Here is a 65,088-nt window from a genome sequence, read left to right as displayed (position 1 = left end):
GGGATTGGGACCCACAATCATACTATGTGCCTTAAAGGAGAGCATGAAATTATTTATGAATAGCCTTAATGATTTATATATACTTATATCACATCACTCTACATACTGTTTTGCAACCAACTTTTTAGCTCAATATATTAAAAAAAATAGCATATTTGAGCATTTTTCCATGCTATTAAGTCTTCTCATATAATGTGCTTTTTAATAGCTGCATATATAGTTATATAACGATTTAATCAATCCCTTATTATTGGGTGTTTAAGCTGTTTCCAATATTTCGCTATGGCAAATTATGCTGCAGTGAAGCCCAATTAACACCATGAGGCTTGTGGGATTTAGTTCCCTGACCAGAGATTGAACCTGCGTTCTTGTCAGTAAAAGCATGGAGTCCTAACCCCTGGAGGGCCAGGAAATTCCCACAATTAACGTGTATCTTTATTCTTATTTGTGATTCTTTCTACAGGATAAATTCTTAGATATGGTCTAAGATATGCAAAATGTTAAGTGAATGTGTTAGTCACTCAGTCATGTCCAACTCTCAGCAACCCCATGGACTGTAGCCCACCAGGCTCCTCTGTCCATGGAATTCTCCAGGCAAGAATACTGGAGTGGGTAGCCATTCCCTTCTCCAGGACATCTTCCTGACCCAGGGATTGAACCCAGGTCTCCCACATTGCAGGCAGATTCTTTATTGTCTGAGCCACCAGGGAAGCCACAAAATGTTCAGAGTGGGTATTTATAGTTGAATTTATCTCCAGAAAAGTTTTATTAATTTATGCTCGTACAAGCAATGTACAAGAGTGTACATTTCCCTGGATCTCACCAATTCTGGCTATTATCTATTGTTTTTAAATATTTGCTAATTTTTTCAATCAGAGAATCATATTGATTTTATTTGCATTTCCATGGATTACTGGTGAGATTGAGCATTTTCATGTGCTTCTGGCCATTCTTATTTTGTGAGTTGCATATTTGTGTCTTCTGCAGTTGTTTCTGGAGTGACACTAACATCACTGTCAATACTTTCCACCTGCACAGCCCCCACTCATGAGCATACTTTTCTCTCTTTGCTTCTGAGCTTAACATGCTTGATAGTAACTAAGGCAACAAAACATGCTAGGTGGTTGGACTCCAAGATAGTAGCAGTAATCATCCTGAAACCTTCAACAATAGCTTTCATTAACTGTGTATAGTCTAAACGAAATTGTATATTCTGAGTGTCTGTCAGGGATACAGAGACATATTTTTGTGAGTGATTTTCTAGGCCTATAGGGTCTCTATCCTGAGGGCAGGGCTGCTGTATTCTATGTGAATGGTGCAACCCATGGTTGTGCAGTGTGCTTGCCTGAAGGTCTGAGGACATGGGTTCAGTTCATAACTACTAGTTCTGATTTGAATATTGTAATTTTCTACTTCCTTTCCCCTCCTTCACATCAGTTCTAACCATCTAGTTTTTTCACTATAAAGGACATTATATGTTCATATGGGTAAATGCTTATTCTTTTGTTTTTATTTCCTTCTGAGTTTAAAAAAATCATTAATTTATTTATTGTCACTTAACAAAAGTAAATGATTGCTTATTCTTAAGAAAAAATATAGTAACACAATAACTGATTCAAGTAAAATCTGACACAAAACCTCACTATGTAAAATGGGTGAATGTAATAATGCTCTGATTGGAGCAGTTGTGTGTTCTTTACTTGGTCTCCCCCTCATGCTCCCAGCACTATTCAAGATTTCCATGGAATACAGTTTGGAAACTATTGGTATAATGGAATGGGTACTGGCCCTGGAGTGAGGAGTGGAACTAACTGGTTGTAGGATCTTAAATGTGTTGCTTAACATCTCTGAGCCTTCATTTCTGAATCTATAAAATGGAAACAATGTAAAACTGATAGTTACATATTGAGTACTTTATATAAAATTAGGGAGGAATATTATAAAAGACACTCCTTGCCCTTAAGAGGTTTATAATTCACTTTAATAACCATTTTACTGATCTTCTAAGATGCCTATGAGCTCCAGTAAAATAGCAGGTGCAATAAAGAATGACAATGTCAAAACATTTGGAAGAATTAAAAAATCATACAAATGAAAAACAATATTATACATATTGAACTGTCATTAATATTTTAATGAATTCATCAGCAGTTTCCCTTAAGGTTGAATGAGGCTGGTTTATAGAGCTAGATCTAGTCACCTGAGAAGTGGTAGCTGCCATCTTGTCTCCTGCCCACTTCCCCAGAGCTTACCAGTGTTTCAAAGAGTCATGAGAAATGCTGCCCATTTGGAAACTATTGTCTAGTTCTGAGACCTGCCATGAAACCCACCCACTGGGAAAAGGCAGTCACTGAGGAAACTTTCCAGGATTCAGAGGCTGGGCTTGGTTTGGAGGTACAACTATCTCAGTAGGATTCAAGCAACAGTCAAAACCAGGGCGTTATATTAGTGTTTGGAAGGTAGGGTGCAACACATGGTGGTAGGTCTTGAAACCAAATCCAGTCTCTGTACCCCGACATGGAATTAAATCTTGGAGACAGTTTTGTGTAAAGTAGAAAAGCATAGCTTGATTGCTTGGGCTTCCCAGAAGGCACAGTGGTAAAGAATCCGCCTGCCAATGCAGGAGACACATCGATCCCTGGGTTGGGAAGATCCCCTGGACAAGGAAATGGCAACCCACTCCAGTATTCTTACCTGGAAAATCCCACGGACAGAGGAGCCTGGTGGGTAACAGTCCATGGGGTCGCAAAGCGTTGGACATGATTGAGCGACTAAGCACAGACATACACAAGCAAAGGGGGCCACAGCAGGCTAATGCCCTCATAACCATGTGTCCAGACTAGAAATGGGTAGTGGGGAGTTTTATAGTAGTGGTTCAAAGAGGGCTTCCCTGGTGGCTCAGATGGTAAAGAATCTGCCTGCAATGCGGGAGACCTGGGTTCGATCCCTGGGTTGGGAGGATCCCCCAGAGGAGGGAACGGCTACCTACTCCAGTATTCTGGCCTGGAGAATTCCATGGACAGAGAGCCTGGCAGGCTATATACAGCTCACAGGGTCAGCAAGAGTTGGACTTGACTGAGCGAGTTTCACTTTCACTTTTCACTCTGAAAGGGCATGATCAGCTTGTGGACTTTTTTCTTGTGGGTTGGTGGTGAGGTAAGTAGGAGTCAGTATCTATTATCAGCCTTGTGGTCTGGTGTCTACCTACTTGTGGGCAGGATACAGTCTACTTCTCCCACCAGGTGGAGGTTTCAGTAATTGCAAAACCATTCAAGACATTGTTTCATATATTTCTTGACCAGTAAAGTGAAGTCGCTCAGTCGTGTCTGACTCTTTGCGACCCCATGGACTGTAGCCTACCAGGCTCCTCCATCCATGGAATTTTCCAGGCAAGACTACTGGAGTGGGTTGCCATTTCCTTCCTTCCTTTCCAAGGGGATCTTCCCAACCCAGGGATCTAACCCAGGTCTCCCACATTGCAGGCAGATGCTTTACAGTCTGAGCCACCAGGGAAGTCCATATTCCTTGAGGGGGAACCAATCCCAAAGAAAGGCAATGCCAAAGAATGTTCAAACTACTGCACAATTGCACTCATCTCACACGCTAGCAAAGTAATGTTCAAAATTCTCCAAGCCAGGCTTCAACAGTATGTGAACCGTGAACATCCAGGTGTTCAAGCTGGATTTAGAAAAGGCAGAGGAACCAAAGATCAAATTGCCAACATCCGTTGGATCATCAAAAGAGCAAGAGAGCTCCAGAAAAACATCTACTTCTGCTTTATTGACTATGCCAAAGCCTTTGACTGTGTGGATCACAACAAACTGTGGAACATTCTTAAAGAGATGGGAATACCAGATAACCTGACATGCCTCTTGAGAAATCTGTATGCAGGTCAAGAAGCAACAGTTAGAACTGGACATGGAACAACAGACTGGTTCCAAAGAGGGAAAGGAGTACATCAAGGTTGTATATTGTCACCTTGCTTATTTAACTTATATGTGGAGTACATCCTGAGAAATGCTGGGCTGGATAAAGCACAAGCTGGAATCAAGATTGCCAGGAGAAATATCAATAACCTCAGATATGCAGATGACACCACCCTTATGGCAGAAAATGAAGAGGAACTAAAAAGCCTCTTGATGAAAGTGAAAGAGGAGAGTGAAAAAGTTGGCTTAAAACTCAACATTCAGAAAACTAAGATCATGGCATCTGGTCCCATCACTTCATGGGAAATTGATGGGGAAACAGTGGAAACAGTGTCAGACTGTATTTTCTTGGGCTCAAAAATCACTGCAGATGGTGACTGCAGCCTTGAAATTAAAAGATGCTTGCTCCTTGGAAGAAAAGGTATGACCAACCTAGACAGCATATTAAAAAGCAGAGACATTACTTTGCAACAAATGTCCGTCTAATCAAAGCTATGGTTTTTCCAGTAGTCATGTATGGATGTGAAATTTGGACTATAAAGAAAGCTGAGCACTGAAGAATTGATGCTTTTGAACTGTGGTGTTGGAGAAGACTCTTGAGAGTCTCTTGGACTGCAACGAGATCCAGCCAGTCCATCCTAAAGGAAATCAGTCCTGAATATTCATTGGAAGGACTGATGTTGAAGCGGAAACTCCAATACTTTGGCCACCTAATGAGAACTGACTCATTTGAAAAGACCCTGATGCTGGGAAAGATTGAAGGCAGGAGAAGGGGATGACAGAAGATGAGATGGTTGGATGGCATCACTGACTCAATGGACATGAGTTTGAGTAAACTCTGGGAGTTGGCTATGGAGAGGAAGTCTGGCATGCTGCAGTCCAAGGGATGGCAAAGAGTCGGACATGACTGAGTGACTGAACTGAACTGAGCAGGAACTAGGACTCTGCCCCAAGGCTGCACTATTATTTCTTGACTTTCCCCTTTTGTCTCCACAACTCCTCCTTCCCTAATTAGCAACTGTTTGAACCTCCGGTTGGAACTGAGGGACTGAATAAAGCCTATTTCCTGTAATCAAGAGATGGGAGACACAGAAAGGCTTTTGTGTCCAGGAGGCCCACAGGGCCCTGCTGTGTATCAGTCTCAGCAAGCAGTCTGATGCATTTGGGAGTCTGGGTTCAGTTCAGTTCTGTCGCTTAGTCGAGTCCGATTCTTGGCAGAATTCTAACCAGTGGATGAAGATCTATGGCTAGGAGCTGAGCCTAGCAGGAGTATTGCAGCCCTAATCAGGAGAACCTGCAAGAATTAAGAGGTAGGAAACAGGTCTGAAGCCCAGGTGAGTTGAAGGAGACCTTTGGGTGCTTAAGGTCTTTCAGGTTATAAATTTACACAGGCTGAATAGAATGAAGAAGAATTTTTTTTTCTACCGTGATACTTATGAAGTGGTAGCCAAAGTGGAGAGAGAATACATGGGGGCATGATTGCTAGAAGTACTCCCTAGAAAGCTCTTTCAAGCCGCACCTCCCCACCCACTCAAGAATATCTCTTTAGGAAGACTTTAAAGCACGTTTCCCTGTTACATTTCCTCTGCTCATGTATTAGGGGATGGGGAATTATAAATCAAAATGTTTCCCAGATTACTAAAGTGATTGTTACTTTTAATAATAAACAGCAATTGAATTCTTTAGGCCGTGATTATGATAATACTGCATTGTTTTCTGTAAGGCAAAGCTTTTCAAATTGGCAACTCTTTTTGATTTCACAAAGTGGGGCAGAGGATGAATTAAGGTGGGCTAGAATTTATTGATTTGGAGAAACTAGTCAGGTTAGAGAATATTGTAGCAATCCAAGTGAGATGCTGGTAATTTGCCAGGAGAGTGATGGTAATGGAGGAATGAAAATAGATAGTTTGGAAATATATTTTGGTTATAAAATCAACAGGACACGGTAACCGGTTGGATATGTGTCTAGCGTGGTGTGAGAGAGAAAGAGGTGTCAGGTAAATCTTAGGCTTCTGACTCACATATTTGGATGTATGATGGTGCCATTAACTAGTAAAGGGGACACTAGAAGCAATTAGGTTTGGAGATAGAAAACTCTCAGTTCAATTGTAGAGGTATTGCATTTGCAGTGCTTTTGAATCTTTGAAAGGGAGTATTGAGTGGGAAGTCTGAAGTTCAACAGAAAGGTCTATGCTGGATACATAAATTAGGTGAGTCATTTATGACTCACACTATACATATTATTCTGTAATTTGTTTTTCATCTTTAATATGTCTTATACAGCCTCCACTCAATATATATATATTCATTTCATTTAATAGTCATATAATCTATAGTATGTGCAAATGTACTATAATTTATTCAACCATTTTCTTATCAAATGAACATGTAGATTGGCTCCAGAATTTTTAAAAGTATTACAAATGCTGCAATAAACAAACTTACACATATATCTTGTTGTACTAGTAATGCTTTTATTTGTGGTGGATAAATTCTCAGAAGTGAGATTGCTGGATCAAAAGCTATGTACATTTTAATTTTAATAAATATTTCCAGGTTGGCCATATAATAGGATGGTTGAGAGCAGGAGCTGTGGAATAAAAGTGTCAGGTTTCAAACCTTGACTCCACCATTTACTAGCTTTATAACCATGAACAAGTTAGTTACTCTCCTCTGCCTTCCTCCATTTCCTCTTCTGTAATTAGGATGTACCTATCTCATGTGGCTGGCGTGAGGATTAAATGATTTAATAGATTTGTATTGTATGAACAGCTTAGAAATTTTGGGACACACAATGAACTTAGTAAAAGTTGTTATTATTGTTTTAAAAAAACTGTAGTTTATTTATAGTTCTACCCACAACATTGGAGAATACCTACTTCCCTCACACACTCAACAGCACAGTATGTTATCAATTAAAAAATTGTTGCTATGACTTCAAGTTCTGATCATAACAGAGTAGGTGGTATCAGGCTACTCTCCTGCCATGAATGGCTGCAAAAACTGGACAGAAATACTTAAAACAACCATTTATAAGCATTTGACAGAAAGCAAAGCAGGGTGGCAATCCTTGAGAGAGAGAGGAAGGATCTGATTCACGCCCAGCATTTACCTAGGTGATTTCCCTCCGTATATTTCCCAAGGTGGCAGAATCCATGCTCAGACTGGTGGTCTCTCTGGGCAGAAGAAGCAGGAATTAGAGTTTGGGCCTGCTAAAGTGGTTGGAATTTGTGAGCTGGTTGCCAGAGAGACTGGAGCCATGGAGAGGAAGCCCCAGAAGGTACCATGTTGTCATAATAATTCCTAGCATGTACCAGGCAGTGGATTTTCACTTTAATCTAATTTTTTACACTAAGCTTATGAACAAGGCTAATTAGAAGTAGGTTTAGTATTATCCCTATTTTACTGATGTGTGTTTATTATTTCCCCTTTTTATTGTTGTTTAGTCACTAAGTCATGTCTGACTCTTTGCAACCCCATGGAGTGCACACCAGGCTTCCCTGTCCTCCCGGAGTTTGCTTGAACTCATGTCCATTGAGTGGGTGAAGCCATCCAACCATCTCATCCTCTGTCGCCTCCTTCTCCTCCTACCCTCAATCTTTCCCAGCACTGGGGTCTTTTCCAATGAGTTGGCTCTTTGCATCCAGTGGCCAAAGTATTGGAGCTTCAGCATCAGTCTTTCCAATGAATATTCAGGGTTGATTTCCTTTAGGACTGACTAGTTTGATCTCCTTTCTGTCCAAGGGACTCTCAAGAGTCTTCTCCAGCACCACAGTTTGAAGGCATCAGTTCATCACTCAGCCTTCTTGATGGTCCAAAGAAGTATGTATTCACATACATACTACTTTTTATAGACAGAGGAAAAATAGAGGTACAGAGAGGTTAAGTAATTTCCCCAAGTCACATAGCTCACAGTGGTAAGAATGGATTTGAATCCAGGTAGCTCCTACACCATAGTGCCTTCCTGAAGAGCAGGTGCTGGTCTAAGTATCTTATATTATATTAACTCATAAAGGAGCTATCATTATCATTCCCACTTTAAAGAGAACTTCCAGCTAGGCATTGCTGGATCTGAGATTCAAACTCAGATAATGAGGCTCTAAAGTTTTTGCTCTTAAATACCACATCACCTCTATTCTTTTTTTCTTTGGAGTTTTTATCTGGAATGGTTCCAGAATTCAATATCTATTAATTATTATTTGTTGGCAAAATTGTATGGATTTTCTCTTTAATTTTTTAATACAAATTATATTGTTAGATTTCCTAACATCTTTCATAAACTGCTGGATTTTTGTTGTCTTATTTAGAGTGTTTACATTTGTATGGTGAATGCTTTTTATTTTTTATATGTTTATAATGTTTTGTATTTAAGTTATAAAAACTTTGTAAAATAAATTGGAAAGTTTTGCATCTTTTATACATATCCTATGTTTTTTTAATGTTCTTTAAAATTTTTTATTGTGGTAAAATACCATTTTAACCATTTTTAACTGTACACTTCGTTGGTATTAAGTACATCTGTACCATTGTACACTCATCACTACCATCCATCTCTATAACTCTTTTTGTCTTGCAAAACTGAAAATCTATATCCACTTAGCAATAACTCTCCATTCATCTTGCCTAGCCTCCTGCAACTTCCTTCTACTCTCTGGGTGTATGTATTTGACTACTCTATGTATTTCATAAAAGTGGATTTTTGTCTTCATGTTTGGCTTGCTTCACTTCAGCATAATGTCATCAACATTCATTTGTGTTGTAGCATGTGTTGGAATTTCCTTCCTTTTTAAGTCTAAATAACATTTCATTGCATATTTTTACTTTATTTTCCTTATTGACTTGTCTGTTGATAGACATTTCTTTCTACTTTTGTGGCTATTGTTAATGATGTTGCTATGAATGTGGCTGTAGAAATAGTTTTTTAAAACCTGCCTTCAATTATTTTGGGGTGTATACCCAGAAGTGGTTTTGCTGGACCATACAGTAATTCTATTTTTAATTTTTTGAGGAACAACCATAATTCTGTCCACAATGGCTAGATTATTGTAAGTTTCTATCAATAGTGCAGAAGATTTCCAGTTTCTCCATATCCTCACCAATGCTTGTTATTTTCTGTTCTTTTTTTTTTTTTGATAGAAGCCATATCTTTTTGTGTGCTTATTGATTTTGCTGTGTGCTGTGCTTAGTTGCTCAGTTGTGTCGACTTTTTGTGACCCCATGGACTGCAGCCCGCCAGGCTCCTCTATCCATGGGGATTCTCCAGGCAGAAATACTGGAGTGGGTTGCCATGCCCTCCTTCAGGGGATCTTCCCAACCCAGGGATCGAACCCAGGTCTCCTGCAGAGCAGGTGTATTCGTTACTAACTGAGCCACCAGGGAAGCCCCTTTATTCCAATACCATATTGTTTTGATGGCAAATAGATAGGGAAACAATGTATACAGTGACAGACTTTATTTTCTTGGGCTCCAAAATCACTGCCAATGATGACTGCTGCCATGAAATTAAAAGATGCTTGCTCCTTGGAAGAAAAGCTATGACCAACCTAGACAGCATATTATAAAGCAGAGACATTACTTTGCCAATAAAGGTCTGTATAGTCAAAGCTATAGTTTTTCCAGTAGTCGTGTATGGATGTGCTGAAACTCCAATACTTTGGCCACCTGATGTGAAGAGGCGACTCATTAGAAAAGACCCTGATGCTGGGAAAGAGTGAAGGCAGGATGAGAAGGGGACGACAGAGGATGAGATGTTTGGATGGCATCACTGACTTAATGGACATGAGTTTGAGAAAGCTCCAGGAGATGGTGAAGGACAGGAAAGCCTGGTGTGCTGCATTCCATGGGGACATGACTGAGCAGCTGAACAACAACAAATTGTTTTGATTACCATAGGTTTGTAGTTGGTTTTGAGATGATGAAATATGAATCTTCCAGCTTTGTTCAAGAGTGCTTTAACTATTCAGGTATTTTGAGATGCTATGTAAACTTTAGGGTGGATTTTTCTATTTCTGCAAAAAATATCATTGGGATTTTGATAAGGATTTCATTGAGTCTGTAGATCACTTTGGGTAGTATTGAAATCTTCACAATATTAATTCTTCTAATACATGGACATGGGTTATCTTTCCATTTATTTATGTCTTCTTTAATTTCTTTTCAGGTTTCCCTGCTGGCTCAGATGGTAAAATTATCTGCCTGCAGTGCGGGAGACCCAGGTTCAATCCCTGGGTTGGGAAGATCCCCAGAAGGAGGAAATGGCAACCCACTCCATTACTCTTGCCTGGAAAATCCCATGGACGAAGGAGCCTGGTAGGCTACAGTCCATGGGGTCCCAAAGAGTCAGACACAACTGAGCGACTTCACTTTCTAATTTCTTTCAACAGTGCTTTGTAGTTTTCATTATACAAGTCTTTTCCCTCCTTAGATAAGCTAATTTCTAAATATTTTTATTTGATGCTATTGTAAGTGGAATTTTTTAAAAATTTCCTTTTCAGAGTGTTTACTGGTAGTGTATAGATAAGCAACTGATTTTTGTGTGTCTATTTTGTATGCAGCTACTTTGTTAAATTCATCTAGTAGTTCTAACAGCTTCTGTGTGTGTGTGTAATCTGTAAAGTTTTTATACATTTAGGATCACATCATTTGTAAATAAGCAGTTTTACTTTTTCCTTTCTAATTTGGATACCTTTAATTTTTTTCTAATAAGAATTAATAACCTAATTAGACTAATAGCCTAATAATTTCTGATAGCTTAATTGCTCTGTCTAGAACTTCCAGTACCATGTTGAATAGAGGTGGTGAAAGTGTGCATTCTTGCCTTATCCTTATCTTAGAGTAAAATCTTTGTCCTTCACAACTTAATACAATGTTTTCTATGAGTTTTTTATATATGACTTTTATTATGTTGAGGTAGTTTCTGTCCATTCCTAGTTTGCCCATAGCTTTTAATACAAATTAAAAAGTACTTTTTTTGCAGAGATAAATTTTGGGTAAGTCATGATTTCCATTTTAATTTTTTCTTTTATCCAAGCACTTATCACTTTCCAGATGGCCAAGATATTCTTATATTTTTGTTATTGATTTCTAATTTTTTGTACTATTGTTAGGTAATGGGGTCTTTAAAAACTTTATGAATATATTAAAGCTCCTTTGTGTGGAGGACATCACTGATTTTAATAAATATTCCATAGCCATAAGAAGAAAGTACATACTTTCTTTGAAGGGGACAGAAAATTTTGATTGAATAACTCCCATTCTCCATTTTTCCTTTCTGCTTTGTCATTTCCAAAAGACATCTATTAACATTCTTCACTATGTGTAGTTATACTGCTTTCTCTGTCTAATTCTGGGAAACTTTGCTGTTTTATTGCTTGGTGCATAAATATTTGTGATGGCTATATCTTCTTAGTATCTTTCACCACCACGCCAGCTTTAAGTCTTTGTTCAAATGTTACCTTTTTAGATAGGCTTCTAAAAGGCACTGCTCACCACTCTTTTGCATACATTTCATCTTCCCTTGTTTTGAGTTTTTTGATTTGCTGTAGTTTTCATTTGGGAATATTCTTTCTTTGAATGATTTACTTATAAAGAGTACATGAATGGTGTACTTTCTGAACTCATGTTTACAAGTGTTTCTTACTCTCCCATATGAATATTACTTTAAATCCTTTTTTCTACATATATTTCTTTCAGGATTGAAGAAGAGAGATTTCGTGCTAGTCTAAGTCTTTGTTATGAAAGATTCTTTACCATCTGAACCACCAGGGAAGCCCAATTCTATGTTATAAACAACCTTTAAAAAATCCTATCTAGATATCTATAAAATTTTCCTTTTTTTGTAGCTTAGGTTTTTTTTTTTTTTTTTTTTTTTTTTTGCTTAGGTGTTTTAATAGGCTTTCTAGGTGTGCTTCTTTTTTCATTAGTGGTTCTTAAAATTTGGGATCACTTTTAATCTGAAATCTAAAGTTTTTCTAGTTTAGAGAATTTTTCTTTTATTGTTTCTCTGATTACTCATTTCCACCTATTTTTTTTTTCTCTTCTTGTACAACTATTGCTTAGTGATTAGTTTTCTGGACCTGCTCTCAATATACCTTATCTTTTCATTGATAAATCCCATTTCAATGTATTTTCCTCTATGTTTACAAATATATCTTTTATCTTCTAGTTTTTAGCATTGATCATTCTATTTGACATTTTCACTGCTGAATTTTTAAAAGGTGAAAAAATGTTTTTTGGTTTCCCCATTTCTGTGTCTCTTTAGGGCTTCTTGCTGTTTTCATCTTAATTTTTCCTCTTTCCCTTACAATTAGTTCTGTCCCAATTACAGTCATGCATTATAGTTGTTCAGATTGATTGTTCTCTCATGTTACTGAATTTCCTTAGCTGTATTATGAATTTTCAATACATACTTATGGATGTCTTCATTCAGTACACATGTAGTTCAGGTTGTTAAGGGTCTCTCTGGCAATAGTGAATTGGAAGGTGTTGGATGATAGAGTAAGGATTTTTATTCCAGTATTCCCTTAGCAAGTCAAAGAAGAAATGGAACCTTACTATGATGTATGTATGTGTGCTTGTGTATGTGGTCTTTCTGTTCTGTCTTCCTTCCTTCAGTGCAAGTATTGATAGAAAAGCTCATGAAGGAATTCCCTGGTGGTCCAGTGGTTAGGACTCTGTGCTTTCACTGCCAAAGGTCCAGATTCAGTCCTTGGTCAGGAAACTAAGATCCTACAAGCCATGTGGCATGGCCAGGGAAAAAAAGTGCATGAAATGGGAGCAATGCAGCTATTGCCCTCTAGGGATGCCTGAGATCAGCAAAATGAATTATCTTCATAAGACTGCTCTGGAAAGTGGAAGAACATTACTCAAAACCACTTACTTCCTCCTTGACCCTTCCTTTATTGTTCTGAAAAATGACATCATGCACTTGTTATGTCCTCTGGAGACATGGTGTTCTTTGATCCAATTAAGATTCTCTGTAGATTTTTTCACCATCAAACGATGCTTATTTAAGATAAGTAGTCCTCAGACATGACTAGGTATTAGAATCACCTTGTATATGTGTACACTCATTTGCTCAGTCATGTCCATGTGGTCCCATGCACCATAGCCCATCAGGCTCTTCTGTCTATAGGATTTCCCAGGTAAGAATACTGGAGTGGGTAGCCATTCCCTCCTCCAGGGGATCTTCCTGACCCAGGAATAGAGCCCATGTCTCTTGCATTGGCAGGTGGATGGGAAAGTGAGGAAAGTGAAGTGGCTCAGTCGTGTCTGACTCTTTGCAACCCCATGGACTGTAGCCTACCACGCTTCTCAATCCATGGGATTTTTCCAGGCAACAATACTGGAGTGGGTTGCCATTTCCTTCTCCAGGGGATCTTCCTGACCCAGGGATTGAACCCGGGTCTCCTGTATTGTAGGCAGACACTTTACTGTCTGAGCCACTAGGGAAGCCCATTAGAATCACCTTGGAACATGAAAAAAAAAAAAAAGTACTATCTGCCTCTTTCCCCTCTCCTAGGATAACTGGATCAAAAGTTTTGGTGATAGAATCTAGGCACTTAGGCTACCATTTTCCAAATTGTTTACTGGATAGTTTCTTCTACATATCATGTTTATTACCTACCTTCAGGCAAGAGGTCAATAAGCATTTTCTAAATAAACCAATTGATAAATGTAATTTTAAAAATTTATAATAGTCATTTGAATATGTATTTGCACATTATATAAAACCCTAAAGCCCCAAAGTATATACAGCAAGTCTCTCTCCCAGCCCTGGTTCTTAGTCATCCAGTTCCTCTCCCTAGTGGAAATCACTGTTGCTAGTTTCTTGTATATTCTTGCAGAGACATTCTGTGCATATTTGAGCATATTGTACCAACCAGTCTCCCATTAAAGGACCTGTAGATAGATTTCAATCTGTTGCTATTACCAACATTGCTGCAATGATAAATACTTTTTCTACCTGAATCTCTTTGTGTATATCTGTATCATTCCTAGAAATGAAGTTATTAAATCAAAGAATACAAAATGTCCTTCTATTCCTGGTATCAGTCTCACTTAGTTATAATAGTTTATTCTTTTAATATGCTACAGGATTCTATCTCATAATATTTAATTTAGAGTTTTTAAATAACCTCTATGAGCCATTCATAAATGAGAGTCATGTGTCTTTTGCCCAATTTCCTGTGCTTTTAAAATTTATTATTAGATAAAACTTTGGGAAAGACTGATAAAGTATTAACATGTTAACCTCTCATAAGTAACATATTTGTATTCAAACTGAAGCTTTCTGGGAAATGATGCTGTAATTCAGTAATACTGAAACTTTTTGCATTGCATTTGAATCACTTGTAGAACTTAAAAAAAAATACAGGCGTGCAGGCCATGCTCATGAACAGGGGTCAGCAAACTGTGGCCTGTGGATCAGATCTAAGTTGCTACCTGTTTCTGTAAATAAAAGTTTATTAGAAAATGGATACACTCTTTCATTTATATATAGTCTGTGGCTGTTTTCACACTACAGGGAAGAATTGAGTAGTTGTGACAGAGTCCATATGGCCAGGAAATCCTAACACAATTACTATCTGGATCTTTGTAGAACAAGTATGCTGTGCCGACCCTTGCTTTAATCTCATGGAATCAAAGCCTGGTACTGAGGCCTTGGTGTACATACAATGAAAAAGTTCCATCAAAGTTGCTCTTTATTTGCACCAAAGTTTGAGAACCAATATTTAGCACAAAGTTAAGTAACTAGGTGATTATTTTCTTCCTATGCCAGAGCTTTCTTCCTATAAGTTTGTCTATAATTTCCTGCCCTTGAACTTCCAACCCTTTGGATGGGGCTCTATGAATTTCCATAAGCTCTCCCTGCTATTATGTTCTTCGTCAATTCATTTCAGTCGCTCAGTCATATCCAACTATTTGCAACCCCATGGACTGCAGCACGCCAGGATTCATTGTCCATCACCAACTCCCAGAGCTTACTCAAATTCATGTCCATCGAGTTGGTGGTGCCATCCAACCATCTCATCCTCTGTCGTCCCCTTCTCCTCCTGCCCTCAATCTTTCCCAGCATCAGGGTCTTTTCAAATGAGTCAGCTCTTTGCATCAGGTGGCCAAAGTATTGGAGTTTCAGCTTCAGCATCAGTCCTTCCAATGAATAGTCAGGACTGATTTTCTTTAGGATGGACTGGCTGGATCTCCTTTCAGTCCAAGGGACTCTCAAGAGTCTTCTCCAACGCCACAATTCAAAAGCATCAATTCTTTGGCACTCACCTTTCTTTATAGTCCAACTCTCACATCCATACATGACTACTGGAAAAACCATAGCCTTTGACTCAGTTCAGTTCAGTTCAGTCGCTCAGTTGTATCCGACTCTTTGCAACCACAGCATGCCAGGCCTCCCTGTCCATCACCAACACCTGGAGTCCACCCAAACCCATGTCCATTGAGTTGGTGATGCCATCCAACCATCTCATCCTCTGTCGTCCCCTTCTCCTCCTGCCCTAAATCTTTCCCAGCATCAGGGTCTTTTCAAATGAGTCAGCTCTTCACATCAGGTGGCCAAAGTATTGGAGTTTCAGCTTCAACATCTGTCCTTCCAATGAACACCCAGAACTGATCTCCTTTAGGATGGACTGTTGGATCTCCTTGCAGTCTTTGACTAGATGGACCTTTGTTGGCAAAGTAATGTCTCTGCTTTTTAATGTTGGTCATAACTTTTTTCCCAAGGAGCAAGTGTCTTTTAATTTCATGGCTGCAGTCACCATCTGCAGTGATTTTCAAGCCCCCCCAAAATAAAGTCTGCCACTGTTTCCACTGTTTCCCCATATATTTGCCATGAAATGATGGGACCAGATGCCATGATCTTAGTTTTCTGAATGTTGAATTTTAAGCCAACTTTTTCACTCTCCTCTTTCATCAAGAGTCTCTTTAGTTCCTCTTTGCTTTCTGCCATAACGGTGGTGTCATCTGCATATCTGAGGTTGTTGATACTTCTCCTGGCAATCTTGATTCCCACTTGTGCTTCATCCGGCCCAGCATTTCTCATGATGTACTCTGCATATAAGTTAAATAAGCAAGGTGACAATATGCAGCTTTGACATACTCCTTTCCCTATTTGGAACCAGTCCATTGTTCCATGTCCAGTTCTAACTGTTGCTTCTTGACCTGCATACAGATTTCTCAAGAGGCAGGTCAGGTTGTCTGGGATTCCCATCTCTTTAGAATTTCCCACAGTTTGTTGTGATCCACACAGTCAAAGGCTTGGGATAGTCAATAAAGCAGAAGTCGATGTTTTTCTGGAACTCTTTTGCTTTTTTGATAATCCAACAGATGTTGGCAATTTGATCTCTGGTTCCTCTGCCTTTTCTAAAACCAGCTTGAACATCTGGAAGTTCATGATTCACATACTGTTGAAGCCTGGTTTGGAGAATTTTGAGCATTAGTTTGCTAGCGTTTGAGATGAGTACAATTGTGCAGTAGTTTGAGTGTTCTTTGGCATTGCCTTTCTTTGGGACTGGAATGAAAACTGACCTTTTCCAGTTCTGTGGCCACTGCTGAGTTTTCTAAATTTGCTGGCATATTGAGTGCAGCACTTTAAAAGCATCATCTTATAGGATATGAAATAGCTCAACTGGAATTCCATCACCTTCACTAGCTTTGTTTGTAGTGATGCTTCCTAAGGCCCACTTGACTTCGCGTTCCAGGATGTCTGGCTCTAGGTGAGTGATCACACCATTGTGGTTATCTGGGTCATGAACATCTTTTTGTACAGTTCTTCTGTGTATTCTTGCCACTTCTTCTTAATATCTTCTGCTTCTGTTAGGTCCATACCATTTCTGTCCTTTATTGTGCCTATCTTTGCATGAAATATTCCCTTGGTGTCTCTAATTTTCTTGAAGAGATCTCTAGTCTTTCCCATTCTATTGTTTTCCGCTATTTCTTGGCACTGATCACTGAGGAAGGCTTTCTTATCTCTCCCTGATATTCTTTGGAACTTTGCATTCAAATGAGTATCTCTTTCCTTTTCTCCTTTGCCTTTCATAGATTTTTGTTTTGTTTTGTTTTGTTTTTTCTTTTCTCAGCTATTTGTAAGGCCTCCTTAGACAGCCATTTTGCTTTTTTGCATTCTTATTCTTGGGGATGGTCTTGATCACTGCATCCTATACAGTGTCACAAACCTCCATCCATAGTTCTTCAGGCACTCTATCAGATCTAATTCCTTGAATCTATTTGTCACTTCCACTGTATAATTGTAAGGGATTTGATTTATGTCATACCTGAATGGTCTAGTGTTTTTCCCTACTTTCTTCAATTTAAGTCAGAATTTGGCAATTAGAAGTTCATGATCTGAGCCACAGTCAGCTCCCTGTCTTGTTTTTGCTAACTGTCTAGAGCTTCTCCATCTTTAGCCACAAAGAGTATAATCAATCTGATATTGGTATTGACCATCTGGTGATGTCCATATGTAGTCTTCTCTTGTGTTGTTGGAAGAGGGTGTTTGGTATGACCAGTAGATTCTCCTGGCAAAACTCTGTTAGTCTTTGACCTGCTTCATTTTGTACTCCCAAGGCCAAACTTGCCCGTTACTCCAGGTATCTCTTGACTTCCTACTTTTGCATTCCAGTTCCCTATAATGAAAAGGACATCTTTTTTTGGGTGTTAATTCTGGAAGGTCTTGTAGGTCTTCACAGAACCATTCAACTTCAGTTTCTTCAGCACTGCTGTTTGGGGCATAGACTTGGATTACCGTGGTATTGAATCTTTTGCCTTGGAAACGAACAGAGATCATTCTGTCATTTTTGAGATTGCATCCAAGTACTGCATTTCAGACTCTTTTATTGACTGTGATGGCTACTCCATTTCTTGTAAGGGATTCTTGCCCACAGTAGTAGATATAATGTTCATCTGAGTTAAATTCACCCATTCCAGTCCATTTTAGTTTGCTGATTCCTAAAATGTCGATGTTCACTCGTGCCATCTCCTGTTTGACCACTTCAAATTTGCCTTGATTAATGGATCTAACATTCCAGGTTCCTATGCAATATTCCTCTTTACAGCATCAGACTTTACTTCCATCACCAGCCACATCCACAACTGGATGGATGTTTTCTTCTTACCAGCCCTTAATTAAAGCCATAGTAACCAAAGAGTAAATGTTTATGGAATAATTGACTTGCCCATTCCTATTTTGAACAGTCCTATGGCCCAAACTTTGTTATACATATACTTACAGATATGTAGGCATGAATCTCAGTCTATAAACGTATGTGTGTACAAGAAATAAAACTATCTTTTCTAATAAATTCAAATTCAAAACCTTTATTCCAACAGAATTTGGAAAATTAATTGTAATTAGTTTTAGCACTTCACACGTCTTTCCTTTGAGTTGTATCTAAGTTATTGAAGGGTAGATGGAGAACTCAAATAGTGCCAAGAAATTGAGAGATGATCTATTTTGTCTTCAATATCATATGCCCATGTAGGTACCTGCCAGGATGCCCATGGCCCCATCTGAGTCTACATCAAATGTCCATAGACAGCACCAGAAGAAATGATCCTTGCTCCTAACTTCATGGCTCCATTGGGTTAATTGTTTTTTTCTCTTGCTACTTCCATGTCACACTTGTGTTCACAGAAATCGCTTAGTTCTTCTTGCACCTTAATGCCATGTAGTAATGCTCCCTGGTGGCTCAATGGTAAAGCATCTGGCTGCCAATGCCTGCGGTGTTCAGGACACGTGGGTTAAATCCCTGGGTCAGGAAGATCCCCTGAAGAAGCAATGGCAACTCACTCCAGTATTCTGGCCTGAAGAATCCCATGGACAGAGGACCCTGGCAGGCTACAGTCCATGGGGTTGCAAAGAATTGGACACGACTGAGGCACTAAACAACAGCAAAGCTCTGTAAGGCTATCTAGGTCCCCTTTTGCCTAGGCACATGTAAGTGCCATTTGTCTCGTGTATCTTATCATCTCCCAAATGGGGCCTGAATTCCCTATTTCTTGGAAACAAAAAAACCTTTGTGACTTTTTATTTCTGGCCCCCTCTCAGAACATTTGACATCTATACTCTCATTTCTTCCTCTCTACCTTTTTTGGTTCTGTCATCCTAGGAAGTCTTTTCCTGGTCAGGTAGGGGATGGTTGAGCTAATTTTTGCTTTCTCACAACAATTATTTGTGTATGTTGTGAGTCCTTTGCTAGACTTTTGAAACCCAAATGCCGAGATGAGATGTCTTTTGCTCCCCACAGCTTTATGCTGTGTCTGCTGTCTGCCAAAGCAAATGAGCACGGAGCTGTTTAGCTGCTCGGTGAGGGAAAGGGCAAGGAGAAAAAGGAACTCAAGAAGAAACAGCCCCAGAGGTACATCACTACCACTTAATGACCATGAATTAGCATACAAGTGCCTTGTCATTGTGTTCTCCTCTCTAGTATGTTCCTTTGTCTCTCTCAGTTAGGTCCCTAAAGAACCTAAAGAACTCTTTCAACTTACAAGAACTATCTATTAAACACCTCACCTATTCTGAGCTTAGCCCTGCTCCCTTGAAGTGACTCAGGCAGTGAATAAATGTGAAATCCCATTTATTTGCTTCTGTGGCTTTTTAAGATATTTTTCTTGGAATGGTCAATGGTCATAAAAGGTTGAGTCCCTGGTGGGTGGAAATGTAAATCTGAGTAAGCAGTAGAAGACAAATCAACTGTCCAAAAATAAATAGAAAAGTTAAGAAAATTTACAGCTGTTTCTTTAGGCTCCTAGGTTAAGTATCTCATAGAGACAGTAGGTGAAGTTTATATCTTACTTTCAGAATTTAATATGCTGTATTTCATCTTGTATTAATCTATTATGTTTATATGCAAAATGCAGTGAGTTAAGCACTGGGTAGAAAAGTCTCGGCACTAGGATTCATGTTTGTTTTTCCTTCTTCCCCAGCCAGAGCTTTTTGCATTGGCTTGATGTACTGTAGTTACTTGGGGTTTAATCTTGTATAATAATTAACTTCAATTGATCCACTGCAGTGTGTTAGCAAAGTGCCTGAGCCTATTAAATCCGGGTAAGAATCCTCCATTGCTTTCCTAATTTCCAGCATCATTATGCTGCCGGGAAAGCTGATTAATGTAAAGGCATTCTGAACTGGGGCTTTTGCCTGGTGAAATTTTGGAGAAGGTGCACACTATTCCATTTTACAATATTGCATCTAATAAATACCAGCATAAAGGATCTCCATTCTTAGGAGAGCCTTGGATCTATGAGTATGTTTCTATTCCTCTTTATAACAGAGATCTTCTGTTAGAGAGAGAAGCCAGAATTGTCAGAACTGCTTAATGGGGTCACATATGGTTGAGTAAAAATCAAATAGAAAAATGGAACATTACTGAAAGTGTGCCATGCTCAATAAGCCTCTGGAAAACAAAACAAAAGGCTGCCAATGAGAAAGAGAGGACAAGAGGAAGAAACTACCAAAAAAAGTTGATATAGACATAAATGAAGCTGTTACATTGAATATTCACAGCAGACATGTTCAGCCTTTGAGAAAATTTTAAATAAAGCATCCAAATTGATCTACTGAAAAGTTCTGGGTAGGGGGTTTTTAGTGAAATAATCTGGTGGCTCAGAGGTAAAAAATCCACCTGCCAATGCAGGAGATGTGGGTTCAATCCCTGGATCAGGAAGATCCCCTGGAGAAGAGAATGGCTACCCACACCAGTATTCTTGCCTGGACAGAGAGGCCTGGTGAGCTACAGTCCATGAGGTTGCAAAGCAGGACTGAGCGACTAACCACCACCACCAACAAATCCATTTGAAAAACTTCACTGAGACTCTGCTGTATGTCAAGGTAGGCAAAGACGATTAAGACTCAGTCCTTGTCTTATACTTTTTTTTTCTATGTTTTAAATTGGAGTATAATTGCTTAACAATGCTGTGTTGGTTTCTGCTATACAACAAAGTGAATCAGCATATGTATACATACACCCCTCCCTCTTGGATCTCCTCCCTGCCCTCCACCCCACCCCTCTAGGTCATCACAGAGCACTAAGCTGAGCTCCCTGTGTTATACAGCAGCTTCCCCTAGCTATCTCTTTTACACTTGGATGTCAATGCTACTCTCCCAGTTTCACCCTCCTTCCGTCCCTCCCCACATGTCCGCATGTAAGTTCTTTATGTCTGCATCTCTGTCTCTATTTCTATCCTGAAAATAGGTTCATCTGTACCATTTTACTTTCTTTTAAATTGTCTTGATTGCCTTGGTGAAATGAAATTTTGTTTTGTTTTGCCTCATGTTCTCAGAGATTTTTTAGTTCAGGTCAACTTTTTTGCCTTAGCAAGTAGAATCTAGTAAACATCTTTACTTTTACAGATTGACAGGCTCATCATCTCAAGACAGTGGTCACTCTCCAAGAATGGATGAAACAGATGTTGGGCATGAGGCTGAGTATCTACCAAGACCAAGACACTCCCTGGAAGGTAATTAAAAATGGAATGAGCGTCTTTTTTGGTTTGTTTTGCCTCATTTTCTTAAATGTTCTATGCAAAAAAGAATTCTACTTAATTAAGGGTTTTGGGTAGTTTGGTTTCAAATAGATTTTTCACTGTAAATGATTATATTATTTTCAGTTTTATCATAAGGAGGTACAGTGAGATTATCTTGATGATTTAAAGTTATCAAGAGTATCAGAAGTAGTATAAGGACTGAAACTTGGACTCCTTAGGAATACATCATTTTCTAACTGATGGATTGCTATCCTATTGATGTTTTCTTTATTTTCTAGCATGGTATAACTGGAATTCAAAGGAAAGAGAGGTCACTGAAGTCTGAAATTGTAGGGGAAAGCTCTATGGATAAGGTGGGATTTGAGTTAGGCATTAAAGGGAGGTAGATATTCTATTGGGAGGGGGAAATAGAATTTGAGGGAATAACATGAGCAAAACTGTTGAGGAGGTAGCAAGCATGACAGATAAGGAGGGTAACAGTGAAAGATATTTCCTCATATGGGCAAATAAATTTTGGTTGAGGGACTTCCTGGTGGCCCAGTGGTTGGGACTTTGCGTTCCTATGCATGGGTTCAGTCCCTGGTTGGGGGTCTAAGACCCCACATGCCTCATGGCCAAAAGACCAGAAAGTAAACAAATTGTAACAAATTTAATAAATACTGTAAAATGGTCCACATTAAAAACAATCTTTAAAAATTTTGGTCCAGAGTAGGATAAAGATGAAAGTATTTGATGAAGATTTAAATACTAAACTTGAGGAGGCTTAATTTGAACCTATTAGGATGTAAATGCAACAAAAATACTGATTAAGAACTAAAATATTATGGAGAAATCTATAGCAATTATTATTTGGATTTTATTGATGTATGGCAAAACCAATACAATATTGTAAAGTAATTAACCTCCAATTAAAATAAATAAATTTAAATTAAAAATAAAATAAAATTCCAAAAAAATTTAATGCTCTTAGGCTTTTGCCCCATTATCTGTTGCCACATATAGACTAAAGTGATTCTTTCAGAACAATTAATTGATGAGGTTGATGATAGCCTGGGAAGCCAAACAGCGCTATGTCATAGACAAGCTAGAAAAATTCTTTTAAGGTTTTGGAGAACTTGGAACCTGCTAAAATAATTTGGGAAAATGTCCTCTTAATATAATTTATAGAAAGGATTTTATGGTAGACAAACTGTATTAGGTAGTCAGTGGCTGGGATAGGATTTGGCGTTAGAGTTTGGGTTCTGGTTTTACCACTAATTGGCTCTCTGTGATATTAGGTAAGTCATTCAAGTTCTCTGAGCTTTAGTTTCCTTATCCCTAAAATGAGAATAATGGTACTTATTATCATGTTGTAAGAAATAAATGAAACTGTGTGTCTTATGAACTTTAAAGAGCTACTTGAGAATAAATAATGCTGATGATGAATTACTATCAAGTAATTACAGGGAATTATTACCTGAATAATGAAACCATCTAAAATATGTCATAATTATATAGGTTGGGACATGAAGCATATGGGGAGGGTCTTGGTAGAAGACATCAGAAGGTAAACAGTAGTAAGCTAGAACTTGGACAAAGGACTGAGCTTAGTGGGCAATGAACCTATTGGGCCTGACCCAGAAAGTGGTGGCCAGTAATCCAAGTAGAATGTTCCAGGAGAGGTAATGAAATCCTATTTAGTCTCAGTAGCTACCCATACCAAAAGGCATGCTAGGAGAAGTGGAAATTGGAACCCTCATATATTTCTTGTGGATATCTACTTTGGAAAACAGCTTGATAGTTCCTCAAAATATTAAACAAAGGGTTACCATATGACCCAGCAATTCTACTCTTAGGTATAGATCCAAGAAAAATGAAAACATATGTCCACTCAAAACCTTACACTTAACTACATACAGCAGCATTATTTATAATAGCCCCAAATTCATTTAACTTCCCTGAGCCAAGATGGGACCAGCCCAAATGTACCTCAAGTGATAAATGAAGAAATAAAATATGGTATATCTATTGCAATGGAATATTACTTGGCAATAAAAAGGAATGAAATTCTGATACATGCTATAACACACATGAACCTTAAAAACATTATGCTAAGTGAAAGGAGACAGACACAAAATGCTGGATATTTATTAATTCCATTTATATAAAATGTACAGGATAGGCAAGTCCACAGAGACAGAAAATGGATTAGTGGTTGCCAGGGGCTGAGGGTATAGGGAAGTGGAGAGTAAATGCCAAGGGGAACAGGTTTTCTTTTGGGGGTCATAAAAATGTTCTGAAATTAGATGGTTGTAAAAGTTTGTGAATTCACTATAAACCACTGATTTGTACACTTTAAAAGGGTGAATAGTATGGCACATGAATTTATACCTCAATTTTAAAAAAGTAAACAATAGTAAAAGATCAATATAAAACTTAACCAGAACCAAGTGTCACCAAAATGAACTTGTGATATACAAGGATAAATGTAAAATTTCTCCCCCCAAATTAATTTTTTATAATTTTTTGGGTATACTTGGTAGTCAAGTAAATTGTTGAACACTGTAGTGTAGGAATAATGTCTTGGTACTGTCTGATGCTGTGTTACTCCTGGAGTCATTCTACTGCACACTGGTGATCCTAAATGGATGATCATTTTAAACTGAGGTTTATGGAAAAGCAAGATTGTTGTAGGATAACACATTTTTCTCCAATACTTTCTTTATTCTTACTCTGTATTTTTTATTTTGTCTGGATCAAAATGATTTATCATAGAAGCTTTGCATGTGATTTTGGAGATTTTTTTCCTCATGAAATTTTGATATGGCAAAACTGACATTTTATTTTTAATTCCTTCTCATAGATATGCATAATGCCTAAATAATGACTTTTTTCTTAAACTAAATGGAATTAAATAACTAAATCAAATAGAGGTTTTAAGTATTTCATTTAGCAAGTGTATCAAATAATTTTATAAAGATTAAAATTATAATAAATATAATATCCATTATTCAGTGTTTTATACTGATTTATAATTATTATATCATTATTTGTCTTTATAAATATTTATAAAAAATTGATGGCTCCAAAATATATAGTACTCTTCCTAAATTTATCTGGCTAAGGCATTCTTTTAATATTTGTATTAATTGTCAATTTGTTTACCAATTGATTTAACCATTTGGAAGTCTTTCATAATTGCTTTCATATATAAGAAGAGTAGTTTCCACAATCTTCACTATTGTAACATTTTGTTATTACAATAGTACACATATATTTACACTTCAACTGGTTAATGAGAATTTCAATGAATAAAGCAATAGAGACAAAGACAAAGGTTTTTACTTCAGGTTTCATCAAGAATGCTCACTTATTTGGCAAGACTTTAAAAAATCAACCCCCTCCATGGTTATTTGTGGCAGAAGAAGGCCTAGTATCCAGGAATGTGACACTCCAAAGTATACTACCTCCTCATGGGTGAGTCAAGGTGAAATGTCACGTAGTAGAAGTTTATCTGTTCTATTTGTTGTTGTTTGGTTGCTAAGTTGCATCTGACTCTGTGACACTATGGACTGTACCCTGCCAGGCTTCTCTGTCCATGGAATTCTCCAGGCAAGAATAGTGGAGTGGGTTACCATTCATTCCCTTCTCCATGGGATCTTCCCAATCAGGGATCAAACTTGGGTCTCCTGTACTGCAGGCAGATTCTTTACCGCCTGAGCCACCAAGGAAGCCCAAATATCCAGATACTGACAGTAAATTCAAATGATGTGCCTTGTTTCTATTGCTGATATTGGTGTACCAGGTAGAGATGATGGTAACTTCATGGACTCATGGTTAATGACCTTACACAAGTTTAAGGATGCTAAATATAATGTTGAAGTAAATAGTTGACTATTTGCCCTGTGAGGACTGGGGTTGCATCTTAAACAAATAGGATTTGCCTGAATATTGAGACTGAGGCTGGACTGTGTTGCAGTTCTAATATCTAGGTTCTTGAGTCTCATCCCAGCTATTCTAAATGCTAGGTTTTAGGTGGTAGACTAATACCTCATACTTTGCACTTTGCATGGTAGGAAGTCCTCATTTGTTTCTAGGATCATTTCTTCTTTTTCCTTTAGACATCCCAGATTCTTTACATATAATGCCATCCTAATCTACTACTACCCTCCTTGTTATTCTCCAAACCAGTCACTTCTTTTCATCCAATAAACATTATCGTATTTGGCCCACTTTCTTCCTCTCCCTCCCTAATGCTAATAACATTTTTGGTGACTTCAGTATTCACATGGAAGATTCATCCAATCCTCTGGCTCTTCAGTTACTTGATCTTCTCATCACCAATGATCTTTTTCTTATCCTGCCTGATCAACCCAATCTCAGGGTCATGTCCTTGAACTGCCCTTAACAAAAACTGAACCACCTGCAAAATCTTGATTTTAATTATCATTAGAGTCATTTCCTTGCACACCTCTTCAACTCTTGACCATTTATCACTCAGCTGTTCCTTGCTTGCAAAACACAAAACACTGTTAATATCCCGTTGTTGTTTGGTCACTAAGTCGTGTCCAACTCTTTGTGATCCCATGGACTGCAGCACATCAGGTTTCCCTGTCCTTCACTATCTCCTAGAGTTTGCTCAAAGTATTGTCCATTGAATTGGTGATTCTATCCAACCATCTTGTCCTCTGTCGTCCCCTTCTCCTGCCTTCAATCTTTCCCAGCATCAGGGTCTTTTCCAGTGAATCAGCTCTTCCCACCAGGTGGCCAAAGTATTGGAGCTTCAGCTTCAGCATCAGTCCTTCCAATGAGTATTCAGGATTGATTTCCTTTAGAATTGACTGGTTTGATCTCCTTGTTGTCCAAGGGACTTTCAGTAGTTGATATCCTGCTGTCTACCTATTCCAAGACTGCACACAAGCAGCCAGACTCTACTGGGAAAAGTACACATTCTGTGCATGGCCCTAAATCCCAATAATCTAATGGTCCCTAATCCCAGTAACCTGTGAACATTACATGGCAAAAGGGCTTTGCTGATGTTATTAAAGTTATAGATCCTGAGTGGGGAAATGAACCTGGATTATCCAGGTGGGCTCAATCTAATTCCTTGAATCCTTAAAAGCAGAGAACATTTCTCAGCTGTGGTTGCAGAGACACAACAATGGAAGATGTGTAGAGAGGTACAACGTAAAAGGGGTTCCTGCTCTATTTAAGATGGAGTACAAAAAAGAGCTTCACGACCAAGCATGATGGTGTGATCACTCACCTAGAGCCAGACATCCTGGAATGTGAAGTCAAGTGGGCTTTAGGAATCATCTTTAGAAACAAAACTAGTGGAGGTGATGGAATTCCAGTTGAGCTATTTCAAATCCTGAAAGATGATGCTGTGAAAGTGCTGCACTCAATATGCGAGCAAATTTGGAAAATTCAGCAGTGGCCACAGGACTGGAAAAGGTCAGTTTTCATTCCAGTCCCAAAGAAAGGCAATGCCAAAGAATGCTCAGACTACTGCACAATTGCACTCCTCTCACATTCTAGTGGGAGAAGGCGATGGCACCCCACTCCAGTACTCTTGCCTGGAAAATCCCATGGACAGATGAGCCTGGCAGGCTGCAGTCCATTGGGTCATGAAGAGTTGGACACGACTGAGCGACTTCCCTTTCACTTTTCACTTTCATGCATTGAAGGAGGAAATGGCAACCCACTCCAGTGTTCTTGCCTGGAGAATCCCAGGGACTGGGGAGCCTGGTGGGCTGCCGTCTATGGGGTCGCACAGAGTCGGACACGACTAAAGTGACTTAGAACAAGCTAGTAAAGTAATGCTCAAAATTCTCCAAGCCAGGCTTCAGCAATACCTGAACTGTGAACTTCTAGATGTTCAAGCTGGTTTCAGAAAACTCAGAGGAACCAGGGATCAAATTGCCAACATCTGCTGGATCATCGAAAAAGCAAGAGAGTTCCTGAAAAACATCTATTTCTGCTTTATTGACTATGCCAAAGCCTTTGACTGTGTGGATCACAGTAAACTGTGGAAAATTCTTCAAGAGATGGGAATACCAGACCACCTGACCTGCCTCTTGAGAAACCTATATGCAGGTCAGGAAGCAACAGTTAGAACTGGACATGGAACAACAGACTGGTTCCAAATAGGAAAAGGAGTACATCAAGGCTGTATATTGTCACCCTGTTTATTTAACTTATATGCATCATGAGAAACACTGGGCTGGAAGAAGCACAAGCTGGAATCAAGATTGCTGGGAGAAATATCAATAACCTCAGATATGCAGATGACACCACCCTTATGGCAGAAAGTGAAGAGGAACTAAAAAGCCTCTTGATGAAAGTGAAAGAGGAGAGTGAAAAAGTTGGCTTAAAGCTCAACATTCAGAAAACGAAGATCATGGCATCTAGTCCCATCACTTCATGGGAAATTGATGGGGAAACAGTGGAAACAGTGTCAGACTTTATTTTCTTGGGCTCCAAAATCACTGCAGATGGTGATTGCAGCCATGAAATTAAAAGACGCTTACTCCTTGGAAGGAAAGTTATGACCAACCTAGATAGCATATTGAAAAGCAGAGATATTACTTTGCCAACAAAGGTCCATCTAGTCAAGGCTATGGTTTTTCCAGTGGTCATGTACAGATGTGAGTTGGTCTGTGAAGAAAGCTGAGTGCCGAAGAATTTATGCTTTTGAACTGTGGTGTTGGAGAAGACTCTTGAGAGTCCCTTGGACTGCAAGGAGATCCAACCAGTCCATCCTAAAGGAGATCAGTCCTGGGTGTTCATTGGAAGGACTGATACTGAAGCTGAAACTCCAGAACTTTGGCCACCTGATGCGAAGAGTTGACACATTGGAAAAGACCCTGATGCTGGGAGGGATTGGGGGCAGGAGGAGAAGGGCTGGATGGCATCATCTACTCAATGGACATGAGTTTGAGTGAACTCCGGGAGTTGGTGATGGACAGGGAGGCCTGGTGTGCTGTGATTCATGGGGTCACAAAGAGTTGGACAAGACTGAGCTAATGAACTGAACTGAACTGAACTGAAGAGACCATGAACCAAGGAATGTGGGTGGCCCAAGGAAAGCTGGAAAAGGTAAGGAAATGGATTCTCTCCTACAGTGTCCAGAAAAGAAGGCAGCCTGCTGATATCTTGACTTTACCCTAGAAAGATCTGTGCTAGACTTCTGACTTACAGAACTGTGAGGTGAACTTGCATTGTTTTCAACCATTAAGTTTGTGGTAGTTTGTTCTGGCATCAATAGAAAACTAATCCACATGCTAACGAGTTTTATTTTAAATTCATGTTCTCAAATTTGAAACTTAACAACTGCCTGGGGATTCTATTGCACTAACACTGTCTTCACACATTTGCCTTTCTGCTCTTTGTTTTTGTTTGTTGTTGTATGGCTCTGGCTTTATTTGTCCCAGCACTTTTATTTATTATTTAAAAATTTTTTTTGGCTGTGCTGTGTGGCATGTGGAATCAGTTACCTGACCAGGGATTGAACCCATTCTCCCTGTAGTGGAAGCACAGATTCTTATCCACTGGACCACCAGGGAAGTTCCTGCCTTTCTGCTCTTTGGAACAGTCATTTCATTCATTTTCTTCAGCTGAAACTTCTGAAACACTCCACCTCCATCAGAAACACATTGTTACATGGGAGTTCTGTTGCTTTTCTACTATTAAATCTATCTAAGTTGTATATTCTTTGTTTCTATAAAAGGCAAACCATTCACTTACGCTCTGTGTTGGATCTGCTCTTGACTTCTCAAGGACTTTTCACCTGACACTATCTTTTCTCTCTTTTGTGTCCTTAATTCTCCTTTCATCATAGAATAGTTCCTGTTTCTATATAAACATGTTCCTGTATTTCCTGTGATTTCACGTCTCCCTCTTGATACCACCCCATTTTTCTGATCCCCCTTCATTACAAAACTTTCTTTAAAATGTTTGTTCATTGTTGTCTCTACTTCCTCATGACCCGTTCTGTCTTCAGCCCACCACTATTGAGCTTCTGACTTTAATGTTGTAATAACTTTTCTGTTTCTAAATCCAGTGGCCATTTTTTAAATCCTCATCTTAATAGACCTCTCATAAACATCTGACACAATTGACCACTACCTTATTCTTGAAACTACTTCTTTTTTTGGTTTCTAGGACATCATATTTCCTTCATAACTAGTGGCTGTTCATTCTTAATCTGCTTTGCTGGCTCCTTTCCTCCGCCCTATTTCTAAATGTAGAAATGCCCTAGGACTCAGTCCTGGCCCACCTTTTATTCTCTATACTCGCTTTCTCTAAGTGATTTTATCTAGTCCCATGATTTTCAGTACTGTCTTTATGCCAATGACCCCCAAATCTATATCTCCAATGACTTCCGAATTTGCATTTCCAACCCTGACTTCTCTAAATTCAAAAATTTTAACTGTTAACTGTGAAATCTCCATCTTTAAATCTAATAGGTATCTCAAACTTCACATATTCAAAATATTTATCAAGAAAGGGGTGGATTTGCTATGAGCCATCCATAATTTCCCACCCAATGAAATATGTTTGGAAGACTCTTGGCCTGGTAAAGAGCTCTAATATGTGACTGAAGAGGCAATTTCATAAAAAATCCTTGACTTTTTAAAAAAAAAATACTTTTGAATTTTGTATTGGGGTGAAGAGTTGACTCATTGGAAAAGACTCTGATGCTGGGAGGGATTGGGGGCAGGAGGAGAAGGGGACGACAGAGGATGAGATGGCTGGATGGCATCACTGACTCGATGGACGTGAGTCTGAGTGAACTCTGGGAGTTGGTGATGGACAGGGAGGCCTGGCGTGCTGCGATTCATGGGGTCGCAAAGAGTCGGACACGACTGAGCGACTGATCTGATCTGATCTGTTCTGATAGCTGATTAACAATGTTGTGATAGTTTAAGGCAAATGGTGAAGAGACTCAGCCATGCATATACATGTATCCATTCTTCCCCAAATGCCCCTCCCCTCCAGGCTGCCACAAAACATCGAGCAGAGTTCCCTGTGTTATACAGTAGGACCTTGTTGGTTATCCATTTTAAAGACAGCAGTGTGTACATGCTCATCCCAAACTATCTCTTCCCCCTATTCTGCTCACCCCCCTGCAATGGGATGCCCATATTAGAGTATAGCTGATGAACAATGTTGTGATGGTTTCAGGTGGACAGCAAAGGGACTCAGCCATACATATACATCTCTTTTATGGCAGGTCTCTTTATGCCAGTCAATGCATAGGTCAGTTATAAGTCTGTGATTGAACTTCCCTGGTTTAGGTGTCCATCTCTAAGCAACTGTAGCTAGGAATGTGAAATCATGTATTTCACTGTCAACTTAACAAGGGTTGTGTGGGGGCCAATTTCCCTTTGAAGAATCTGTCAGTGGAACGTGTTTTACCTAGAAATGTCAAACTTCTTGAGTGTCCTAGCCATCAACACAAATAAAACCTCTAGCACAATAATGCACAGTCTGTCTTTTATATAATAGTTGAAAGCCAAAATGATCAGCCTGCCTTCTGAGTAAAAAACCATGAGGAAAATCTTCTAATCTAGAGACTAGTCACTTATTACTTTCTGATCTATACCACTTCAAGAATTACTGAAATAAATAAGCAGAAAACAATACAAGATTTACAGTGTTGATCAAAATTAAGCAAATGACCACATGGCAATTCAAAGTGGGGATGGTAGGCATGTTAGTATCTATATAAACTCTTATTATCTTTGTATGAACCAACTCATGGGATAGGTCAGCAGAAATGAAAACAGATGGTAAGTGATTAACCTTGAGGATTCTTTTATGCCGTTACCACTATGATGAGCTCTTTTCTCTAAGTGAGCTCTTTTCACCAGCATATTCCCACTTCCAACTGTCAATAATTTAAAATATGCAAATTCTTGAGTTGCCACAAACCCTCTGAAAAGATTACAGTGGGGTGGATGGGGGGACAGCTCAGGAATCTCTCTTTTTAGCACAGCCCTGGAAGCTATGTTTTATTTTTTTAATTTATTTTTAATTGAAGGATAATTTATTTACAGTTTTGTGTTGGTTTCTGCCCAACATCAACATGAATCAACCACAGGTATATCTATGTTCCCTCTCCCTGGAATCCCCCTCCTACTTCCGTCCCTGGCTATGTTTTATTAAATACTTCTGATGCACACTGAAGTTTGAGAACACTGTATAAAATTATCTGGTGCTGTTCTCCACTATATCTCCAACACCTAGAATAAATCTTGACACTGAGCAAACACTTATTAAAGATGGTTGAAAGATTGAGTGAATGAGTGTGCCCCTTGGCATCTGAGGATTTTTTCACCTTACATCTTCTTTAGAAATTACATAGAAGGGGGCACAGAGATATGTACTACATACTTTTTGATCACTGGAAACACTAGCCTATTTTGAGTCATATCCAGGACATATATATAGAAAACATAATCATTTTTATTTACTTCCTTCACTCAGCTAATCCTATAAATCTCATCCCATTTAGCTCTGTAGGCTGCTTTGCTCAAGGGATTTGCTCTAATTGTTCACACCATAAGGGTGGCACTTCTCAACTTGTCATTGTCACCAGGGGTGATAGTCAAAATATTGAACAATGTTAAAGCACAGGCACCAACTGATCACTATAGATTCTGGCTGTGAACAACTGGTAGGGCTAAACCAGAACATAATGGCTGAAGACCAAACTTGACCATTACCCTTGTTGAGAAGATTAGGTGTTTGGCTCTACAGGGGGTCTATATAAGGGTGAGAATTCCTGGGTTGGGTCATAGCTCAGATTATCCTGTGAGGCCAGAATAATGGCCTTTTAAATACATGTGTGTGCTAAGTGCTTCAGTCATGCTGGACTCTTTGCAACCATATAGACTGTAGCCCTCCTCTGTCTAGGGGGATTCTCCAGGCAAAAGTACTGGAGTGGGTTGCCATTCCCTTCTCCAGAGGATCTTCCTGACCCAAGGATTGAATCTGGGTCTCCCACATTGGCGGGTGGGTTCTTTACCACTAGTGGTACCTGGGAAGCCCCTTTTAAAGATTATCCACACCCTATTCGCTGAAATCTGTAAGTGTTATCCTTGATGGCAAAAGGGACTTTACAGATGTGATTAAATTAAGGATCTTGAATTGAGATTATCCTGGATTATGTGAGTGGACCCAATATAAACAAAAGAATTCTAATAAGGCAAAGAGAGAGGCATATTGTCTGAGTCAAAAAAAAGATGTGATGATGGAAGGGCAGGAGAGAAGGAGGAGAGTTGAAAGTGCTCTGATGCTGGAAGATGGAGGAAGGGCCTATGAACTAAGGACCAAAACTGGTTCTTTTGAAATTGGAAAGGAGTACATCAAGGCTGTATATTGTCACCCTGCTTATTTAACTTCTATGCAGAGTACATCATATGAAATGCCAGGCTGGATGAAGCACAAGCTGGAATCAAGATTGCTGGGAGAAATATCAATAACCTCTGATCCCAGGGATGGAGGAGCTTGGTGGGCTGCCATCTATGGGGCCGCACATAGTCGGATATGACTGAAGTGACTTAGCATCAGCGGCAGCAGATATGCAGATAACACCACCCTTATGGAAGTAAGTGAAGAAGAACTAAAGAGCCTCTTGATGAAAGTGAAAGAGGAGAGTAAAAAAGTTGGCTTAAAGCTCAACATTCAGAAAACTAAGATCATAGCACCTAGTCCCATCACTTCATGGCAAATAAATGGGGAAACAATGGGAACATTGAGAGACTTTATTTTTTGGGGCTCCAAAATCACTGCAGATGGTGACTGAAGCCATGAAATTAAAAGACGCTTGCTCCTTGGAAGGAAAGTTATGACCAACCTAGACAGCATATTGAAAAGCAGAGACATTACTTTGCAACAAATGTCCATCTAATCAAAGCTATGGTTTTTCCAGTAGTCATGTATGGATGTGAGAGTTGGACTATAAAGAAGGCTGAGTGCCGAAGAATTGATGCTTTCGAACTATGATGCTGGAGGACTCTTGAGAGTCCCTTGGACTCTAAGGAGATCCATCCAGTCCATCCTAAAGGAAATCAGTCCTGAATATTCACTGGAAGGACTGATGCTGAAGCTGAAACTCCAATACTTTGGCCACCTGATGCAAAGCACTGGTTCATTTGATAAGACCCTGATGCTGGGAAAGGTTGAAGGTGGGAGGAAAAGGGGACTACAGAGGATGAGATGGTTGGATGGCATCACCGATGTGATGGGCATGAGTTTGAGTAGGCTTCAAGAGTTGGTGATGGACAGGGAGACCTGGCATGCTACAGTCCATGGGGTCGCAAAGAGTTGGACAGAACTGAGTGACTGAACTAAACTGAAACTGGAAAAGCCAAGCAAGCATATTCTCTCCTGGAACAACCTTGTTGACACCTTGATTTCAGAACTTCTAATGTCCAAAATTATAAGATGATAAATTTATGTTAAGCCCAGAAATTTGTAGTGATTTAATACAGCAACAATAGAAAACTATACACTCTATAGGTATGTTTTTCATAGTTCAATTCAAGTTTGTAAAGATGTGATTTTTCTCCCCAATTCTGTTCAGTGTCAGAAAAAAATTTTTTTGGCTGTACCACATGGCTTGGCGGCAGGGGGCGGGGTGGGGTGGGGCGTGGATCTTAGTTCCCTTACCAGGGATTGAACCCAGGCTTCTTCCTTGGCCCCCTAACCACTAGATGGCCAGGGAACTCCCAGTCTCAGAAATTTTAACATTGACGATTTAAGGTACTCTTAGTCAAATTTGTCATGAAGTAATTTTTTTGAAGTAAAAAATTAGTAGAAATCAAGGTTTTCCTCTTCTTTCTTCTTATTCTGTGGATTAGCATCTAAGTACTACCAAAGTGGAGGGCAGGGTATTTTGTCCATGATCCTTTTCTGCTTTCTTATGGTATCTGAGGAGAACTTAGCTTCTGTTATATTTGGGCTGTTGGTCTGTATCCATATGGTAGTGTTTCCTAATGTTCACAGTTCTACCAGTCCTACATACTGCGCAATTGACATGGAATTCACTGGCAATTCCTTGTTTCCTTGTTAAAATTATAAGGCCGCTACACATCTCTCAGCCATTTGTAGCCTTATTGAAGGTGCAGATAACTTTGGCATATCTTCCCATCACCCAAGTCTCTTCTCTTAATACTCCCCCAATATTTCTGGGGTTTCCTTCACTTCTCTTCCCAGAAATTGGTCTCAATCCTCTTCCCTTCCTCAGCTAATCCAACTTAATTTCATTTTGGATGTGGAAAACAGGCTTTTATTTCATCATAAAATCTTTCCAGTGCTCTTGTTTGTAAGATAACCTTTGTGCTCTAAGTCTTTGCATGAAGTCTTCAAAGTTTTGAAACTCAGAACCTTTCTCTCTCTCTTTCACAAAACTTGGGTTTTGTAATTCAAAGCTTTATCTATTGAGACAGTGGCTCTGCCAAGGTTTTCAGAGGTCTAATTCCAAAGTAAACGCCAAAAATATGACTGTTTGTTTTATGCATTGGGTCCTTGCCTGAGGTAATACGTCTCAGCCTTAAGGTCTAATTTTAATGGGAAATGTTGAGGGGTAATGAGGGGTAAAAAGAGAATGAAAACCCATCCGTTAATGCTTCCAGATATTATGCCTCTAGATGTTTCTCCCTAGTAAATCATTGCATTTGGACTCCTCTACATAGGTGTTTTCCTCACTGCTTACTTCCATCAGCCCCCACCTCCCCCCTACCCCCCGCCACACTCACCAAGTTATACAAGGCCATCATAAGACTCATCCAAGCTCTGTGGAGGCTCTGCCTTTGGTTGTGGCAGAGTTCAGAGGGGAACTAAGTCTCTGACCAGATTCTGTGCATCCAGAATAAATAGCTCCCATATGTAAAGATTTATAATTCATAGGGGTAGTTATTATGATAAGCTCCAAAAAGGATGGTGGTAAATTTTTAGCCCCTGAACTAAAAAGAAGCTACTGGTGTAAGTATAATTAAGAAAAGTCAGGAAGAACACAAGTATAAAGAAAAGTTAGGACGAACATAAGATCAACCTCAACAGGGTTTCTCCTGCCTTTTCATACTCTCCTTATGCCCATTGCATGCACAAGACATGTGGACATACAAAAAAAGATCTTTCAAGCAGGGAATGATATGGACAGAGGATTTTGCAGAGGTGGGAAGAGAATGAGACATGTATTTGGAGGTCCTTGTATTCTGCCCACCTTTCTGTTGGGTCAAATCTGAAGAATGATAAAACATGATGGAAATCCCATTTAAAGCTTGAGGAAATCAAAGGAGGATGGATTTAAGCTTTACCTCCTGGGTAGGTCCCAGTAAGCTGGGAAGCCTGGTTGAGCAATCCCACATCTTTTCAATCCAATGCAGCAGTCTTCTATGAGAGCTCTACTGTTTGGCAGGCTTGGCAAGAAAAAATCAAAGATAAGTTTCCACTACACTGACCACCTGCCAACCTGCAACCCCTGGTTTCTGAATCATCCAGGGACACAGGAGATGATATAAAAAGGTCCTGTGGTTCCCTGAATTGAATGGGGGAAGTTATCTGAGAGAAAGAGAACCAGTGTGTTTCTAAGATGCTTTACTCCAGGATGAAAGGATTCTGTGTATGATTTGAACAGTCTCTGCCATGGGTTGGGATATGTAATAATGCTCACTGGCTTATCAGCACAGGAGAGCCAAGTGGGAACTAAATATTCCTTAAAAAGGCAATTTCCTTTTCTGGTGTGCTGATGCAGTAATGACTTCTAAGTTAGTCATAACTTCCTATTTCTACACTCTTTGACAACACCCTTGACATCAACTCCAGGCTTGGCCTTGTCACTTGACTTAACCAGTGGGACAACATAAAATGTGACAGCAAGTAGACACTTGAAGGAATGCGGACATATTGCAGCTTGCCTTCTCTCGGCTTCTGTTGGAACTTCTGATCACTCTGTGATCAGGTTGTTGGATTATGAAAGACGTGGTACAGTTATTCTCTCATCCCATCTGCCAGCCAGCCAATCTCCAGACATGAGGATGAGGTCCTTGACTGCCAGTTGACTGGAGATGCATGGGTGAGTCCAGCTAAGGCTAGCCCAGATTGCTTACCCACAGAGCTGTGAGCTAAATAAAGGGCTGCCATTTAAAGCTACTAAGTTTTGAGGTAGCTTGTTAAGCAGCAATTGTTAACAGATACAGAGTTTAGGGGAACATTATGCAGCGCATATACCTAGGAACAGATGCAATGAGCCTGGAGCAGTAAGGAAGTAAGGCCAATGCAGTGGCCCTCCCTTTAGCTGCCTCCTCACCCCCTCCCAGAGCTGATCACTGATCCTGAGGAAGGAGTGAACAGAGAGGCAAATCATGATTGTAACTGAAGGTACAATTTGAACTGGCTGAGAAATTACTGAATTTACCTGGATGTAACAGGCTTAAATTTTCTGCATCAGGCAGAATGGTGGCTCAGAGGAGAATACTTTCTTTTAAAGCATGTCTGAGCCTTTGACCAGGAAAATCCACGTTTGCTATACCTAGTATTTCTGTATTAATGCCCTAGATTGAACCTGATATATCTGAATGGTTAAGCCTAGAGCCATGCATTATACTCATGTACAAATATAAATTCAAATGAAAATCAGTTTTGACTTACTTTCCAAGGTGCTAGAAAGGGACTGCCTTGCTGTGAGCTGGAGAAACATGAAAAAATATGGACACCTGTAATTGGTTCTCATTGTTTTTTAGTTTTGTTATAATGAAGGGCAAAATAGAAAGGAAAATATAATATTTTCTATAGTCAAAATTTATGAATATTAATATTTTAACACCTAACATTAGGTGAATACTTAACATTGTGCATTGTTTTATGTAGTCCAACAACCTATATGGTAATAGATTTTTTCCCATTTCATAGGTGAAGAAACTGGAGAAGGCAATGGCACCCCACTCCAGTACTCTTGCCTGGAAAATCCCATGGATGGAGGAGCCTGGTAGGCTGCAGTCCATGGGGTTGCTAAGAGTCAGACATGACTGAGCGACTTCACTTTCATTTTTCACTTTCATGCATTGGAGAAGGAAATGGCAACCCACTCCAGTGTTCTTGCCTGGAGAATCCCAGGGACGGGGGAGCCTGGTGGGCTGCTGTCCGTGGGGTCACACAGAGTCAGACACGACTGAAGTGACTTAGCAGCAGCAGCAGCAGCAGGTGAAGAAACTGAAAGTCAGATTAAATTACTGAAGATCATGGACTGAATAAAATGGATGAAATCCAAAACTGCCTGACTCCAAAGAATTTGATTTCATTTTGGCAAAACATTGCTTCTTATATACATGGCAGCATTTTGAAATTTATTGCTACCAATGATTTTCCTTGCAAGAGAAAACAAGTATTGTGAAGGACTGGAGAGTTAAAATGAAGTGCTGAGGGACCAGTTACAATTTCAGTGGGGGACTCAGGATGTTGCGAGAGGAGCCACTTTGTCACTTTTGGATGGATGATCTTGCTCAAGGGGCTTCACAGGGACTAAAGATGATGGCAGTGATTCCTATTGAACTTGGGTTGGTGAAGGAAAAGCCAAGTTTTTCCCTTGAAGTAATAGTGATTTGCAGTGAATTAGCCTGATAATAGCTTTCTTATAAAGAAAAATAAAGAAAATATATAATCAGAGGCCTGAAGACCAATTGTCTTCAGGCCTCCCTCAATATCCAGGTAAGTACTGATACCCAGTATTTGGAATTGGCGATTTTGATAAAATGTGTCCTATGTGTGACTTTCTACATAGGATCACTAATTTTAAAAATGCAACATTTGCAGGCAAAGAGGATTCTCATTTGAAATCAGTTGCTGTGTATCAGTCATTCCATCTCTGAATCACCACTCCCAGTTTCCAGCAGAGGTCTTAGACGATAGCAAGTTCATTGCTTTCTATCCATTCTGTCTTAGGGAGTTGTCAGCATGGCACCGGGACCTGGCAGAGCTGTTTGCCTTGGTGCTATTCTGATGTTCTTGCCATCTGTGACTTTGCCTTGCCATAATGACCATTTTGGCCATTAGGTCACTGGAACCCTAAGTGCCCCAACTGCTGCCAAATCTGAATCCATCCTTGAATGCAAATCAAAATGCAGTCACCCAATGGACTGGCTACACCTGACCTCCAGTTTCTTTCTACTGAAGTAAAATATATTCATTAGGAAATATCTTTCCTGGAGGCAGAAAACAAAATGATTGGGTTGAATGTATGCTCTGAAAGCAATCTTTAGACTAAAAAGAGATTATGTATGTGGAAGGGCCTAGATAGGGTGTACTTACCAAACCTTTGTTGCCTTGCCCTTTCATGTTCGTTTTCAAATAATGAATATGATATGGAGAGAAAAGGGTACATTTTTCTATGAAAAACTGAGCTGTTTTGAAGATTGTTAGTAAACAGCTTAGTCTTTAAACTTTTTTCAATGAAATCTCATAATTTTGTGAAATGTATGCCCTTTGATTAGGCTAAGCGTTGTTCATAGAAAACATATTCAATATCTTTTTTCAAGTGCATTTGATTTTATTTTTAAATACTAGACAAAATACATGATTCTGTATGAGATACTGCATTTTTCTGGAATATAGTTTCTGAAATCTTAGAAATTTCATTTTAACTCCCAACTACCAAGTTGTTAGTTCCTTGTTGCTATGGAAACCGTTGGTATAAATTACCAGTAAATACAGTGGATGGTAGTTAGACTCTTGTTTGGTGGGGGCAACTGCCTCTCCTTTGAGATTAGAAAATTACTACCTTTTGATTGGAAAGAAAAAGTCATATGGGTTTAAGTTATTTCTTTAGAAAAACACACCTGCTGGACTCTCTCTCATTTTTTTTTTCTTTCTATTTTAGTGATAGATGGATAGGTCAGGGAACTAGGGATAGCTTTTAGAGAGAACCTGTGGACAAGTGACATGGTCTTTCTCCTGCCCAGCAGATGTCCCCTTGCTAATTCTGAGAGGCAGAGATCCTTTGCCAAAAGTCTCTCAAATTGATCCCTTCCTTTCTTCTCTTCCATCACTTTGATCCAGCCTCTCATTGTCTTGAACTGAGACTTTACAATCACCTCAAAACTGGTCTCCCTATGTCAAGACTCTCTTTCCTATATTTCATCCTTCATTATGTATCAGATTAATTTCTGAGCCAGACTATGTTATGCTATACTAAGTCACTTCAGTCATGTCCGACTCTGTGTGACCCTAGGGATGGCAGCCCACCAGGCTGCCCCGTCCCTGGGATTCTCCAGGCAAGAACACTGGAGTGGGTTGCCATTTCCTTCTCCAATGCATGAAAGTGAAAAATGAAAGTGAAGTCGCTCAGTTGTGTCCAACTCCCAGCGACCCCATGGACTGCAGCCTACCAGGCTCCTCCATCCATGGGATTTTCCAGGCAAGAGTACTGGAGTGGGGTGCCATTGCCTTCTCCCTGAGCCAGACTGCTTGTGTTCAAATCCCAGGTCTGCCACTGACAAATTGTGTGACCTTTGGGCAAGTTACTTAACCTTTCCGTCTCAATTTCTTCCTGTGTAAAACAGAGACAGTAATAATATCTATCTCCTAAGGTTTTTGGAATGAATAAGTTAATTAATGTAAAGCACTAGTACAATATCTGACACATAATAAGCACTGAATACAATTTAATTCTTCCTAGTTTCCCTAGAACATCACTTTCCAGTATTTTCTCTTTGCAGTTCAAATACTTCAACGATTCTGTATCAGACTCCTTGCACTGACATTTAGAGCCTTCTCTGAATCTCGATATCTGGTAATATATAATGCAATAAATGCTAATATATAGTTAATTATTATATTTCCAAATGCATCTAAGAGGTGGCAGTGTGGAGTGGCAAGAATACTGGCTTGGGAGTAATTCACACCTGAGGTTGAATTTCAGCTCAATTGCCGTATAATCTTAAGCTATTTGGTCTTCAGTTTCTGCTTCTATAAAATTCAAATAATAAGTGCTACACTCATGGGAGTTCTTCTGAGAATTAAACAAGAAAACCTTTACAGAAGCACCTAGCATAGTACCTCCTATAGCAAGTGCTTAACAAATAGTGTTTTCTTCCCCACCCCTCACCTCGTCTTTAGTCATGCTGTTAATGGGCTGAACCGTGCCCCTCCCCCATATTGATATGGTGAAGCCCTCATCTCCAGTACCTCAGAACAGAGATATTTTGCAGATAGTGCCTTTAAAGAGGGAATTAAGTTAAAACGAGGCTATTAGGGTGGGTACTTATCCAATCTGACTGTTCTTATAAGAGAAGGAAATTTCGACATAGGGAGAAAAACCAGGGATGTGCACACACAGAGGAAAGACCATGTGATGACACAGAGAGAAGGCAGTTATCTGTAAGCCAAAGAGAGGAGTTCAGAAGAAACCAAACTGGCTGACACCTTGATCTTGGACTTACAGACTCCAGAGCTGTGAGAAAATAACTATCTGTTGTTTAAGCCCCCGAGTCGCTCAAACAAACCAATACACTCATCTGCTTGTTATTTCTCAGTCATGTGTAAACTGCCACCTTTCAATCTGGGTAGGCAGACAATGAAAGGTGGGATCAGATATACTTTCCCCTGTGAGAAACCATTTACATGGCTCCATCTGAGACCTTCCCCATGGATCACCACCATGTTTGATGCCAAAACATCCTATCATCCCAGCTGTTACTGATTGGGCCTTACCTAAACTCACTTATCCAGAGAGGTCAGGGACCTACTGGTGGCTAGCATAAGAGCTCTCCTAGAAGTGGTACTTGAAACTCAGTAGTGACAGTCCAGCCCATTTAGATTCTCTGTTGAGGCACATGTATGAAAAACACAGAGTATCAGTAGATGGTAGAGTGCGCAAGGAACTAGAGACACAGAGGATTAATAATCAGGATTAATCAACAGGATTGATAATAATCAGAAGCTATAAATACACAGGGACATAGTTGACAGACTATAAAGTCATTTTTAGCAGAGTAGGAACACAGAAAGATGCAAGTAGAGAGGAAAACAGAGACAAAGTGAAAATAGCTGAAGATGTAAAGTCATGATTAGAGTTGAAAGTAATAGATGACTTTCTGGTTACTTAATTTTTTTTTTTTTGACTTGCTATTCAGTTACTAAAACTGCACATCCTGAAAGATCTTGTAGGTTCACACCAGGCTGTGGAGCTGCTGAGACCATTTTCTATATTTCCTACTTCCCCAAGTAGTCTTACACTGTATGGTTACTTCTCACTGATGTAACTTGCCTGAGCCTTTATTCCATCAACTTAAAGGAACTATTTGATAAACTTGGAAAGTCATCACCTTTCCTCTTCACTTTTCTAAGGCCTGCCCTTCCCCTGTGACCTAACTCAAGTCTTACTGTTCCAATAAAGCCCATTTCAACTGCTTCAGGATTGGACAACCATATATCACTTACTGGCTTCACTGTGTATTTGGGCCTTGGTGGTGGTTTAGTCCCCATGGGCTGTAGCCACCAGGCTTCTCTGTCTATGGGATTTTCCAGGCAAGAATACTGGAGTGGGTTGCCATTTCCTTCTCCAGTATTTGGTCCTTAGTAGTTCATTTACAATATTTATTTCTGTATTAAAAAACCCATGGAAGAATCCCTTGCTTACAAACTCTTGAGTCATTGGATATGCTTGAATATCCTAAAGCTTTATAGATTCATAAATGTGGAATTTAGACTTACACTAATGAAGAATGGTCTTCTCCATATTATTCGTATTAGTGGGGTAAGATTGGGCTAGCCCTACCATACATCTGGCCTTCCTTGTTATCAAGAGAGTTCCTGACAGGGCTGTATTTGGCACCTAACCTTCTAGTATCTTAACAGCTTTGGCACCCAGAAGAGGCATCATATCACATGAATTGTATCAAGGCACCAGATTTATCTTCAAAGTCATCCTCTAAAGACCAAAAGGTCAACATTATGCCCTAGGTTGATTCTGTTATGTCTTTAATAAGCAGTCATCAAAAACCTTGTCCATTTCCCCCATGCTGCACATTGGAATTGGCTCCCCCTGGGGTGGCCTGAGGGCCCATGCCCTTGTTTAGGGCAATTGTTAGGGCCTGACTGTCTAGAGTAATAAAGGTGATGGCCACGACAGTCTCAGCTACTGTTGAAAAATTGCAATTTGCTTTTATGTGAATTAATCGCTGGAGGATTCAACTAACTCTCCTAGTAATGACCTAATGAAAAAAGGTGTTTCTAATTTAATGTCTGAGCCTTTCCATTCCCTCCTCTTTAGATGTATTAGTGTCCAAAGATTTGGAGGAATTTGCTTGAAAGTGTCTGGAGTAACTCTTCTGAGAGGGTAAAGACCTTCCTGCAGTATTTGAAACAAGCAGGAGATGTGCTTGTTAGCACTTTGAAGATGACAGCCTAGATATTTCCCGAGCACTAAAATTTGACCTGGAATGACTTTAAGCTCAGAACTCTTCTACTGTCCCTTGTTGTTGCAGTTCCTTAGATGTTGATTAGCTATATTACATGGCTTTGGGAAAGTGTTCCACAAACCAAGAAATGTTGAATTACCACCTACTCTGGATAAACTGAAGGCATCAAAAGCCAGCAGAATCTCTGGAGTAGGAGATGGAGCCATGTTGCAGTCTGGTTAATAGCCTCCCAGGACATATTTGGTGCCAACAGTTTGGGCTTTTGGTTCCTTTATCATGATAACTGGTTAATTGCATGGGTGGAAACAAAACAGTAGACCACTTAGAGCTAGAACAAGTAAGTTGTTTTGGCAAAAAAGTGGAGATGATGAAGACAGGGATAGAGACAAGAAAGTGAGTACCTTCTCTGTACCAGGTAGTTATTTGATGCTATATCTCCTGTAACACAAAACCCTGTGGGTAAGTAGTACCCAGTTTCTCAGGATGGGGAAACTGAGGCACAGAGGGGTAAAAGGGTTTGTTCAAGTTTGCACAGCTTATAAAAGTGGCAAAGGTGCAATAAGAAACCATATTTGTTTTACTCCAGAGCTCACATTTATTGGAGAAGGAAATGGCAACCCACTCCAGTGTTCTTGCCTGGAGAATCCCAGGGACGGGGGAGCCTGGTGGGCTGCCGTCTATGGGGTTGCACAGAGTCGGACACGACTGAAGCGACTTAGCAGCAGTAGCAGCAGCTCACATTTTAAACTACCAAGGTGTTATGTCTTAGTACATTTTCGTGTTACGACTAGGCCTTAAATGCTCACTAACACACTTGATTGATTCATCAGATTAGCCAGCATTCATCTTGTGTGGACCTGAGTTAATGGTATATAGAGCAGAGGAGTTTTAATGGGTGGTTAAAAGAAGCAAGGCATACTCCAAAGCAAGGATCGAACATCATCTATCTAACTCGTATACTGGGAAGTCAGGACTGTTTCAATAAGAGACTTCTGCAGGGGTAGCAGGTACAACCTCAACAAAGAAATCACCATCTACTAGTAGATTTTGAAACCTTACGTGGTCGGTCTCCAGGCTGCTTGTCATTGTCACTCTCTGGGCTTTCCAGGTGGCGCCAGTGGTAAAGAATCCTCCTGCCAATGCTGGAGAAGTAAGAGTTAGGTTCGATCCCTGGGTCTGGAAGATCCCCTGGAGGAGGGCATGGCAACACACTCCAGTATTCTGGCCTGGAAAATCCCATGGACAGAGGAGCCTAGTGGGCTATAGTCTATACGGTCACAGAGAGTCAGATACGACTGAATCATCTTGGCACACACACATGCACCCTCACTCACACTGCTAGTAGGTGGCAGACGTGATTGAGCCCGGACCGCCTGGCTGCCCATCTGTGAATGTAGCCACTATTCCCTGCTGTTGTCACTCCCTACCCTTCCATCAGAATTTTCTCTGACCAGATCAGTTAGTCACACCTTACTGTTTCGTGCTGACAGAGTTCAAATATGCCAAGGATACTAAGTAACTGTAACACTTAGATTCATTGTATGCATTGTATTTAGTATCTTATTTTACTGTTTTCACAAAGACAATTCTGATGCATGACTGGGCTAACTGGTTGGGAATTGAACAGTCCATGTGGACAATGACTATATTTACTAGAGTCAACTTTTGGCTAACCCCAAGGACAAATCTTTGTAAGTCCTTACTGACATTGTCTACCTAGGCTGCTGATTTAAGCCTTTTGTTGACAGAAAGAAGATCATTATTTATTCTAGCTCAGCAGGAGTACAAACAGATTTCTCCTCTCCCCTTACCCTTTCTTTCGCCTGCAGGCTGACTTCCTTTTTACACATTAGATTTATAAAATAAAGCTTTTATCAACAGGTCCTAGCTGGAGAAGGCAATGGTGCCCCACTCCAGTACTCTTGCCTGGAAAATCCCATGGATGGAGGAGCCTGGTGGGCTGCAGTCCATGGGGTCGCGAAGAGTCGGACACAACTGAGCGACTTCACTTTCACTTTTCACTTTCATGCATTGGAGAAGGAAATGGCAACCCACTCCAGTGTTCTTGCCTGGAGAATCCCAGGGACGGGGGAGCCTGATGGGCTGCCGTCTATGGGGTCGCACAGAGTTGGACACGACTGAAGCGACTTAGCAGCAGCAGTAGCAGAATCTTAGCATTATTAGAAACTTGAGAAATCATGGCTAACACCATTACTTATGCACAGATTGAAAACTGAAACCAAGGGGAATGATGAGACCTGCACAAAGTTATTCAACGAGTTAGCTAGTTAATGCTAAATTAAAAACCCCATGATCTCCAATTCAATGTTGACATTCTATGAGTGTCTTTTTTTTCTTCTTTCTATAAAAATCTGGGAGTCCTTGTAGAAACTCTATTCCCCCCACCTTTATTATTATTCATGAGATTATTATTTACAAAATATCTTCAGCTTTTAAAAATAAATGCCTTCAATTAGTGTTGATCTTTTGTGTCCTTAGTATAACTTTCCTGACTTGGGGAATTTATCCCTCAGCTGGAGAGCTGGAGGCTGGAAGGAGAGGCACAGAGAGGAAGAACACATAGTTTTAAAAGGTTCTCTATTGCTGCAAATTGCATTTCCCTCACCGATACTTTCTGTGGTCCCCATTCCTCTATGTCTAGCTTAAATGTCAATGGCAGCTCAAAGTCTCACCATTTTTGAGTCCCTTAGGACAGAATTTCCTAAGTGGCGGCATTAGCGATTGAGACTCAAATTCCCTTTCATGATCAACATCTCACATGACAAATAATGCATGAGGCTTAAATATTCCCTCTGTCTCAATCTTTGCATTTTTATTTTCTGGAAAGGCTAGCAAAGGTTTTCCAAAATTCCTTTGCTGAAATATTCATGCCTGGTCTATTAGGCTGAAGGACACATTTATAAGACAGAGGCTTCTCTAACATAAACAGGAGGCTTTGGACCCAGCTGGTGTTTGACAGTGGGGATATTTATCTTCAGTTAGCCTTTTGTTGGGGGACTTTCTTCCATCACAAAAGCCCCCTTGTAGTATTCACTAGTAGAATTCATTAACTCCTTTGTATCTGGGGCATTGCTATCACAGACTGATATTTTAAGAGAAATCAATTTATTAGGCTATATAAGACATAAAAATCAGGCAATAATATAGCTTATTCAGCAAAATAGGTAGGACACAGGTCTGGTCTGAAAGTGAAAAACCTGAAATGACCATATGGGGAGAAATAGTTCTTATTCCTTTCAATAGGAATGTTAAAAATTTGCACAGAAGAAAATATAAGCAACATTTTCCTGCTTCACCTAGTTTTCAAATTTTTAAATTTATTTTCTTTTCATTTTTATTGGAGTAGAGTTGATTTACAATGTTGTGTTAGTTTCGGATGTACAGCAAAGTGAATCAGTTATATGTACACATATATCCATTTTTTAAGATTCCTTCCCCATGTGGGCCATTACAAAGTATTGTCACTTCACCTCATTTTATCTTAGAAACAAAATGCTCTTAATATACAAACAGTATTTAGTTCTGGGTAGAATCAGGCATTTATTTTAAATTGAATATCTTGAGTCTTTGGAACTAAAAAAGAAATGAACATGTACGGAGTGCTGCCTTGTATTGGGTACTGTATCCAGCACTTTATGTATACTCTCTAATGAAATTAATTACATTAACTCTCTAATTATTTCAACAACACAGGGAGGTTGGTATTATTGCCCCTACTTTATAGAAGGACAGGGAAGCCTTGTGTGCTGCAGTCCATGGGATGGCAAAGTGTCAGATACAACTTAATGACTGAGCACACACACTTCAGAGAAAGGGAAATGAGTGTGCCAGTTCTGGACCTGTATGCCCTCAGATCCATTCCTTGTTTTTCCCTTACCCTGCCAACGCCTGCAGACTCTATTTCTCAGGCTCCTGTGATAACTAGCTTCTGGGTGCATTCAGTGCAAGGGAGATGCTAGAAAAAGGTTGAAGGGCAGGAAGAAGGAAGAGGCCAGGGTATTTATCACCCTTCTCCACTCTCCAGCCTGGGGCAGCGCCTTCAGAAGTGGCTGCCTTTCCTCTGTGGCTCCAGCTCCCATCAGGTAGACCCTACTGTGGTTCCAGCATCTTCTGGGGGACTTTGGTCCCTGGACTCTGGGAGTACCATCTGTTCTCCTTGCCTCTCCAGTCCTAAGAGTGCTCATGGCCTCCTGCTGTTTCTAATATCTCCCTTTCCTCTTTTTGGCTTCTCAGCTCCTCAATCACTGCATAATGAATTTCTTATCTTAAATACCCTCTATTCCAAAGACTATATTGAAGATGGGTTTTGATTTCCTGATTGGGCCCTGATTGATATACTGAGGCTTTACCCCCAATCACGTGGCTAGGAGGTGACTAAGACTCAAAAGTGGATACTCTTTCCTCTTGGTTTGAAAATATCACAGATTTATGATCTCTCTCTCTCTTTCCCTGACTCTATCTCTCTCCCTTTGACTCTAAGACTTTGAAAGTCTTTGAAGGAAGAAACAGTTTTAAATCATTTACTCTGCAAAAATCATATTTCCACTTCCTCAATACTCTCCATCCCTACTTTATTAGAATCCAAATTGATGAGAGTTTGTGCTACTGTCTTCTAGCTAGCCATTGATTTTACACATTGAGGTTTTCAAAAAGCCTTCTTTGTAGAGTTCGTCCTTTGTTAGCACAGTGGAAATATTTTCTTTAGGTTTTGCAATTCCTCGATGTCATCCCACTCTACTCTTAGTCAGAACAGTGTTCCCTTTCTATTTTTTTTTCCAATTTCATTTCTTCTACTTATGTCAAATCTAGTGCAGCACACTTTTTTGAGGCCTAGACCTCTGTGAGGCAAAAACTGCCCAAGGTCATACTGTCAGTCTAGATCTGAGCTTCCTTCAAGTAAGTGAGACAGATGGGAATGGGGTGAGCAGGGTGGATGCAGGGAAAGAGAGGGGAGAGAGAGAGATGAGGAGGAGGAAGATTTGAGAAAAGCAAGATTCGAGAAAAGAAGAGCAAAAGGGGGCAAGTTATGAGGAAGGAGGGAGACAAAAATAGATTTAATGGATTAAGGCAAATGTATTGAGTTTTTCAGGTCATATTTAAGAATATGGAGACTTGCAATAATGGAACATGAAGGTAGCAATTGTCATGTTTCCTTCATTACCAAACGTTTTTTTCCTCATTGAGCTGAGACAGTTTTCTAGACCAAGATACCACCTTGTGTTAATGATAGATCTTGCTTTATTTTTTTTTTAATTTTTTTTATTTTATTTTTTAACTTTACAATATTGTATTGGTTTTGCCATATATCAACATGAATCTGCCACAGGTATACATGTGTTCCCCATCCTGAACCCTCCTCCCTCCCCGTACCATCCCTCTGAGTCGTCCCAGTGCACCAGCCCCAAGCATCCAGTATCGTGCATCGAACCTGGACTGGTGACTCATTTCAAATATTATAAAAAGAACTTGTAATCCTTAAAGAACAAGTCAGCAGAAAGCCAGCTAGGTCTTCATTCTGGGAATATTGTTGAGATTTGGTTGATTTGTTCAGATCCTTTTTGTCCAAGTTTATGAAAATTAAGTACCACTTTCTTCATTCTCTATGCAGAGTCAGGACATCTTTTATTTGGGAGCTGGTATTTGGGGTGGGGATGGTGATTTATGGAAGTTTTATAAGATACCTGCTCGGCTACATACTGCTAGTCTTCGGTCAGTGGCTGTCATTTTCTCCAACTGACACTTGACGTGGCAGAAACTTGGTTTAATATATAGCACAAGCCCTTTTTTGGTTGGTTTGAAGATTTATTACTGACTTTTCCTATAAACAGGCAGAAGGTGTCTTGACTGAAATAGCATTTTTCTTGATAGTTTAGTAGAGGGAGTCTTCAAGCCTAAAGAGAGGGCTTTGGGACGTTTGTCAAGACTACTTGCTTCCACTGGCACTTGGACTAGATCCAGGAAGACTGGGAAGTCAAAGACCCTTTTCTGGAAGGCCCCCTCCACTTTCAGTGACTCTTTCTTTTTTCCTCTCTACCTTCTTTATCTATGCTTCCCAGAACTAACTCCCTCTTTCCTTGTCCAGAACTCCAAGGACCTCAGGGCACTCTTTCCAGGAAGTAAATGAGACTCTCTTTCCTCATCACGATGTTTAGGTGCTGGGCCTTTTCCCTTATGCTATGCTATGCTAAGTCACTTCAGTCATGTCCGACTCTGTGTGACCCCATAGATGGCAGCCCACCAGGCTCACCCATCGCTGGGATTCTCCAGGCAAGAACACCGGAGTGGGTTGCCATTTCCTTCTCCAATGCATGAAAGTGAAAAGAGAAAGTGAAGTCGCTCAGTCGTGTCCGACTCTTAGCGACCCCATGGACTGCAGCCTACCAGGCTCCTCCATCCATGGGATTTTCCAGGCAAGAGTACTGGAGTGGGGTGCCATTGCCTTCTCCGGGCCTTTTCCCTTAGGGATGTCTAATTTGAGGTCTAAAATAGTATTTTAGCAATGTCTATGAGTGTCTCAATGCCATCCTTTCTTAAGTATTCGGCATTTACAAAAAATTGGAGTATAGTTGCTTTACAATGTCATGTTAGTTTCTGCTGTACAGCAAAGTGAATCAGCTCTACATTTATATATATACATATATATCCCCTATTTTTTCAATTTCTTTCCCATTTAGGTCACCACAGAACACTGAGTAGAGTTCCCTGAGCTATAGGCTCTCATCAGTTATGTATTTTCTACATAAGTGCATGCTAAGTCGCTTCAGTCGTGTCTGACTCTTTGCGACCCTATGGACTGTAACCTGTCAGTCTCCTCTGTCCATGGGATTCTGCAGGCAAGAATATTGGAGTGGATTGCCATTTCCTTCTCCAGGGGATCTTCCCAACCCAGGGATTTTCTACATAGTAGTGTACATATGTCAGCCCCAATCTCCCAGTCTATCCCACCCTCTCCTCCCCATTTGATAGGGATCTTCAGTTCATAAAGGCAGACTGGTGATTTGAATGTCCTGCAGGGAGTTTTTTTGGTCACTTCTTTTTTTTTTTTTTTCCTTTTCAAAGTCTTCTTAAATCGAGTCTGCCTTAGGGCTTTGGGGATGGTCCAAGTCTCTTTCCCTCTAGTCAAATGCCTGTCATTGCCAGAAGACTTGAAGTCTGAAGTCTTATAATACCCGAACTGATGCCAGTGTGAGAAAACTCTCACCTCTTTTATCAGCTAAAGTGTTTCCTTTGTTCTTTTCTTTGGTGAAGCTTTGGAAATCCCTTTAGTCAGTAATCTAATGTTAAAATGTGTGTGGGGGGATTCTCAATGAGTTAGTTAGTGGTTATCACTATTTAAACTGCATCTTAGAAGCTCAACTCTGAGTCAATCTCATTGTCTGCCGTATCCCCACTAGTGGCATTCCTTTGGGCTGAAGGAGAAAAGCTTAGTAGGTAATATATTCTCTGTGTACCGATCGCTAAAACATTGCCATTGGCAAGTGTGTTGGGAGCAAGGAGATTGGACCCATGAGGCAGTTTCAACCCCACTGAATGCTCCAGCCTAGGGCACAGGGGGCTGGTAGACATTGGAAACCCAAGAGAAGGAGTGCTGGAATGAGAAGGTTGATTCAAGATGAAAGGGAGTAGTGGCAAGGGCTCACCTTGTCTGGGGAGAAGCCACAGAGGGAGCCTGTACAATATTCTGTTCTTGGCTGTTTATTCGAGTCATTCTGTATTCCATCACAGGAATCCATTTGATTTCCTAACCATTTAACAATTTTTAACTTGTTCTCATTTATTCCGGCCAAGGTTTTTTTTTTTTTTTTCCTTCTGTAGGGTGAAGAGTTCAGAGAGACAACTGCTTTGGCCATTTCTGTTTCTTGAATTTGACTTTCTTTCTCCTTCAAATTATTTGACATTACCTATTAATATTTCTCCACAAAATGTGTCATTCCAAATTTTTCTTCTCCAGGCAAATCATGAATTTTTCCTGAGGCTTTGGGGGTTCTTTTCTGCAAGCTAACATAGCCTGGTTGATCTCTATAGAGGGAATGATAACAGGTGGAAAGGAATATTCTGGATATATTAGCTTTGGTATTATTCAATGTGGATCAAATTCAGACTGGCCTGCCAATCCATAGGGAATCCTAGTTTTTCTTCTTAATCCTCAGTACTATACCCACCGCTAGAATAAAAACAGTTAAGTTTCTCATTTGGAAAGAAGGGGATAAAGAAATCATTCAGGGAATAAGAAGCAAAGAGCTACAGATATTGATAGGATAGCTTAATGTCTCAAAGTATTTGGTCTTGTTTCAGTCCATACTCTGATAAGTATATTTACAAGCATTAATTTTAAAAGTAGGTGTAAGGCAATGAGCAACACTTTTCCAGAGATATCCTTTCCTAGTCTTGATATCTGCATTATGCCTGTAATGCAGCTGTCTACCTGTAAGAAGGGTTTCTTTTCCAGGTTGGGTCTAGAGTGAAGACTCTAGTTGGGTCCCATCACTTCATGGCAAATAGATGGGAAAACAATGGAAACAGTGACAGACTTTATTTTCTTGGGCTCCAAAATCATTGCAGATAGTGACTGCAGCCATGAAATTAAAAGATGCTTGCTCCTTAGAAGAAAAGCAATGACCAACCTAGACAGCATAATAAAAAGCAGAGACATTGCCGCAAAGGTCCATCTAGCCAAAGCTATGTTTTTTCTGGTAGTCATGTATGGATATGAGAGTTGGACTATAAAGAAAGCTGAGCACTGAAGAATTGATGCTTTTGAACTGTGGTATTGGAGAAGACTCTTGAGAGTCCCTTGGACTGCAAGGAGATCCAGCCAGTCCATCCTAAAGGAAACCAGACCTGAATATTCATTGGAAGAACTGATGTTGAAGCTGAAACTCCAATACTTTGGCCACCTGATGTGAAGAACCGACTCATTGGAAAAGACCCTGATGTTGGGAAGGCTTCAAGGCAGGAGGAGAAGGGGACACAGAGGATGAGATGGTTAGATGGCATTACTGACTCAATGGACATGAGTTTGAGCAAGCTCTGGGAGTTGGTGATGGACAGGGAAACCTGGTGTGCTGCAGTCCATGGGGTCATGAATAATTGGACACAACTGAGCGACTGAACTGAAGGGAGAATGAGGAAGTTTAACTCCTACACTTTAAGCAGCCTAATAAATTTTGCCCTTATTGCAACTTATGTTTACGCAGACTTCATCCTTTTCAGTAACATTGGTGGGAACTGAAATTAAAAGACGCTTACTCCTTGGAAGGAAAGTTATGACCAACCTAGACAGCATATTAAAAAGCAGAGACATTACTTTGCCAACAAAGGGCCATGTAGTCAAAGAGATGGTATGGATGTATGGGTGTGAGAGTTGGACCAAAAAGAACGCTGAATTCCAAAGAATTGATGCTTTTGAACTGTGGTGTTGGAGAAGACTCTTGAGAATCCCTTGGACTGCAAGGAGATCCAACCGGTCCATCCTAAAGGAGAGCAGTCCTGGGTGTTCATTGGAAGGACTGATGCTGAGGCTGAAACTCTAATACTTTGGCCACCTCATGCGAAGAGTTGACTCATTGGAAAAGACTCTGATGCTGGGAGGGATTAGGGGCAGGAGGAGAGGGGGACAACAGAGGATGAAATGGCTGGATGGCATCACCGACTCAATGCACATGAGTTTGGGTGAACTCCGGGATTTGGTGATGGACAGGGAGGCCTGGTGTGCTGCGATTCATGCGGTCTCAAAGAGTCGGACATGACTGAGCGAGTGAACTGAACTGAACTGAGATAGCTTAGTAGTGTCAAAAGTAGGCACTGTGATTAATTTCCTTTCTGTACTAGCAAACAGCTTTTCAGAAAGAAAACTAGCTTTTCAGTAGACAACTTCAGTTTAACCCACTTAACCGTGTGAGTTTAGGTGAACTATTTCACCTTTCTCCATCTACTCCTCATTTTCCAAATAGGACTAACACTTGCCTTGTGCAACTTTTGGAAAGATTAAATGAGCTAACATTGGAAGCTTAGTATAGGGACTTCTCTGGTGGTCCAGTGGTTAAGACTCCATGTTTACACTGTAGGGTGTGGGGTTTGATCCCTGCTCAGGGAACTAAGATCCTACATGTTGCATGGCCAAAAAGAAAATGCTTCTTACCATGCCTAGAACACAGTAGGATCTCAACAAAAGTTTGCCAGGCTAATTAGTTCCTCACTGGAACACAACAGTGAAAACCAATTTTTTTGATGCTAACAGAAACCAGTCCCTTGGGATATGCTCCTAATTTGTGCAGATTCAGCCTCAACACAACTGGATTGTCATTCACTTCGTGGAGCTGTACCTCGTATCTCTGTGGATCTCCTTTGAGCCATCATTTATCCTCCCTTACCTTTTTTTTCCATAGTAGAGGCTCTTTGGCTTTGTGGAAGGGCTGTGAGCATATATACTGTTTGTTGGTCCCTCAAAAAGCAAGTTGACTAATTTGGTAGTGAGAATTTGGTATAATACTGATATTTTGTAAGACAGTTTTCTATACTTGCCTATTTGTTGTTGTTCAGTTGCTCAGTCCTGTGCAACTCTTTGTGACCCCATGGACTGCAGCACACCAGGCTTCCCTTCCTTCTCCCAGAGTTTGCTCAAACTCCTGTCCATTGAGTTGATCATGCCATCCACCCATCTCATTCTCTGTCACCCCCTTCTCCTGCCTCAGTCTTTCCCAGCATCAGGGTCTTTTCCAATGAGTTGTCTTTTCGCATCAGGTGGCCAAAATATTAGAGCTTCAATATTAGTCTTTCCAGTGAGTATTCAGGGTTGATTTCCTTTAGGATTGACTGTTTGATCTCCTTGCAGTCCAGGGGATTCTCAAGAGTCTTCTCCAACACCACAGTTCAAAAGCATAAGTTCTTCAGTTCTCAGCTTTCTTTATGGTCCAACTCTCATATCCATACATGACTACTGGACAAACCATATATTTGACTATATGGACCTTTGTTGGCAAACAAATATCTCTGCTTTTTAATACTTGGCTATACCTTTAGGCTAAATAATATGTTATTAGCCTTCCAGATGTGAGGAATAAACAAATTAAGTGCTGGAGTTCAGTTCAGTTCACTTCAGTTGCTCCACTGTGTCCAACTCTTTCTGACGCCATGGACTGCAGCACGCCAGGCCTCCCTGTCTATCACCAACTCCTGGAGTTTACTCAAACTCACATCCATTGAGTCAATGATGCCATCCAACCATCTCATCCTCTGCCATCCCCTTCTCCTCCTGCCTTCAATCTTTGCCAGCATCAGGGTCTTTTCAAATGAGTCAATACTTCGCATCAGATGGCCAAAGTATTGGAGTTTCAGCTTCAACATCAGTCTTTCCAATGAATATTCAGGACTAATTTCCTTTAGGGTTGACTTGTTGCATCTCCTTCCAGTCCAAGGGACTCTCAAGAATTTTCTCCAACACTACAGTTCAAAAGCATCAATTCTTTGGCACTCAGCTTTCTTTATAGTCCAACTCTCTCATCTATACATGACTAGTGGGAAAACTATAGCCTTGACTAGATGAACCTTTGTTGACAAAGTAGTGTCTTTGCTTTTTAATATGCTGTCTAGGTTGGTCATAACTTTCCTTCCAAGGAGCAAGCATCTTTTAATTTCTTGGCTGCAGTCACTATCTGCAGTGATTTTGGAGCCCCCCAAAATAAAGTCTGCCACTGTTTCCACTGTTTCCCCGTCTATTTGCCATGAAGTGATGGACCAGATGCCATGATCTTAGTTTTTTGAATGTTGAGCTTTAAGCCAACTTTTTCACTCTCCTCTTTCACTTTCATCAAGAGGCTTTTTAGTTCCTCTTCACTTTCTGCCATAGGGGTGGTGTCATCTGCATATCTGAGGTTATTGATATTTCTCCTGGCAATCTTGATTCCAGCTTGTGCTTCTTCCAGCCCAGTGTTTCTCATGATGTACTCTGTATAGAAGTTAAATAAGCAGGGTGACAATATACAGCCTTGATGTACTCCTTTCCCTATTTGGAACCAGTCTGTTGTTCCATGTCCAGTTCTAACTGTTGCTTCCATACTTGCGTACAGATTTCTCAATTAGCATGTCAGGTTGTCTGGTATTCCCATCTCTTGAAGAATTTTCTACAGTTTGTTGTGATCTACACAGTCAAAGGCTTTGGCATAGTCAATATAGCAGAAATAGATGTTTTTCTGGAACTCTCTTGCTTTTTCAATGATCCAGCGGATGTTGGCAATTTGATCTCTGGTTCCTCTGCCTTTTCTAAAACCAGCTTGAACATCTGGTAGTTCACAGTTCAAGTATGTTGAAGCCTGGCTTGGAAAATTTTGAGCATTACTTTACTAGCATGTGAGATGAGTGCAATTGTGCAGTAGTTTGAGTATTCTTTGGCATTGCCTTTCTTTGGGATTGGAATGAAAACTGATCCTTTCCAGTCCTGTGGCCACTGCTGATTTTTCCAAATTTACTGGCTTACTGAGTGCAGCACTTTCACAGCATCATCTTTTAGGATTTGAAATAGCTCAACTGCAATTCCATCACCTTCACTAGCTTTGTTCTTAGAGATGCTTTCTAAGGCCCACTTGACTTCACATTCCAGGATGTCTGACTCTAGGTGAGTGATCACACCACTGTGATTATCTGGTTCATGAAGATCTTTTTTATATAGTTCTTCTGTGTATTCTGGACACCTCTTAAATATCTTCTGCTTCTTTTAGGTTCATACCATTTCTGTCTTTTATTGATCCTATCTTTGCATGAAATGTTCCCTTGGTGTCTCTAATTTTCTTGAAGAGATCTCTAGTCTTTCCCATTCTATTGTTTTCCTCTATTTCTTTGCAGTGATCACTGAGGGAGGCTGTCTTATCTCTTCTTGCTATTCTTTGGAACTCTGCATTCAAATGGGGGAGATCTCTCCTTTTCTCCTTAGCTTTTGGCTTCTCTTCTTTTCAGAGGTATTTGTAAGGCCTCCTCAGACAGCGATTTTGCATTTCTTTTTCTTGGTGATGGTCTTGCTCCCTGTCTCCTGTACATTGTCACGAACCTCTGTCCATAGTTCATCAGGTGCTCTGTCTGTCAGATCTAGTCCCTTAAATCTATTTCTTACTTCCACTGCTGGAGTCTAAGCCCTTGTGATTAGGCCCTTTAGAGTAGGAGGGAAGTGTCCCTGACATCTGTTCTTTTGGTCTGTTGTTTGTTGTGTTCCTGTTCTGGGCATCTTCCTACTTGCCTTTTCTGTCTCTCTCTCTCTCTTCTCATACCTAAGAGTTGTCAGTGTTGGGGAGTATGGGCAGGTTTGGATAGCGGTGAAGAAGAACTGAACCATGTTCCCTCAGCTTTCACTACCATCCTATATCTCTGGCAAACTTGCCATCTCAGCCCCCAAACTGATTCTTTGCCCCACCTCCCTCAAGTTTGTTCATAATCTCCAGAACCTGTGAATGTTATCTTGTAGGTGCTTGGCATAGTTGATTAAATTAAGGATCTCAAGATGGGAAGATTATCCTAGATTATCTGGGTAGGCCCAATGTAAACAGCAAGATTTTATAAGAGAGGGATGGGGGAGGAGCCAGGGGTAGACAGAAGGCAATATGAAGATAGAGACTTGAAGATGCTGCACTGCTGACTTTGAAGCTGGAAGATAGGGCCACAAGCTAAGGGATGTAAGGAATGAAGCTCTAGAAGCTGAAAAGGCAAGGAAACAGATTCTTCCTTGAATCTAGGAAGGGAGGATAGCCCTGCAGCCACCTTGGTTTCAATAAAGTGATACCCATTTCTGACTTTTGTCTTCCAGAGCTATAAGTTAATTTGTGCTGTTTTAAGGCACTGAGTTGTGGTATTTTGTTACAGCAAGTGGAAACTAATGCATTAGGAGTAGTGATCAAATAGTATTTAGAGATTCTAGGGTTGACTCTGGTAAGTGCTGTCCATATCTTTAACTCCACCTGGTTTGATAACTACCACCCAGGACCAGATGCACCTGGAGTGAACAACTATCCAGCTTTACCTATCTTGGCACTAAAAGTCCTACCTTCCATAAAAGTCCTCAGTGCCACACAAAAAGAAACAGCTGGTCACCCTGCATTTCCCCAGTTTTCCAGTCTTTTATTAATATTGATTAGGGTGCTCTGCCTGTCTCTAAGATCTCTCTTGTTGTGTACGTTCTTAATTTGTTACCCACTTCTTCGCTCCAATTCAGTAACTAACCCAGCTTGATGTAGGTGACTTCTCTTCTCAACACTAGTCCTGGCCTCGCCTGGAGTCACTTATTTTTGCTTTATGTTCTGCGTGATGTTACAGCTACTTCTCTGATGGTATCTCCTCCAATCCCCATGCTCCCTGGTCTCAGTCTTTCTGTTGCTCAGTGTTGCTTTGGGTTTGAAAGTGCTTGTTTTGCTTTGGAACATCTATGAATTTATCTGCAAAGTTGTGTCACTTTTGCTAGGACTTTTTAATGTTTTAAGAAATTTTATTGGAATATTGTTGATGTACAATGTTGTGTTAGTTTCAGGTGTACAGCAAAGTGAATCAGTTATGCATATACATATATCCACTCATTTAAGATTCTTTTCCATATAGGCCATTACAGAGTATTGAGTAAAGTTCCCTGTGCTATGTGCTGCTGCTGCTGCTAAGTCGCTTCAGTCGTGTCTGACTCTGTGCGACCCCATGGACTGCAGCCCACCAGGCTCCCCTGTCCCGAGATTCTCCAGGCAAGAACACTGGAGTACGTTGCTATTTCCTTCTCCAATGCATGAAAGTGAAAAGTGAAAGTGAAGTTGCTCAGTCGTGTCCAACTTAGCGACACCATGGATTGCAGCCTACGAGGCTCCTCTGTCCATGGGGTTTTCCAGGCAAGAGTACTGGAGTGGGGTGCTATTGCCTTCTCTGCCCTGTGCTATATAGTAGGTCCTTATTAATTATCTACTTTATATATAGTAATGTGTGTATGTCAATCCCAATCTCCTGATTTATCCTCCCCACCTTACCCTCTGGAAACTGTAAGTTTGTTTTCTACATGTATGACTCTATTTCTGTCTTGAAGATAGATTCATTTTTACTCTTTTTTTTAAAGATTCCATATATATTGCTTGACTTTGAAGCGATGGAAGTAATCTTGAATCATTGCCCTTCAAATGTCACATCCTGAACCTAGCAGTATGGGTCATGTTGAACCCTATGAGTGGTGCATCAGTTCAACATTACCCCTTATCTTGAAAGGTTTCCACTTTAAGGGGACCTAATACACAAATATACAAACATAATCAAGGGGGAAAATTATTTGCATAACACAAGAGATTCTCAATTTTACGTAAGGTTTAACTTCAGGGTTTACTTAAATAGTAAGTCCCCATGGTAGATTTAAAACAATTTGATTTTCAAAAGAAAAATTTAGTTTTCAAGGACATTTGTGGTGATAAATGCTAGAAACTAGCATTAACTCTGCACATGCTATGACTGAATGTATGTTATTTGATTTCTCCTTATTGAGTTGATGGTGCATTTCTGTTCTTAAAAAGGACTGTGTTCTAAGGAAATACGGCATTTTGTAGCTATCTCATCTATTCTTACATCCCTCTGAGAGGTAGTTTGGCAACTAGTCAGCCATCCACATGGACCTGATGCTAATTGGTAAGCCTTTGCATCCTTTTTTCCTTCTCTGTTTTTTTTTTTTTTTCTTTCATCCCTTTCATCAGCAGCAGGGGAAGAGTTCATTTTGACACTTGGATGCATCTCTGATAGAAGCTTTCGGCATTTTCCGAGCAACATTCTCATACTCATCTTCGATTGTCTTCATTGCCAAACTAGCCCTGACCTTTCCCTTCCATCCTGATAATTGGCCAACTGTCTTATTGTGAGAGCCAGTCCTTACTTTGTGTCTTGGCTCTGATTAGTGTCTTGTTTCCTGTGCTGGAGACCTTATCTGGTAGCCTGCCCAACATCTTCATTCCCCCATGACTGACCCTGATCTTGATTTTGTCAGCTCTACTGCCCCTCCCACCACCTTGTGATAACTCCCTGAATTCCATGTTGGGTTTCTGGTCCTGCTAGCTGCTAACATGTCAATAGAAAGCCAACTTGAAGGAATATCTAATTATCAGCCTGTCTTGGGTTTTTCTGTTGGAAAGCAGAGGACAAGAACTGTGTCTCTTTCTGGCTTACTTCACTCTGTATAATAGGCTCCAGTTTCATCCACCTCATTAGAACTGATTCAAATGTATTCTTTTTAATGGCTGAGTAATACTCCATTGTGTATATGTACCACAGCTTTCTTATCCATTCATCTGCTGATGGACATCTAGGTTGCTTCCATGTCCTGGCTATTATAAACACCAATACAGTATACTAACGCATATATATGGAATTTAGGAAGATGATAACAATAACCCTGTGTACGAGACAGCAAAAGAGACACTGATGTATAGAACAGTCTTATGGACTCTGAGAGAGACGGAGAGGGTGGGAAGATTTGGGAGAATGGCATTGAAACATGTAAAATATCATGTATGAAACGAGTTGCCAGTCCAGGTTCAATGCACGATACTGGATGCTTGGGGCTGGTGCACTGGGACGACCCAGAGGGATGGAATGGGGAGGGAAGAGGGTTCAGGATGGGGAACACATGTATACCTGTGGCGGATTCATTTTGATATTTGGCAAAACTAATACAATTATGTAAAGTTTAAAAATAAAAAAATAAAAAAAAAAGAACTGTGTCTCACTCATCACAACTTTTCTCTTTTTAAAATATGTATTTATTTATCAGGCTGCACTGCGTCTTTGCTGGAGCATGTGGGCTCTTTCATTGCAGTGAATGGACTCTCTATTTGTGGCACATGGGTTTAGTTGCTCCATGGCCTGTGGAATCTTATTTCCCCAACCAGGGATTGAACCCTTGTCCCCTGCATTGCAAGGTAGATTCTTAACCACTGGACCACCAGGAAAGTCCTTCATCTCAACTTTCTAAGTAAAGTTTATTCAATAGGTGAAAAATTGAATAAATAATGAATGAATAAGTGAATTAGGAAATGAAAAACCAAATCAGAAGACAGCTATCAATTTGGTACTGGACTCTCTGATACCAACTGATTATCCAGACTACTGCCCATTACCTATTGCCCATCCTTTAGATATCCTGCTCTGGCCTGCCATATTGATTTCCTCCTATAACCAGCACCAGAAGTACCTGCACAGCCATAACGTGTAGATGTATTACCAGCACCAGAAGTATTTGCCCAACCTTAACATGTAGATCAGAGAAGGCAATGGCACCCCACTCCAGTACTCTTGCCTGGAAAATCCCACGGACGGAGGAGCCTGGTGGGCTGCAGTCCATGGGGTCGCTAAGAGTCGGACACGACTGAGCAACTTCACTTTCTCTTTTCACTTTCATGCATTGGAGAAGGAAATGGCAACCCACTCCAGTGTTCTTGCCTGGAGAATCCCAGGGATGGGGGAGCCTGGTGGGCTGCTGTCTATGGGGTCGCACAGAGTTGGACACGACTGAAGTGACTTAGCAGCAGCAGCAGCAACATGTAGATATGTTACCAGATCTTGAATTTACCCATCCCTTGTCTTCAAGCTGTTTATGTTCTATTGGGGCATTCAAGACAGATATAAACCAGCACTGAGAGATGTGGTTAAATGTTGAGGAACTTCTGGATTCATTTGAGAAGACTGAAGGCATATTAGTCCCCAAAGGATTCATTCATGAATTCATAAATAGTTTTGGAGCATGTGTGTATTTGTCTGGGTCCCATAGAAAAGAGAGAACATACCTATATTAGGATTTTGAGGAGGGTTTATTTACAAAGGGACTCACTAAAAAGATGAGGATGAGGTGTATAGAACCATAAGGGCTAGTCAGAAATAAAGGTTTAATAGCTGTAGAGCTGCTGCAAGATGAGGGGGCAGAAGTGTATATTGGAACCCCAAGGAGAGTGTGGAGTAGAGGAAGCCATGCTTAGAGAAACAGAAACCTTCTGTTGAGGGACATAACCAGGTCAAGATGGCCCTGGAGGGAGGGAGCCAGGGGAATTAAGGCTGCCCCCTTACTCCTGTTACTCTTCCAATTTCCTGTTGGAGTTCTTCTTTAGCTGAGCCTCAAATGAAAGTCAGAGGGCAAGGAGGCCTTCCTATGGCAGAGAAGGCTGGAGAAGCATAGTGGCTCTGAAGGGGTAAGAAGAAGATATCTAATGCAACTTGCTCTGCTGGATAAGTTTGAACTAAGTGCTGAGAGGCTTCTAGGAGGCATTGAGTCTTCATTGAAATGTTAAATCAATTATGTAATAGGAAAGGAGATACACTGATATTGTTTTGTACAGAGGTCTTTTTTTGTCATTGTTGTTTTTGGCTGTGCTGAGCAGATTGTGGAATCTTAGTTCCCCGGCCAGGGATTGAACTTGGGCCCCCTGCAGTGGAAGCATGAAGCCTTAACCACTGGACCACCAGGGAACTCCCATGTAAGGTTTTCATTAACTGAAAATAATTTGTTATTGTTGTTTAGTTGCTCAGTTGTGTCCAATTTTTTGCGATCCCATGGACTGTAGCCCACCAGTTTCCTCTGTCCATGGGATTCTCCAAGCAAGAATACTGGAGTGGGTTGCTATTTCCTTCTCCAGGGGATCTTCCTGACCCAGAGATCAAACCCAGATCTCCTGTACTGGCAGGCATGTTCTTTACCACTGAACCACCAGGGAAGCCCGAAAATAATACACATACATGAAGAAGATAATTCAAGACCAAAACCTCAGTACCCCTTTTATTAGTTTAAAGTTCTTATGCACAGATTCCTTCTCTGAATCTTCCCTGAGGGCCAAATGTGAGCGAAACTTTTGATTTAGTCCCTTTACCTCACTTTCTGTAGCTGTGAGAAACAAGAGCCCCAAACCTCTATGGTTCCTACCTTGACCTTCCCCTCTTAAACCTGGCTTTTAGATACCAGTCTTTCTGGTATTGCATTACATCTGGGATGCAACTCACTCTGGCCTATATGGACACTTAATATACTTTTTAGTTTCCTTAGAAAATATGCTTCATTCATTCCTTTTTCCTGCTTACTATGTGTTAAGTTATAGAGAGGCAGTTAGCAATGGAAATCAATGGCCATAGGAGAATGGAGCCCTTTGGAATGAAATTACTGGGATTTAGTTAGAAGGATCTATGATTTCCCTGAGATGTACAGAAGGAATGATACTATTACAAAGCCTGTAAGCAGAGGACCCCCAACAACAAAGTAGCCAGCATCAGGCCCTGGTTAAATAAGATACTGGACTAATAGATCATGCAATGTTGGATGTGGCTGACGCTTCAACAGGAAGTTGTGGCAACTGTGCAAACCAGAGAGCACACATATATCTAAGAGCATTCACAAAAACAATTTAGAACTATACTGTGCCAGACAAACGTGTCTGAGGGCAGCTTCATTGTATCAGGTCTACGTTTCATGACTGTTGAATTCTGCATGACTGATAACCATGAGAGTGATTAGTGGTCAAGTTTAGGAGTGGCAGAAATGTGATAAGATGTGTCTACTGTGGAGAGCTGAAAGGTGAGGAGGAGTCCATACTATTCATTTGAAGAAAGACACTGGAAAGAATTCTCAGGGAAGATGCCTGGCAGGTTATCTGGGGATTCTGGTACTAATCTGGGTTCAGTCTATACTTACTTGATTACTGCTGGTCTTGTGGGGAGTTTATTGATTAACAATATATCCTTCTCTTACTGACTCTCACATGGGAGAGATTTGGGGTGGCATTGGGCTAATCAGGCAGGAGATAGCTTAAGCTATTTTAATGACTATTATTTTTAAAATCTATATAAGTTTGTAGAGAATATAATTTGAGTTAGGTATTAGTATTACTTTAAAATTTTGTGCAATATTTGTTCTTCTAAGCTGTCTTTATGTTAATCATTGTAAAATTAGCATTAATTTGACAGTAATATATTGAGCCATCCAATTCTCTATTCTATTAGGCCAAATTTGCCACTTCATTCTTTAATATGCTCTCTTTGGTAACCAAATGTATGCCTACCCTACCAACCCACAATATATTTGTGGGGTGTAATGTATTCTAAAAACCCTTGGTATTGTTTTAGAGTAATAGTAATTTAAGGAATATGAATATAGAAGAAACCAGGCTAGGATAGGGCTTCCCTGGTGGCTCAGATGGTAAAGAATCTGCCTGCAATGTGGGAGACCTGGGTTTGATCCCTGGGTTGGGAAGATCCCCTGGAGGAGGGCATGGCAACCCACTCAAGTATTCTTGCCTGGAGAATCCCCATGGACAGAGGAACCTGGTGGGCTACAGTCCATGGAGTTGCAAAGAGTCAGACACGAATGAATGACTAAGCACAGCACAGGCTAGGATAGTCAGAATTTAGAACTAGGACTGGCCAGGAGAGATGTAAATGCTGAGTAAAGACGAATAGTGGGGTCTGGCAGATACCATAAATCGATACAGAAATGGGACCAAGTCCAGAAAGGCTAACCTAAGCCATGGGGCAGTAGGCAAGGTCCACAGTCTAGGGGGCGTCTAACAGTGTGAAAAGTTGGATATGTTAATTCTGAGACAATGGGATCAAGTCCAGAAAGGCTAACCTAAGCCATGGGGCAGTAGGCAAGGTCCACAGTCTAGGGGGCATCTAACAGTGTGAAAAGTTGGATATGTTAATTCTGAGACAAATGGTATGTGTTATCTCAAAGCATTTGTGAATCCACAGATTCTGCTGGTGATTGTGTAGTCAAAAGTCTAGAGATCAAAGGCAGAGGTAATGAGACCATTAAATATTTTTCACATCTGATTTCCTACCCTGCGTCTTAGGTGAGACCATGTACAACCTAGGTGGCGGTAGTGGTAAAGAACCCACCTGCCAATGCAGGAGACATGAGACACAAGTTTGATCCCTGGGTCAGAAAGATCCCTTGGAGAAGGGCATGGCAACCTACTCCAGTATTCTTGCCTGGAGAATTCCATGGACAGAGAAGCGTGATAGTCCATGGGGTTGCAAAGAGTTGGACACAACTGACATGACTTAGCAAGCACTCACAACCCAAAATAAGAATCTGGCTCTCAAATAACTCATCTTCCCTATAAGACAGTTATTCCAACATGGACCTGGGACAACTTTATATGCAGACATTAATTGGCTAGTGTTGATGTTTTCCCAGAAATGAAGTTTTACCAAATTTGGGCAATGACATTGAATGAGCTTCTAATAGGCATTCCAGAACATAATTCTTGGAAATTATCCAGTTGTCATGGCATCTTGCCACTGATTCTGAAGGAATGGCAGGCATTGAAATTTCCTGTATGTTTTAGAAGTTTTCTGGGGGAATAGAGATACAAACTTATATATTACAGAATCGAAATAACATACTCAGGTTTTATTTTTCCACTGAATTCAACTGTTTTAATTCATTTTACTTAGTTCAATCACACAGATTGGACTTTATTATTTACTTTGTACAAGTTTTGAAGGAAGAATAGAATCCTAATATTTATTTAGCATTTAAAAGTGTTGAGCACTGTACTGTTTAGCTACATCATTGCCTCAGCAACCTAGGTGAATATGAATTGTTACCTTCACTTTAGAAATAAGGCAACTGAGGCTCAGATAGGTTAAGTCACTTGTCTAAAGTCACACAGCTAGTAAATGACAGAGCCAAGATTAGAACTCAAGTGTTTCTGTCTCAAAGGTCCATATTTTCTGTCATGAGATGCATCCTTAAGCAGATTTTGTTATAGGCAGACAATTTAAATCCCATGTAATGACAATAAAAGTGTAATACATTTTGTAAGAGAGTACTATGCATGAAATAGATTCATGATAAATGTTTGTTGCATTAGTGGAAAGCTGAATACTTGAAAATACAGTGGTTTAATAATAATGTTCACATTTGACTTCTTTTGTGTAGAACTATAAGTAAAATAAAACCTTTCTGAATTTTAGTGTAAGATTTCACCTCCTGGATTTTAATTACTGTATTTTTCATTACCCGATGGTGCTTCTGCATTTTAATAATCATCAACTTTCAGGAACTAATACCAGTGTGTATTAGTAATAAGCTTTGCTTTATGAATGAATTAATGAATGTATCGGCCATCTTTTCCCCACAGGAGATGTTAATGACATTTCCTGAAACCCAATGAGGCTGGTGAGTCTTCAACACGTAAAATTTTAAATCTGCGATTTTAATCTGGAGATGGTACATTTTGTTTCACTCTGGGGAGAACCCCAATGTT

General features: G+C 40.2%; 1 long non-coding RNA gene across 1 annotated transcript; it reads left to right on the top strand.

Moving 5' to 3' along the window:
- Window positions 1-7,071: 7,071 nt before the first annotated feature.
- Window positions 7,072-37,654, top strand: LOC129639604 (uncharacterized). Its single transcript, XR_008708500.1, has 5 exons — window positions 7,072-7,206; window positions 10,087-10,235; window positions 20,570-20,763; window positions 21,286-21,392; window positions 37,320-37,654. It is a non-coding gene; the product is annotated as an uncharacterized LOC129639604 (long non-coding RNA).
- The last annotated feature ends 27,434 nt before the right edge of the window (window positions 37,655-65,088 follow it).

This window comes from Bubalus kerabau, chromosome X (assembly GCF_029407905.1).
Source record: "Bubalus kerabau isolate K-KA32 ecotype Philippines breed swamp buffalo chromosome X, PCC_UOA_SB_1v2, whole genome shotgun sequence".
In the NCBI taxonomy this organism is placed as follows: domain Eukaryota; kingdom Metazoa; phylum Chordata; class Mammalia; order Artiodactyla; family Bovidae; genus Bubalus; species Bubalus kerabau.
This window is presented reverse-complemented; position numbering and strand designations above follow the sequence as displayed.